This window comes from Pyrus communis, chromosome 11 (assembly GCF_041283825.1).
Source record: "Pyrus communis isolate YQ-2024b chromosome 11, ASM4128382v1, whole genome shotgun sequence".
Lineage (NCBI taxonomy): Eukaryota > Viridiplantae > Streptophyta > Magnoliopsida > Rosales > Rosaceae > Pyrus > Pyrus communis.
The window spans coordinates 13,078,907-13,150,118 of NC_142575.1; the positions used below are offsets into that span (position 1 = coordinate 13,078,907).

General features: G+C 36.9%; 5 protein-coding genes and 1 pseudogene across 15 annotated transcripts; 5 read left to right on the plus strand and 1 right to left on the minus strand.

Moving 5' to 3' along the window:
- Nucleotides 1–3,303: 3,303 nt before the first annotated feature.
- Nucleotides 3,304–5,256, plus strand: LOC137743008 (pentatricopeptide repeat-containing protein At5g48910). Its single transcript, XM_068482932.2, has one exon. It carries the CDS (start codon nt 3,304–3,306, stop codon nt 5,254–5,256), a length of 1,953 nt encoding a protein of 650 aa, XP_068339033.1.
- A 2,672-nt stretch (nt 5,257–7,928) lies between these two features.
- On the plus strand, nt 7,929–11,970 carry LOC137742054 (alpha/beta-Hydrolases superfamily protein). 2 transcript variants are annotated; one of them, XM_068481795.2, is made up of 6 exons: nt 7,929–8,376; nt 8,967–9,220; nt 9,661–9,872; nt 10,015–10,282; nt 10,838–11,143; nt 11,366–11,970. In XM_068481795.2, exons 2-5 carry the CDS (start codon nt 8,969–8,971, stop codon nt 11,129–11,131), a joined length of 1,026 nt encoding a protein of 341 aa, XP_068337896.2. In that variant the 5' UTR covers nt 7,929–8,376; nt 8,967–8,968; the 3' UTR covers nt 11,132–11,143; nt 11,366–11,970. The 2 variants fall into 2 exon arrangements, with proteins under 2 accessions (XP_068337896.2, XP_068337897.2); XM_068481796.2 differs by having other exon boundaries at nt 8,129–8,376; nt 11,394–11,970.
- Nucleotides 11,971–19,417: 7,447 nt separating this feature from the next.
- Nucleotides 19,418–22,405, plus strand: LOC137743592 (uncharacterized). Of its 2 annotated transcripts, none has more exons than XM_088678988.1 (5): nt 19,418–19,555; nt 20,661–20,854; nt 21,207–21,418; nt 21,519–21,780; nt 21,912–22,405. In XM_088678988.1, exons 1-5 carry the CDS (start codon nt 19,465–19,467, stop codon nt 22,245–22,247), a joined length of 1,095 nt encoding a protein of 364 aa, XP_088535114.1. In that variant the 5' UTR covers nt 19,418–19,464; the 3' UTR covers nt 22,248–22,405. The 2 variants fall into 2 exon arrangements, with proteins under 2 accessions (XP_088535114.1, XP_068339616.2); XM_068483515.2 differs by having other exon boundaries at nt 19,488–20,551.
- A 5,717-nt stretch (nt 22,406–28,122) lies between these two features.
- LOC148692923 (protein ecdysoneless homolog) lies at nt 28,123–32,427 on the plus strand (annotated as a pseudogene). The gene is made up of 5 exons (XR_015953753.1): nt 28,123–29,419; nt 29,640–29,978; nt 30,574–30,707; nt 31,431–31,570; nt 32,058–32,427. The product of XR_015953753.1 is annotated as a protein ecdysoneless homolog (transcript).
- An 11,699-nt stretch (nt 32,428–44,126) lies between these two features.
- LOC137743343 (uncharacterized) lies at nt 44,127–52,839 on the plus strand. 5 transcript variants are annotated; one of them, XM_068483221.2, is made up of 16 exons: nt 44,127–44,319; nt 45,058–45,397; nt 45,621–45,858; nt 46,413–46,690; nt 46,959–47,126; nt 47,281–48,045; nt 48,136–48,230; nt 48,567–48,629; nt 48,744–48,832; nt 48,930–48,995; nt 49,170–49,757; nt 49,892–49,963; nt 50,124–50,194; nt 50,293–50,350; nt 51,335–51,575; nt 51,841–52,839. In XM_068483221.2, exons 2-16 carry the CDS (start codon nt 45,123–45,125, stop codon nt 52,494–52,496), a joined length of 3,723 nt encoding a protein of 1,240 aa, XP_068339322.2. In that variant the 5' UTR covers nt 44,127–44,319; nt 45,058–45,122; the 3' UTR covers nt 52,497–52,839. The 5 variants fall into 5 exon arrangements, with proteins under 5 accessions (XP_068339322.2, XP_068339321.2, XP_088535739.1 ...); XM_068483220.2 differs by having other exon boundaries at nt 44,178–44,319; nt 45,621–45,864; XM_088679613.1 differs by having other exon boundaries at nt 44,201–44,319; nt 45,621–45,864; nt 48,136–48,206.
- Nucleotides 52,840–62,599: 9,760 nt separating this feature from the next.
- LOC137743612 (transcription factor TGA9) lies at nt 62,600–70,792 on the minus strand. Of its 4 annotated transcripts, none has more exons than XM_088680451.1 (13): nt 70,533–70,634; nt 70,165–70,327; nt 69,891–69,973; nt 69,408–69,502; nt 69,015–69,278; nt 68,107–68,154; nt 67,939–67,998; nt 67,709–67,786; nt 67,547–67,595; nt 66,816–67,087; nt 65,527–65,748; nt 63,511–63,653; nt 62,600–62,917 (listed from the first exon to the last, which is right to left on the minus strand). In XM_088680451.1, the coding sequence occupies exons 2-13, from the start codon at nt 70,299–70,301 to the stop codon at nt 62,830–62,832; spliced, it is 1,539 nt and encodes a 512-aa protein (XP_088536577.1). In that variant the 5' UTR covers nt 70,302–70,327; nt 70,533–70,634; the 3' UTR covers nt 62,600–62,829. The 4 variants fall into 4 exon arrangements, with proteins under 4 accessions (XP_088536577.1, XP_088536576.1, XP_068339638.1 ...); XM_088680450.1 differs by having other exon boundaries at nt 70,165–70,347; XM_068483537.2 differs by having other exon boundaries at nt 70,165–70,792.
- Nucleotides 70,793–71,212: the final 420 nt, after the last annotated feature.

Consider the following 71,212-nt stretch of genomic DNA (forward strand, 5'->3'; position numbering starts at 1 on the left):
AAAACTTCCTATTTAATTTAAGAATAATTGCCACATTAATTGCAAGATATTATGTCAAATAATATCTTACAATTATTCACCCAATTCCACCATATATGGCCGGCCATCTCCACCAATAGGGTCTGCCACTCTCCTATAAATACCATTCTTATCCCACTAAAATGAAAAGCCATTTGCTACCCACAAACTCCTAAACACATTCTTTTCATAATTCTAACTTTGGCATCGAAGATTCTTCGACCAAATCCCCTCCTCCCCTCCCCTATTCATCGTGGGTGCGTGAGGCTTTTGGCCTTAATCTTAGGTGTTATTATTTTACAAATGCATTTTCGTCAAAGGAGAAAGCGGCAGAAATTTGCATCCACACCTTGGACTTTCCCAAACTGTACAAGCTTCTTCTAAAGCATACGGCTTTCTGGATGTAAATGATGACATCTATACAGAGGAATCTTATATATATAATGAAGTAAATATGTGAAATGTTCATAACGTATCATCTTATGATTGGCTTTAAGGCATATTTCCAAGACTATTCCCTTAGTCAATCTATGATAGTACTTTTGTTCCACTTAACACGTTTAGGAGAGCAGAATTTTGACATGCTAGAGCCAAGTTGGCCGAACCCCCTAGTAAATTTTGGTTTAGTCTATGAACAATTTCCTATGTTTCCGAATTCAAGTTTAGTGTTTGTTTCAGTTCTAGATGACGTTATGGATATTGTCCTCAAATATGAGTTAATTGAATTATGTTTCTTGTATACATATGACCGAATTCAATTAAACACATGATTAGGTATAAATGTGGGAAAGTTAGTTGTCTAGATGAATGTGTAATTATGTACACTAGCTTTATACCTTAATCATCCATCTAGCAACGACTTCAGGTTTATCCAACCTAATTAAGGGCCTTGGCACCACTCTTCATTGTAAATGATACTAATTTCCATTAAAGAGGCTTTATATTCTACACGTTCCAGAAGAACGTCGTTAAGTTTTAAAGAAATTTGAGAGAACAATGATCATGAATGAAACCATTGAACAAAATGTGGAATATTGCACCACTTCCAAAATATGAAGCCCGAAGCTATGTATTAGAGCCAATCGATTGCCTTATAATTGAGAAGTGTCACATGTGGTTAGCCTAAAACCGGGTGATTCGAGCTGTTTACTTACTTTAGCACGATAGTTTGGGACACTTAGGTCAAGAAACGATCCCTCATACTATACGAAGCATCTCCTTACCTAAAGTAAGGATCTTGTTGCCAATAACACACTTTTCCAAGCATGCTCATTAGGGAAATTGGATTTATATATTATCCTTAGAAAAGATAGTACATGGCCCTCTTTTCACAGTGAATTCAAGGGAATAGTTGTGGACTATCCAACCAAAATGGGACCATGTAAATACTTATGGTTTTGGTTGATGTGTCACGAACTAATCACATGTTTGTCCACATATTGTTGCTAACTTCCTGGCTAATTTTTACCTTAAAGACTCATCACCATGTTTATCTCGTAGAGTCTGGAAGACTGGATAATGCTAAAGTGTTTATATTGAAGATGTTTCATGGCCTATTGCATGTTTTTTAGATTTGCAATTGAACAACGAATTCTCCATGTTCACCCCAAAACAGCTTCGCGGAGCGATCATAAAGTGCAATTACATTGATAGTCCAAATCTTGGTAAACGTACCAAGCAAATTTGATTCCAAGATAACCTTGCTAACCTCTTCATGAAGTCACTGCTGAAGTCAACCTTGCAAAAGCTTGTTTGAGGAATTGGTATGTGTAATTATCTCATTTAAAAGTTTTATCAAACTTAGGGGGAGTAAGACGTATACTCACTTAAACTAAATGTACTCTTTTTGCTTATGATTAGGAGTATTTTCTCACTGTGTTTTTGCTACTTGATGAAGGTTCAACGTGGCACCCATCCTGGGCTAGTCATATCCTTGTGTGTGCTACTTGCGTCCTGAAGGTGTTTAGTTTTGACTTGTAACTTCTCATTTTTCTCCTTAGACTATGGGTTTTTATTCCACTTTGGGTTTTACCATAGCGAATTGATTTTGTAAGTTTTATTACCTATGCATTCTTCCATACGTTTTGAGACTCACATTTGTGCCAACTAGATAAAATGACTTCATCAACTATTTCTACATCATCATATGAAGATGTGATGCATTTACATGAGTTTTTACACCCTCAAGGCGGAGTGTTGAAGTCCTAAATTAGTTAGGAATGTGATTGTGCAAATTCTAGTAGATTATGTGTAGGATTCTACAATATCTTTTAAATAGTTTCCTAGTTATAATTGTATTTGTTGGGGAATAAGTTTCCCTCCTTTATTAATATAAATAAAGGCACAAGGTATGAGTGTTGAAATCCTAAATTAGTTAGGAATGTGATTGTACAAATTCTAGTAGATTATGTGTAGGATTCTACAATATCTTTTAAATAGTTTCCTAGTTATAATTGTATTTGTTGGGGAATAAGTTTCCCTCCTTTATTAATATAAATAAAGGCACAATGCATGAGGAATACCATCATAGAATTCCTCAAGCCATTGTCCATTTCTCTCTCTCTTTGCCGCACTCTTTCAATAAAATAGGCCACAATGACTTCATCCTATTTTAAGAAGGATAAAATAAATTGAACCATTTATTCTCTTTACCATCATCTAAAGATTATATGTGCAAAAAATCATTCAATTTGGATATCTTTTAGTCATTCATATGCATTAAACAAATAGACAGTTCATCATGAAGATGTTACTTGTTATTAAAACTGTTGATTTGTTTAATGGAAGAGGATCCTCTCCGGATCAACTTTGTGGGGACCCTAGGGATACCCACATCCTAGTCGTTCATCGTACATTGTACGGTCAGTTTTCGTCAGATACTATTTGTGTTTAATTTTAAATATAAAAAGTCGAATGATTTCTGACCGCATGATACACGATGAATGACTAAGATGTGGGGATATGAGGATGAGATCCAATTCCTTGTTTGACACGTATGGATAACTAAACGATATTAAAATTGAATAATTCTTTGTAAATGTAATTTTTAGATGATGATAAAGATAATAAACGGTTTCGAATATGAAATTCATACGCCAAATATATGTTAATCAGAAATGGGGGACAAGTAGATTTCCCAACGGAGGAACACCAGCATTAGGTGTAAACTGCGGGTTACCCGAAAATAACAATACAGTACCTTTTAGGCGGTAACTGCTAATTGTACAGTAGCTTTGATTGAAGAGTAAAGCGAGAAGCTTCAGCCCGTGTCTATTTTTGAGTAGCATGGCAACCAGCGGCAGCCCTCCCTGTATGCTTGTCGCCCAAACCCTCCCAACGTTTGAGAAATGCAGAACAATGTCTGAACTCCGGCAACTCCACGCCCAGATTATCAAAACAAACCTCGTTACCCACAATTTGATCATAAACAAACTCGTATCCTCCTGTTCTCTCTCTGGCGGCCTGGAGCACGCCCTTTCGGTCTTTCGTCGAATTGAAAACCCCAATCCCTTCATGTTTTTCACACTCATAAGGCACATTTCTGACAGTGCGAATCCGTTGGAAGCTGTAGTTCTCTATGCGCATATGCTCTCCTCTTTGAAAAGTTTTGATGGTGTCGAATTTTCGATCCCTGCTGTACTGAAAGCGTGCGGCAAGTCGCGGGCTTTGGAGGAGGGGAGGCAAGTTCATGGCCAAGTGTTGAAAACCCAGTTGTTGTTTGATATGTATGTAGCGAACGCATTGATCAGGATGTACTCGGAGCTGGGAGAGATTGAATTGGCAAAGAGGGTGTTTGATAAAATGCATCAGAGAGATGTAATTTCTTGGAATTCACTGATTACAGGTTGTTTGAGGGTGCGGGAGATTGATTTGGCTCATGAGCTTTTCAATAAGATGCCCGAAAGGGACTTGGTTTCGTGCAATGCGATGATTGATGGGTATGGGAAGAGTGGGAAGTGTGAGCTTGCAGAGCAGGTTTTTAGGTCTATGAATGAAAAGGACGTGGTTACTTGGACATCAATGGTTTCAGCATATGTATTCAATCACCGTCCGAAGGAAGCATTGGCTTTATTTAGGGAAATATTGAATGTCAGAATTCAACCTGATGCCCCTGCTCTTGTTAGTGTTCTATCAGCCATCACCGAGTTGGGTTTTGTTGACGAAGGCAAATGGGTGCATACTTACATTTCGACAAATAAGATTAAGCTGAGTTCTGGGTTTATTGCTTCGGCTCTTATAGACATGTATGCGAAATGTGGACATATAGAAAATGCCTATCATGTCTTCAAACAGGTATCTCATTATAAAAATGTCGGCGACTGGAACTGTATGATCTCCGGCCTTGCAATGCATGGGCTTGGTCATCAAGCTCTGGAGGTATTCCTTGACATGGAAACAAAAGAAATCAATCCAGATGAGATCACTTTCTTAGGACTGTTGAGTGCTTGTAGTCATGGAGGTCTAGTTGAAGAGGGCAAGTTTTGTTTTAAACTCATGCAGGAGAAGTACAAAATCAACCCTACAATTCAGCACTATGGATGCATTATTGATCTCTTAGGTAGAGGTGGGCAGTTGGATGATGCTGTTGAGATTGTACAGAATATGCCCATGGAGGCTGATGTTATTGTTTGGAAAGCTATTCTCAGCGCTTGTGTGCAGAATGGTGATGTAGCAATTGGGGAAAGTGCTGCCTTGAAGGCCATAGAGTTAGCTCCCGAAGACTCAAGTTGTTACATTCTCCTCTCAAATATTTACGCCAAAGTTGGGAGATGGGATGATGTGCGCAAGGTCAGATTAATGATGAGACAAAGAGGAGTGAGAAAGATTCCCGGATCCAGTTCAATCCTTGTGAACGGGAAGGTTCATGAATTTCTTGTGGGAAAGGAAATGGATGTTAAATGTAACGTCGAGGTTCTTTCAAAGATAGGAGAGGTGGTCTCTAGGTTGAAATTGGAAGGATATAAGCCTGACCTGACTCAAGTTCTTCTGGATATTGAAGAGGAAAACAAAGAGAGCTCACTTACCCTTCACAGCGAGAAGATGGCACTTGCATTTGGACTAATAAACACTAGCAACGGAGCTCCTATTCATATAGTGAAAAACTTAAGGGTTTGCTGTGATTGCCATTCGTTTATCAAACTGGTTTCTCGCATTTACAATTGCCGAGTTGTTGTGAGAGACCAAAACCGTTTCCACTGTTTTGAGAATGGTTCCTGCTCCTGCAAAGACTTTTGGTAGTACAATTTTAGTTAGCCCATTTGTAAACCACATGACAGAAGACTTGTATGGTATAGCAACTAATTCACGGGGCAGACGTAAGCAGGATGCAACGTGATCAAACGGACATGTAATTTTCCTAACATGGTACACTGCCGCAGAGACGCGGGTTCAGTTCCATTGCCATTGATCCATACATTGCGAATGCTATGCATGGTTGAGAGGACAGCGACTACCGATTTGGACGGCTGTGGCAGAGAGAGAGGAAGAGGGAGAGCTTCCTCTTATTTATACAGAGTCACTGATGATCCAATTCGCTTGTCCATGTATGTTGTTCCGATATCTATGAGGTGTGGGTCCCACAACTAATTAAAACTGCACTACATGATTTCTTGTATTGCAGTTTTAGTTAGCTTATGGGCAACAGTGTTTATGTATTGAAAATATTGTTCCATTGAACCATTTTCATATGTGATTAAAAAAAAAAAAAAAAAAAAAAAAAAAAAAAAAAAAGGCATCGAGCAGGCTTCAGTACTATATGATTGGTGTTAAGGAAATGATTTCCGCACTCTTTTTTTTTTTCCTCCCATACTTCTCTTTTATCTTCTAACTGTTGGATTAAAAAATCAAAGTTGTGTAGAAGGAGAAAACAGAAATCATTTTCCTCAATTTTATTTGAATGTCTAGATTTTTCTTAGTTGGAATATTTGTCTGGTTTTGTTTTTGACACAATTCTCACCAGCTCTACGACTCGATTGTATTCACCTGTCAGTATCCCAATGAAAATCAAGAGATGATGAAAGGGCAAGCATTAAAATGGCAAGTCTTTCACGTCTCACCCTGATTTCCTCTGAAAGTAAATAAAACATAATTGAATGGCATTATTGCATGTCATTTTGTGGTTTCCTTTAAAAGTAAATAAAACATAATTGATTGGCATTATTGCATGCCATTTTGCGGTTCAATTTTTCTTGTGGGTCTTCTTCTTCACAGTGACATGTGTTACTACTACTAGCTTGTGCCAAGGCGTCTCTCCACGTACTAAATGATTGGCTAAGTAATTTCCAACGACTGGACATCGATTCTTTGGTTCTTTTCCCACCAATTTTCTCAAGATAATTGGTATGAATAAGACTCCACATTTCTCGCAACTACATCTCATTACCCGTAAGTGAACTATGAGTAACTTCCACCCAGCTAGTACACAACGCAACATCTTCAAGAAGCGACCAATTCATACCTACACCAGTGGTCATTTTGTTGAAAAAAAATGGATTGAAACTTTGAGACAAAGAAAGGAATGTGATTGAAAGTAGTTGAGAAAATATGAAATTGTTGTGTAAGGTAGATGATAATGAGAAGGTATTTATAGAAAAGTAAAAACAATTTTTTTAAACAAAATTTCAGATTTTTTTTTGAATTTTTTACAATTTTTTTTAAATTTTTATTCAACTAATTAATCTCTGCCGTTGGATATAAAAAAATTTGAATTTCAACACTCCAGATTGTGCCACGTGTCACAACGGTAATTTTTTTTAATTTTAAAACTATTTTTTCTTTTATTTTTTTATTTATAAAGCATATTAATATCCACCGTTGATCTCAGATCGAACGGTGGATATTAAATAAGATTTTTTTTTTTGACCGTTGAGATCGAACGGTCCAAATTAAAGATTCGTTGAGATCGAACGGACCGTGGGAAGCCACGTGGCTTCCCAACGATAACTGAAAAAGCAATTTTTTTTTTCTGATTTTGTGTCGGCAACGCGCCCCCACACGCGAGTGGGGTGCACGCGCCTAACAGAAAAAAATTAAAAAAGCCCTGACGCCAGGCTGACGTCAGCGTTGGCGTCACATGGCCTCAGGCTCTCAGGCTGGTAATTCTCCACGGGCCCCAAAGCTCGGGCCTCCACCTCCACTCGGGCTCTCCAACGTTGGAGCCGGTCCACAGGGCCTCGGGCCCCTTTTCTCTCCCCCGTCCCCCGAGCAACCAGCAACGCTAGGCTTGCTCTAACATGGTACATTGCCGCAGAGACGCGGGTTTAGTTCCATTGACATTGATCCATACATTGAGAATGCTATGCATGGTTGAGAGGATAGCGATTACCGATTTGGACAGATGTGGCAGAGAGAGGAAGAGGGAGAGCTTCCTCTTATTTATACAGAGTCACTGATGATCCAATTCGCTTGTCCATGTATGTTGTTCCGATATCTATGAGGTGTGGGTCCCACAACTAATTAAAACTGCACTACATGATTTCTTGTATTGCAGTTTTAGTTAGCTTATGGGCAACAGTGTTTATGTATTGAAAATATTGTTCCATTGAACCTTTTTCATATGTGATTAAAAAAAAAAAAAAAAGGCACCGAGCAGGCTTCAGTACTATACGATTGGTGTTAAGGAAATGATTTCCACACTCTTTTTTTTTTTTTCCTACCGTACTTCTCTTTTATCTTCTAACTGTTGGATTAAAAAATCAAAGTTTTGTAGAAGGAGAAAACGGAAATCATTTTCCTCAATTTTATTTGAATGTCTAGATTTTTCTTAATTGGAATATTTGTCTGGTTTTGTTTTTGACACAATTCTCACCAGCTCTACGACTCGATTGTATTCACCTGTCAGTATCCCAATGAAAATCAAGAGATGATGAAGGGGCAAGCATTAAAATGGCAAGTCTTTCACGTCTCACCCTGATTTCCTCTGAAAGTAAATAAAACATAATTGAATGGCATTATTGCATGTGATTCATGTGGTTTCCTCTAAAAGTAAATAAAACATAATTGATTGGCATTATTGCATGCCATTTTGCGGTTCAATTTTTCTTGTGGGTCTTCTTCTTCACAGTGACATGTGTTGTCTGTACTTACTGGCTGCATTTTAAAGGGAAGAAATAGGTGGAATGAGCAATATTCCAGCAATAAGTCCTCACTCCAGAAACACAGCAATTTTCCCAATATCTTTCTTTTCATTTTTTTGAGGTGGGGTTTTGATTTCTTCCAGGATTTTGGGATTTATTTGTTTCTTTCTTTTTTACTTTCTTTAAAATTCACTTGCTGGGTCGGTTGAGCAAGAAGGTATCAGCTGCTTCAGAAAAGGCTGGAACAGAGCAAGACCAGACCGACTTCTTTTCTATTTTTCAGGTCAGCTTCCTATTTTCTTTCTTTTTTAGTATTATTTTTAATTTTTGCTGGTTAGATGGGGTTCTGAGGGGAAAGAGGGTGGGGGAAGCCTCGAACCTGAATGAGGAGGGCCACAAGGGTATTTCCACTAGCCCTCCTCTTTTATTTTTGCTAGTTGGGTTGTCATAGTTTGCTAAAATTCTTATTTACCTGCATTTGATTGTTCCAAAAGATATGAACACTTTTGTATTTGAGATAATTGTTAATCTTTGTGAAGAAAGTGAATTTGGGATTCGATTTTTGCATGTTTTTTGGAACGAAATTGATATACTTTCTTGTTCCTTCAGTAGAATTTTATCTGATGCCGTATATTACCAACATTTCTGCTGCTTCTATTTAGGTTTTGTAAAAGTACATAACTAATAAACTGAGCTGCATTCCATATTTTTTTGGTGTTTAAATTTTAAAATCAAATTACCAAGCTATCCAATCTATAATTCTTGCAACGATTTTTCATGTCGTACCACACAGCAAAAGCAAATATTATCTATATATTTGTTCAATGATTGTGCTACTAACATGGTAGACCCTCTGGTACTATTTTCTCCCAGAAATGATTGGACCAGTAGCAATAGCTTTGACTGTGGGTCTTCTTGGATGGGCTTATCAGGCACTAAAGCCTCCCCCTCCCAAAATATGTGGATCGCCGGACGGTCCTCCTGTCACTTCTCCTAGAGTAAAACTCAGTGATGGTAGGCATTTGGCTTACAGGGAATTTGGAGTTCCAAAAGAAGAGGCGAAACACAAGATCATCGTCATTCATGGCTTTTTAAGTTCCAAAGATATGAGTTTGCCTGTCACTCAAGTATGAACCAACACTTATTTTCGGTCCTGCACTAGTTGTTATAACTTTTACCAATCTGAGATGGATATGCTGCAACATTGAGTTGATATGATGGGTAGGTAGGAGCACTCATTTATGTTCCATGGAATATTAGGAAAAGGAAATGATCTCACTGTAATTGGTTACTGTATTGTGAGGAATATAACTAATTATTGAAACATGCCGATGTTATGTCATATGTTGCAGTATGCCAAGATTTGAATAAAATGAATAACTGGTGATCATCTGCACTAGACATGAATGCTAATGTTGAACTCCTCTCTGGTCTTCTCTACCACAATTTGGATTTGGAAGATGTGATGGATTTAAATATTTGCATTTATAGTGCATCATTAGTGCACCTCTCTCTCATTCCTTCTTTGATACAAGTGGAATGCCTTCTGTTCGGTTTTGTTTGTCAGGAACTCATAGAGGAGTTAAGGATATATTTCCTGTTCTTCGACAGAGCTGGCTATGGAGAGAGTGATCCATATCCTTCACGTTCTGTGAAGAGCGAAGCTTTTGATATTCAAGAGCTAGCTGACAAGTTGCTGATTGGGTCTAAATTTTATGTAATCGGAATCTCAATGGGAGCTTACCCTGTATGGAGTTGCTTGAAATACATACCACACAGGCATGATACCTAGTTTAACTACCAGACTACGAGTTTTGCCTATGTTTTATTTTCAACAAAATTTAATGTCAATCTCTCTCTTTTATGTTAGGAAAGCTTGTATCTAATATTACTGATACTGTGATACATTATTTATTTGCAGATTGTCTGGAGCTTCCCTGGTAGTTCCTTTCGTGAACTACTGGTGGCGTCACTTTCCTGCTGATCTATTAAGAGAATCCCTTGGTAAGCTGCAGCTATCAGACCAATGGACATTCCGAGTTGCACATTACACTCCTTGGTTATTGCATTGGTGGATGACCCAGAAATGGTTCCCTTCACTAAGTATCTTGGCTGGGAATAACGCAATTTTCTGCCCGAAAGATTTAGAGATGTTGCAGAAACTCTCAGAAACACCAACTATTGGTCAGGTACTCAAATTTTCTCATTGTCTGCGCACAGTACTAGATCGACCAATTTTCTTTTTCCCTCTTGCAATTACAATTTGAGGTTCAAATCTTTCAATGCTATATTTTGTTGGTTTAAGATTGTTTGAGCTCTTTTATATTCAAACGCATCATTTCTCTGATTTGAACTCATAGCTTAGGGGTTATGTTATCAGGGCAATTACTGAAAACAAAATTTTACCTTAAACTTGAAAGTGGGAGGATGGCCTGCATTCAGTATTTGGTTTTAGTAGTGTCAAACGCTAGCCAAAATTATTAATCTTCTGCTGCAGCAATTATCTAAGCTGACTTAATTTTGCAAACATTTTTTGTACTCAATTTTATCGTCTTATTGAAACTATAATTCAGAGGAGAAGACACTTACCTATAACCAGCGTATGTGATGCAATCTCAAATCTTTTAGTGTCATTGATGTCTTGAGATTATTCCTTTGCTACCGAAACATGAGAGTTGAGAGACATGGGATGTTCTTAATTGCTTGGTAACCGTCAGTATCTTTTGTTTACATTACAAATTCAGGAAAAGATTATGCAGCAAGGAGAGCATGAATCACTGTTCCGAGACATACTGGCTGGTTATGGAAAATGGGAATTCGACCCCTTGGATCTCAGCAATCCCTTCCCTGACAACGAGGGATCAGTTCACATTTGGCAAGGCTATGAGGACAGGATCATTCCTTATAAACTAAACCGTTATATTGCAGAGGAGCTTCCCTGGATTCGTTACCACGAAGTTCCTGATTTTGGGCATTTTCTGATGTTCGACAAGAATCAATGTGAAGCCGTTTTGAAGGCACTTTTGCTTGGATTATGAACTCCCTAAGTAGTAAGTCTTTCTTGAATGCTGCAATGTGTATTACATATATAGATCTTCTGTATTTTATTGCAATGTAAAACTTAATCATCAGCTTACTTCTCTGGCACAAAGAATTCATAAGTTGTTCGGCATGATTGTACACATCTGCTGTCTCGAAAGTCATCTTCAGAGCGGAAATATACCGTAATCTGATTCACGTCATTTCTTTGGCACTGTAACATTTTTCTGCAGGCTTGTAAGTTGCTCTGTATGTATCCAGATTAAGTACCATGAAGTTGAAGATGGTGGTCGTCTGTTGATTCATGAGAGTGCTCTATGTGAAGCCATTTTCGGGGAACGTTTGCTCGGAGAAGAACCTTCTATCAGATAGTCCTAGCTCAACAGCAACATTGATTATTGCTAGGATTTTGCTAAGGCCAGTCATTCAGACACGCACGCGCGATTTTCTAACAATTGATTAAATGTTATCTACAACCCGAATTTGCTCACGCGCTTGTGGGCACTTAGCTCTCTTTTATATGTGAACATGCCTAAAGAGAAGTTTCACCTGTACTAGGAGGTCAAGAGCGCGGTTACTATTCACTCTCAGTAGTACGTGTTTTGTGCAACTCCACCTATTGGATAAGGGCAAGGGCGATTATTGTTCACAAATTTTTTTTTTTTTTTTTATGGGTTGATTTGTTGGCCTTATCTTTCACATGTCATGCTCGCTTTGTAGGTGTGTTCTATGTTTTTTGGTGTGTTATTTGTAAGTGTGTTGACTGTATGTTTAAGTTTGTTTAAATGTGAACTTTGTAAGTTTGTTTTTTGAAAATAAAAAATATTGTCTAGCTCCATAGTTTATTTCAAATACAAGGCAAAATCAAAGTATTACAACAAGCATAATTAATTTTAAAAATAAATATCTTCAATCTCCTCGACCAATTGTGCATGCATCTTCTTCCACATTTGTTGTTCCCTCATCTCATTTCCCATGGTCGAGTCATGAGTAACATGCACCCAAACCTCAAACAAAGCAACTTCTTTCCCAATCGACCAAATTGTCTTCTCACTCTTTTTTTCTTTTTTTTTTCTTTTTTTTTTTTTTTTTTGTAAAAAAGAGATTTGGAAAGTGGAAAACAAATATAGAAGATTTAGTAAAAATAAATATTGAGTTGTGTTGTGGGGAATAAAGAAGTTGGTTGGGTATTTATAGAATAATAAAAACATTCCTAGTTTTTTCCTTTTTTTTATTATTATTTTTCTATTTTATTAAATATTTTACAATTGGATTAATCGTGACTGTTGATTTTCCTACTCATCTGAAATCAGATGCACAAGAACATACCACATGGCACAATGGTAATTTTTTCAATTTTTTTTCACTGTTGGAAATCCAACGGTCCAGATTATTAGGCTATTGGAAATCCAATGGCTCTCATCACGCCACACCATAGAGCCTTTGGGCTCTTCTGTTAGAGCTGTTGCAGAGGGGTTCACTGTTGCAGAAGTTGACGACCCTCTCCTCCATTTGCGCATGTATTACACATGCTAGACACAAAATAAAAAAATATGACTGACGTCAACCTTGCCCGTTGGTGCAAGGTTGGGCATAACTTGCTCGGGCTTTTGGGTGAGCTTCACATAGCCCACAACTTGCCTTTTTCAATTTGGTCCACTGAAGGTGGTTTTTTTGGGTTGAAGGGCATCTTTCAAGTCCTTGCCGTTGTCCTAGACCTGACAATTTCTTACACAATCCGTTAACACGACACATAAACAACACGAAAATACCAGGTTTCGAGTCAACACGATAACTAATCGGGTCGTTATCGAATCACACGATAAGAACCCGTTAATAACAGTCCTTAACAGGTTTACACAAGGATGACACGCGAGTACCCCGTTTCGACATGTTAAGAAAAATAATATTGTTATGATTTTAATTTTTTAAACTACTAAAAAAACTTACTATAAGATAATAAACATAGTGTATATGTATATATTGTATATTAAATATGTATTCTTGTATTATTATTTTATATAAATTTATTTTTTTTATTTTTTTATAGTATATTATAGGCAGAGTGTGAGATTAAAAATAATATAACAACATTAAAAATAAAAATATCAATAATTTAAAATATACCAAATACATTAGAAAAAATTATAACAATTAATATACAAGTGCGAAAATTGTGAAAAAAATAGGCAAACGCTTGTGATTGCATCATCTACGCTTTCAGGATAGGTACATTGCCATTTAGAACCACACAAACCCTCATGAATAGCATTTGTAAGGGAGTTCAAAATAAATAAAATTCATAATAATTAATGTACAAGTCTAAAAAATGTGAAAGCATATATAAGCGCTCGTGATTGCATCCTCAACGTTGAAACACAGCTCTCTTTATTTTGCATATCCTTGAACATTTGGTATTTTGTAGCAATGTTGTGACATCCCACATCGCCCAGGGGAGTGATCCTTAAATGTATATTTCAATCCCTACCTAGCACGAGGCCTTTTGGGAGCTCACTGGCTTCGGGTTCCGTAGGAACTCCGAAGTTAAGCGAGAAGGGGGCTAGAGCAATCCCATGATGGGTGACCCACTGGGAAGTTGCTCGTGAGTTCCCAAAAACAAAACCGTGAGGGAATGGTAAGCCCAAAGCGGACAATATCGTGCTACGGTGGTGGAGCGGGCCCGGGAAGTGATCCGCCCCGGGCCGGGATGTGACAAATTGGTATCAGAGCCAATCCCTGGCCGGAAATGTGCCGACGAGGACGTCGGGCCCTTAAGGGGGGTGGATTGTGACATCCCACATCGCCCAGGGGAGTGATCCTTAAATGTATATTCCAATCCCTACCTAGCACGAGGCCTTTTGGGAGCTCACTGGCTTCGGGTTCCGTAGGAACTCCGAAGTTAAGCGAGAAGGGGGCTAGAGCAATCCCATGATGGGTGACCCACTGGGAAGTTGCTCGTGAGTTCCCAAAAACAAAACCGTGAGGGAATGGTAAGCCCAAAGCAGACAATGTCGTGATACGGTGGTGAAGCGGGCCCGGGAAGTGATCCGCCCCGGGCCGGGATGTGACAAATGTACTAATGTTTTTTCATTAGCCTCTTATTTTGAGATATGTAATACTTGAAAGACAAATGTTTTTTTTTTTTTTAATGTTTTGAAGTAATGTTTATGTGATAATGTGGTATGCATATACTAATTCAGTATTATGTTTTATATTTTTTTGGGTCAAATTATGTTTTTCATTTTCATTATTTATTAATTTAAAATATAATTATTTTCACAAGTAACGGGTCGAGTCATATTACTTGATAATATTAACGGGTCGATTTCGGGTCGGGTCATATTACCCATTTATTTTAACGAGTGTTTTACGATACAACCTATTAAGATATCAGGTATGACACGAAAACGATACAAACACAGAAAACAAGACATGAATGTCATGTCTACATTGCCCTTTGGCGACAGGTGAACTTGCTCTAAAGATTACTAGTCTAGTCTAGTATTTATATATTTGTGTTATATCTGCTTATTTAACTTTTGAACCCAATCAAAACATGCAACTATGAAATTAAATTTATTCTCTCTCTCCTCTCCCACTACGACAAAAACATAAAACTTTTTAAGTTTTTTTTTCTCTCCAACCGCAGGCTCCTTGCCACGGCTTTGGATCGGCGACAGGCCTCATTCCTATTTTTTATGCTTTTTCTTCTCCCTTCCTTCACTACCCCGCAGCTCCCCTTCTCCATCTCTTCACCCTTGCTTTGTGAGCAACCTCCATGTTTTGATGGAGTTCCTCTCCCAAACCCTATCTCTACGCCCTATTTTCGAGATAGATCTATGAGTTGGGGTTCGATATGTGGTTGTGGTGGGTAGGGGTGCAATTCGAGCAAATTGGGCGGTTTGGAGGGTCAACTCAATCCTAACCCAACATTCACATTTCGGGCTCAAGTCCGAGGTGAGTTTCATTCAGGTTTATTCGGATTTGAATTTAATTGGGTTCAGGTTTACTTGGGTTGGATTTGAGTTGCCCAACTTTTCTTTAGTTTAACCCTTTAACAACTTATTTTGCAATAATTTTTTAAAAATTAAGCCAAATAGCATCAAAGCAAGTTAACCTCAGTATTATAAATCAATCAAAACTTCAATTCAATTCTACAAATTGATATCCACTTAAAAGTGAAACCAAATACGCAAGTTTTAACCATGCAAAGTTTGAATTAAAAATAGAAGATACCAGAGCTTGTACAAAAAGGGAAAAAAAAAAACTCAACACTTCATATCCAAATATAAACAAACGCCGAACTCAAGTCTTGTTGTCCAAATTCAATTTGCATCTCTATTAAATAAGAAAAATAGTTAGTTGTATATCATATATTCACAACTATCATTATAATCCTTTAAAATAAAGTACATGAGGACCTACAAATTACCAAATAGAATCAAGTTTAGTGCTCCATGAAACCCCAGTGCTCAAAAGCTTCACACTATCAACTCTACCAATAAATGAAATTGTACCAAATATTATAAAAGGTTGTTGGTTGTTGGACTTGGGTGTAATATGTGCATTAGTTCATTTGGGTTTAATCGGGTTAGAGTGGGTTGATAAATCCGGTTGGGCTTGGGCGGGCAACAAATCAACCCCACCCAACCTAACAAATGAACGGGTTGAAGTTACGTTAGGGTTCGGATGAGTTATAACTAAGAAAAAACCCGCTTGTCTGGGTTTAAATTTGCGTTGGACGTGAGCGAGTTCGGGTTGGCCAAACTCAAATTGCACCCTTAATGGTGGGTCGAAATGAATGAGGATCTTTTATGGATTCTTAAATCGTGTTCGTTCATCATACATCGTGCGGCCAGACATTATTTTAAATACTTTTATTTAAAATTAAATATAAATAGTACCTGACGAAAATTAGCCGTATGATATACGATGAATGGACAGGATTTAAAGATTCTCAGAATCCTCACAAATAAGATTCAGAGAGGATCCTCCTGGGGTCGAAACCACCTTCTTCCACTTGGTTTCCATGGTGGACACGCGCTCATCCGTCGTTCCAGCGCTCCTTGGCCATAACTGTCACAAATTCATATCAAGTCAACGATGTTACAGAACCACAACGAACCAACGACGAACCCACAGTAGCCTATGGCTCGATCTATAGCTTGGTAGCCTTGTACATGGTCAAATTGGTGTGGAGTCTCCTTACTTGGGTCATGATTGTTGTGTATCCATATGGCGCTGTTGCTAATGTCAAGACTTATGTGTCCTTTTTTATTGTGGAGATGAGTCGACGTTGGTTTCCTTCTCGACTTAGTTGTAATTGGTACCGCCTAGCAGTTTGTGTGACCTAGTGTTTTATTGATTTGGCATTGTGTGTTCCTCGGTTTTGAATATGTCACCACTGATCTATTGTAGGAGATCCGCACAACTAGTTCTTGTGTTTTGTTGTGGTGGCCATGTAGGGGGAGATATTATTGTTGTGTTGTTCTTTATTCTCTTAAGATTACAAATTTAATCATCGAAAAAGATGCACCCAATTGGTACTCTCTTATAATTGTGTTGTAACCGTATTCTCTATCAATGGAATATCGCTTCAGTTAAAAAAAAATTAAAAATTAAAAATTAAAAAATTAAAAAATTAAAAAATTTTGAACCAAGTCAATATTACATCTTCCTCCCTTGAGACCAAGTCTAGATATATGTATTTATTTTCATGGGGCTTTTAGATCCAGGTCCAAAAACGTAAAGTGTTTTTAGGAGTGAGTCCAATTATCTAATTATATGTTTTTATTTCTTTTATACTCATTTTATATTTTCTAAAAATATTAAAAATCAATTAAAATCTTCTAATATTATGCATTTTCCAACTCCAAAAAAAAAAATTTAATATCTTATAACAAAAAAACTAATATACTAACATAAATTTATCTGCAAAGCATTCTATCCTAACTCAAGTACCAAATATATGAATGTATATAGGGGCTTTTAGATCCAGGTCCAAAAACGTAGAGTGTTTTTAGGAGTGAGTCCAGTTATCTAATTATATGTTTTTATTTCTTTTATACTCATTTTATATTTTCTAAAAATATTAAAAATCAATTAAAATCTTCTAATATTATGCATTTTCCAACTCCAAAAAAAAATATTTAATATCTTATAACAAAAAAACTAATATACTAACATAAATTTATCTGCAAAGCATTCTATCCTAACTCAAGTACCAAATATATGAATGTATATAATACCTATACGTGAGATATGAAACCTAATTAAAAGGTAGAAAAAACATAACATACCTACAAGCAAGACACATTAATCTGTGACAGGTTGATTATAAAAAAAGAATATGTCATATAGGTAGATAAATATAATTAACCTGTGATATAGGTTGATTATAAAAATTAAAAATAAAATCTAAAAATGGGGTTTAAAGCAGGAGGAAGAACGAGAAATAACAAAAAGATAAATAAAAAGAAATAAGCAAAGAGATAATTGGGAAGAAATTTGATTTTTATAATAAATCTTATTATTGAACAGATAACTATTGATAATTAAATAATTAAATATAACAAATTGGACTTATTTTAATAAACTGGACTATTCCTACTATTGGCTCAAAAAATTGAACTTATATCAAGTTTCCCCTATTTTATTTTCATTAAACTTTAAGAACACGTTTTCATTAAAAAAAAGAACACGTATGTGTTGACAACATCAATTCGAACACTTATTGGGCATGTGATTGTTGGACCGGTAGACTCGGGCCTTGATTGAGCCCAGCCCGTATCGTCTCGACTCTTTTCCTTCTTCTTATATTGATCATTCACTAGAATGCATTCATAATCCAAGTGCAATTTATCATTATTCTATTCTAAATTAATAGAACACAAATTTGAGGTGCAACTTTCGTATGTTACATTTTTTGGTATATTTTTTTTTCAGTTTTCTTATGTGACGTAGTGTATTTCTCATGCAATTTTATATGTATCATCGAATGTTGCAAGAAAATTTCAAGATATAATATTTACTTTGTAGCTTAATAATGCTAGTCACGAAATTTATTAATGAAATTTGAATAATTAGTATTGTTTGACCTTTTATAATGTGGCACCCGTGTTTATTTTGTTGGAAATAATTTTGAGTTCAGAACGATTTAAATAACGATATTTATTAAAATAACTTTAAAAATACTTTAAAGATGAGTACAAAACACAAATCCGGCAACTCTAAATGACTAAACTAAAGAGGACAAGATCCGCACAAACAGCTAAAAAACACATAGCTCTAAGATCTAGAATAATATATATCGGAATATTAGAGTTGGTTGGGAATTGCTTTTAAAATGACTGAAAATACTTTTGATGAAAATATTTTTTGAACCAATTCTTAGTATAAATGCAAGTAAACCCTGAAAAAGCATTTGAAGTACTTCATGCAAAAAGCACATAACTAGTGTTTCTTTCAAGAATCATGTTAAGTGCTTTTGGAACCCAAAAATATTTTATCTAAAAACGTTTTTAATAATTTTAAAAATACTTCCAACCGTATTCTTAATACCTAGAAATTTATTGTGTTGTGTTTAGAAATTGGAATCATGTTCAAAGTGAGGCACCAATGTTAAGTCCCACAAGCAAGAAACAATAAACGGAGGAATATGCTCGTGCGTGGGGGTATAAACCCTAGAATCAGGATCTCATTGGAGGATCAATTACAACAAACATTGACGTTCATGTTCCTGTATTAAAATTCCGTGAACTATTTATTGGTAAAGAATTTGAACCTTATTTCCTCACGAGATTTTTGTCAACCGAAGAAACGGACACAAGACCTCATGTATAGAAGTAAATGCTCTTACGCTACAAGTCCATAGCAAAAGTAAGTTGTCCATCTTTCTATTTTCTCTTAAAAGGTAATTTCGCACCTCGCACGCTAACGTCCCTGCGGATAAAAGTAAAATAAAATAAAATAGTTTTTATTTATTGGTATGAAATATAAGGGTGGTTTGTGTTCGGGAGGGGAGGTGGAACTCGTTCTCTCTTTTTTCGTTGTGTTTTAGCAGAGTTTAGAATTAATGAACTCGTTTTGTAATTATTTTGGAGGTCAATACTTTGACGATTAGGATTTTCTTTAACTCATTGTGTCTCGGATAAAAACTCTTTGTATTATCTCAGTACATGATTTGGAAGATGATAATCCAAATTAGTTCTTAATCGAAAGTTTATGTTGTTCTTTGCGTGCAAGCTACCAGCTAACATGTGCCACGTGGCTGTTACATCAGCCGGTTAGAATCGGATTGCCAAACTCACTAACCGGCGATGTGAGCTGGCATATGGCAGCACAGAAGCACCTAACGGCATCAGATGCCGCTGCTTCGATCTCACCTGCATCAGAGGGTGCTGCTTCGATCTCACAAATGATTGGTAAATCAAAATATTCTCAACGCAATTGTTTGTGCTCTGCATGCTAATCATTTGTATATCCTTGATTTATGTTTTTACAATAATCATGTAGTGTAGGAATTAAAGGAGGCCAATTTACAAATGCTAAGTTAAACGTAGAAGAGAGATAAATACAATGACAACCAAGAGCCAACCTTTTTACATATAAAGTGATAGTCAAGCTAAATGCGACGAGTGTGAGCAAAGATTAATTAGATTATCAACAAGATAAGTAGTAATGAGATTGTCGCAATGAAGCAGAACCTGTAAGGGTAGCCGAACACCCAGTTCATAGAGGAGTAAACAAAGCTAAGCAGTCTACGCACAAGCATAAGCAAGAAAACGATATTCAAATTCAGCACTAGAGCAAGAGACAATTAGTTGCTTCTTGGATTGGGTTCAAAAGTAACAGTAGTGATGTAACTCATAACATGTCGTTCAAGTCAAAAGAGGATGATTGGGGTTAGGGACTTGAGGAGATGTTTACAATGTATAGGATTAGACATAATCCATATGCGGTTCCTAAATTAAATACAATAAAAACTACGTACACAATAAATCTTAATAAAAAATAAAGATACAGAGATGATGATTCTACTCTAACACACAATCCAACCGCCATTTCCTTGCAACGAAGGGATAGTTGGTATCAGTCAATGTGTCACCAAAATCGTGGCTGTGGTCGCCGGAGTTAGAGCGGTTTTCGTCGGTCGTGACAACGTAGTACGGTGGGAGAGGTTGAAAAATGGAAAAATAGAGAGAGAGGGCGATGAGGGGTAAAATGGGAAATTCAATGGGAAAAATATACGTACAAGGTGTAGATAGCAAATTGGTAGGGTACATATAGAAATACAATGATAGTAGGATACAGATTCCCCTATCCGCGGAACATTCAAAAGTATATCCAGGTATGGTAAAAACCCACCAATCTCTTAACCTTTTGAAATCCCAGAAACCCAACAGAGAAAATCATGCCAGGTGAGTTTTCAAATTTCTCTTTTTTTTTTGCAATTGAATTTTTGGGTCCAAGAAATGAAATTTGAAATTAATTAGATCCAATCTGCCATTTTTGGTTATGTTTTTTCAGGAAAGAATTCAAAAACAAGTGCTGTGGCTGAAGAAGCAGAAGAAGTTGCTGGAGCTTCACCAAGAATCAAGCTTGCAGATGGAAGGCATCTGGCCTACAGAGAAAGTGGGGTCCCCAAGAACAAGGCAAACTACAAGATCATCATGGTTCATGGCTTTGGAAGCTCCAAGGAAATGAGTTTCCTGGCTCCCCAAGTAACTACTCTCTTTCAATCTCTCTTTTCTTAACCATGCTTGTAACTCAGTTGGCTAAGAGTATTCCGCCTTCACCGGGCTTCTCGGTTTGATAGTATTGCTTGTATCGAAAAATTGTGAGTCTTGATTAAGTGTGAAAGTTAAATATTTAATTTTTGAGGTTGGTAAACATTTGTTCTGAGAATTTATATCTTCATAAGTCAACGAATTGAAACATTGATCATACATATATGTGTATATATACACTTGTTTTACAAGAAAAGTTCTTGATTTCGATTATATAGTTCCGATGCATCAGTTTAAAATAAAACTGTGAAGATGGGTTGAGTTTTCACGGTGGTTCAGTTTCCAGGAATTAATTGATGAGTTGGGGATATATTTCCTGCTCTACGACCGGGCAGGTTATGGAGAAAGTGATCCAAATCCAAAGCGTTCGGTCAAGAGTGAAGCCCTTGACATCGAACAACTAGCCGATCAGTTAGAGCTAGGCTCGAAGTTTTATGTCATTGGAGTCTCAATGGGATCATATTCCACCTGGAGTTGCATCAAACATATACCACAGAGGTAAATACGCTCGGTTTTGGATTCTAGGTTCATGACTTTCGGCTTCATTCAATTCGAATAGTTTCTCTTCACATTTCTTATACCACATTTGCTTGTGTAGGCTCGCAGGTGTGGCCTTAGTAGTTCCAGTTGTCAATTACCAATGGCCTTCTCTTCCCAAGAAACTGATAAAGGATGATTATCGGAGAAAACTCATCCATTGGGGCCTCTTGTTTGCAGAATTTGCCCCGGGACTACTGCGGTGGTGGGTAACTCAGAAATGGCTCCCCTCAACGTCTGTCATGGAAAGAAACCCGGTATTCTTCAACAGCAAAGACATGGATGTCCTCAAAATAATACCAGGCTTCCCAATGCTGACTCAGGTAAAACCAAGTCAGAACGTTGGCTCCATAGTGTTATGTAGTCAAGGCTGCTTCCCCATGAACCGAATTTTCATATTAATCGTTTCTGTCTCGCGACTACTGTAACGATGTTTATGTATGCACACCTACAGGAGAATCTACGGCAACGAGTGGTTTTCAATACTCTGCATCGTGACTTCAAATTGGCATTCACTCCTTGGGATTTCGATCCAATGGATCTCAGTAACCCATTCCCACAAAACCAGCGGTCTGTTCACATTTGGCAAGGTTACGAAGATAAGGTTGTGCCGGTTCAACTTCAGAGATTCATTTCAAGTAAGCTGCCGTGGATTCAGTATCACGAAGTTCCCGATGGCGGACATTTGATTGTGCATTATGCCGGTTTAGGTGAGGCGATTCTGAGGGCGCTTTTGCTCGGAGAAGAACATCCCCATTACAAACCTAGTATACCCAAACTTGTTTCATAGTGTGTTAAATATTATTCTTAAAATGTCCAAAAGTGTTGATTGTGTAAATGGTTAATTCTTTTAAAGCAAGCAATGTACATGAGATTTGTTGTTATTGGAAGAAGACAGTTTCTTTCTTTTAGAAAAGGAATGATTACATAGAATATCCTCTGAAAATATTCTCAAAACTTCATAGGATATCCTAACTTTTCTAAGCCTTCTGACTTTAATTTTGTTTTCGATTCGAAATGAACAATTTAAAGTTTTTTCATACGACAATACATTTACCGTAAAGGGTGGGAGGAATAAATTCGTATCGAACTTGTCAATCTCAATGGCGACAGAAACAGTTTAAACTTAATTAGTACCAATTTAGGTTTGTTAATATCAATTCAAACATCCCAATTGTTTTCAAAGAGACTACATTATCATGTATCATCCCTTTCAAGTCACATTCGCAAACTACTAAAAAAACTGTACAGCTCGTCGTTCTCTTCACGGTACAAAAATTGTGTTAACCAGGTGACTGCCTTAGCAGCCATGAAAATTTTTCATCCATCTCATCAGTAAAGCACGTCATTTTTTGTCAAGTAACATCTTTTTCACCGATAACCTTGGTAATCAAGCCAGTAAATTGTGGTTTAACCAAGCTCCGTTAAGCACAGTTACTGTATCGCTAAGGCATTTTGCTAAGGCCAGTTCGTACGTGCGTGTAAATGATTTCTGACCATTGACAAAATGTGGACTCAACATGGAACAATTGTCGGAAATCGCTCTTGCACGTGTAGATTGATCATAGCACTGCTCTAAAGCTTGGATGCATCATTATCATTCACATTCGACGATCAAAATTTTGAAGTCGCATTTCACAATGGGCGAAAATGTCTCTCGGTTGACATTGAAATCAAACAAACTTCAGACAGATAATTCAGAAACCAGAGCTTGCAAAGTTGACATTTAATCGGTCATCTGTGTACAGTGGCCTCATTCTCGAAGAGTCGATCTTTGGTCTTGCTATAGATTAAAATATCGTCGAAATAAGCTACAACAAAGAGACCAATAAAAGTATGAAGAACCTGATTCATAAGTATCATCAAGGTACTCGTTGCGTTAGAAGTCAAAAAGAGTTAAAAACATCTAAAATACTTGGAAGAGAAACAATGTTATCATGGTATAGTCGGCTCTAAGGTCCTTCTCCACAAGAATTATTGAAAACAGTTTATTTGTAAAACTAATTCTTAAATAAATATTTAAAACATAGTTTAGAGAAGATTAATTTTATGGCTTAAAATAATACAAATGAATTTTAAAAAGCTTGCTCTAGCAAAGTTGTTCTCCACAAAGATTATTGAAAACAATTTATATTTAAAACTAGTTCTTAAATAGTAGTATAAAACAGAGTTTAGAGAAGATTAACTTGATTTTATGACTCGAAACAATATATAAGAATTTTAAAAACGATTTAAAGAAATCGGCAATAGGAAAAATAAACTAAAAGAAAACGGTTTTGAAAATCAATTTAAAAGACACTAGGGTTCCACTGTCACCTTAACAGTCCTAAGTTGTCACATCCCCGCCTGGACCCCTACCACATCACAAGCTCGACTTCACCGTAGCACGATATTGTCCACTTTGGGCCCCGACCATGCCTTCACGGTTTTGTTTCTGGGAACTCACACGAGAACTTCCCAGTGAGTCACCCATCCTAGGATTGCTCTCGCGCGAACTCATTTAACCTCGAAGTTCTGATGGAATCCGAAGCCAGTGAGTTCCCAAAAGGGCTCGTACTAGGTAGAGATGGGAATATACATATAAGGCTTACATGATCCATTTTCCTAGGCAATGTGGGATGTTAAAATCCACCCCCCTTAAGGGCTCGACGTCCTCGTCAGCACACTTCGACTAGGGATTGGCTCTGATACCAAATTGTCACATCCCCTCCCGGGCCCCCACCACATCCCGAACTTGACTCCACCGTAGCACGATATTGTCCGCTTTGGGCCACGACCATGCCCTCACGGTTTTGTTTCTAGGAACTCACACGAGAACTTCCAAGTGGGTCACCCATTCTGGGATTGCTTTCGTGCGAACTCGCTTAACTTCGGAGTTCCGATGGAATCTGAAGCCAGTGAGTTCCCAAAAGGCCTCATGCTAGGTATAGATGGGAATATACATATAAGGCTTACAGGATCCACTCCATTGGGCGATGTGGTATGTTATTATAATATATTTTATCCTCGAGTGCGCTAAAATGATTATTTTGCCCTTGTGGGCCTTGTGACGTGGATGTATGTATATAGTCTTCAATCATTTTTCCATCGACGTGAGTAAGTGGTATTCAACGTTACGAGAATGTGGATGCAAATTAAGGCCGAGTCGGGTACGTAGTGGAGATGTTGTAAAAGAATAAAGGAATTGGGTTAGGTTTAATTGCATGAATCTAAAGCATGCAGCCCAATTAGGGGTTGAGACCATTTTAATATGGCTAACCCGCGGCCACACACACACGCACACGTGCAACCTGCATCCTTTCTCTTTTTCTCAAATTTTCTTCCCCGTTCGTACAACCAAGAGCATTCATCCTCAAACTAAACCAAAACTCTACGGATCGAACTTGGTGTTTCTAGATTCTTACTCTTCTTGAACCCTAGAACACGATGATACCTTTTGTTAAGTGGTTTGACTTCGAAAACGCGAGACTCTATATGCTCCAACGAGGGATGTAATTTTCTCCAACGTGATCGCGAAGGTTTTAGCTAGTTTTGGGACTTAATAATGTACTATTCTTACTCCCCTAGCACTTTGGAACAATTTTAGAGCGGTTTTGATGTTGGGACACTCAGGTTTATCGAGTTGCAGATTTGGCCAGACTATCAAAGAATTTTTCGACCATATACCGTTAGTTTAATGACTCTAAATAGGTAAGAACATGTTCTACTCGTTTAGAGCTTCATTTTGGTATAATTTTCATGAAATTTGGTTGAAAAACAAAGAAGATATTAAGGATTAAGAATTTTCCAGTTTCTAACGACGCGGACGGCGGCCGGCGACGGAATCCAATGAACCACCGAAGAAGACAGAGCATATTCTGTCAACTTTGATAGAATACTCTTAACGGCATCAGATATATTTAACAGAATATCCTATTATTTAACAGCATATTCCCTAACGGCGTTAGGGTTATCGTCAATGTGCCAGGCACATGACCATGCGTGGCCAGAGCGTATGGCCGTGCCTTGGCTGGAGCGTGGGGGCATGTGAGACGTTAGAAAATTATTCTAAAAATATGAGGATGCTCGGGGTGTTGAGTAGGCCACGATAGTATATTCACACACCCCAATTGAGCAACATATGAGAAGTTATTTCATAGTGATGATTATGTGCTTAAAAATAACATTAAAATAGTTGTTTCACATATAGGTGAGACGTTTCCGGAGGACGAGCACAGCCAAGCGAGACTTGGGGATTACGACCCGGCTGCATACTAGTGAGTGGGCTTTTAGGTTATATATATATATATATATATATATATATATATATATATATATATATTTATACACATATATGCCTTATGTTTCCCAGAAACTGTTTAAATGGTTTTTATGTTTTAAATGCCATGTCGTATGCATTACATATTAGAATATGCTTTAATATAGTTGTGCATATTACTGCTCGATGTTGTTCGATGCTGTGGACACTCAGGTAAGCTTCAGGTGAGTATATAGCGATGGTTGTGATGGTAGTGTGTATGATTATGATGAGCTGCTTTCAGTGATTTATATCCTGCACCCCGGTGTTAGTGCTTCGCCCGAGGATAGGGCTTAGCCTTCACGTGGTTGTCCACCTCCCACACCATATGCTCACCTTGGATCCAAGGTAGGTGCCAGCTTGTCGTACAGACCACATTAGGTGGTTCCGACTCGTAGGTGACTTGCAATACTTTGCACAGCCTTCACGTGATCGTAGCACTTGAGTGTACTTATTTACACCTAACCTATTGTACAAACCACATAGGTGGTTCCGACTCGTGTACAGGATTTGATTTGATTGTTGAGTTATAGATTCAGTCGTACATGTCACGTTAGGTGACTCCGACTGATATGTCACTTTATATTAATGCAATTCACCTAGCTTACTTATTCATGGTTGAGATGATTGTCATGGCATACACATGATTTGGTTATTCTCGAGTATAGTTTTCATATATGTTTACAGTATTATTTTTTGGGAAACTTATACAGGTTTTACAGTGAGAGGTTATTACATTTGAAAAGATAATTGGTTTTGAAAGTTTTGTTTTTGCCCACTCACACTTTCTGTTTTACGCTCTTCCAGGTTCTAGATAGAAGTTTGTGTCGATAGCTCACGAGAACTTCACGGGAGTTCTGATAGACATTCACCAGTGTAGGGTTTCTTTTATGATTTGTATAATTAGTAATTAAACTTCTGGACTGCATTCTGATACCTATGCTCTGATTATATGTGTCCTTTACTCTAAAGATTTTCACTCACACTGATATGTTAGTCTAGTGTACTTAGTTAGCAAGTTTTTATTTATCTGTATTTTCATATCACGTTCACTTCCGCACAGCGCACATGGCTACATCACCCTCACGTGACGGCTAGCATGCCTTGATTGGGGTCGAGTTGTGTCATAAGTAGTTATCTTAATTACTTATGGATTACCATGCATATTTTGAAGGTTAGGTTTCCTAAAGTGTGTTCTACATGGACCTCCAATCTAGAAGGTATATCAAACATGCAACCCGTCTGGACGTTTGGATCAATTCTGAACATAAAAGACTCATTAAGCTTTATGAAAATGCTTCGATAAACTATGCAATCCTTAAGGCGTGATATTCGCCCTAAGTGAACTTACAATTATTAACCACAAGAAGCCATACCAATTTCAGGGAACATTTCGACCAAAATTGCATCAAACTACTTTTCTAAATATCCTAGTGGTAGTAAGCCTTAAGACAAATAGATACTTTCAACACGATAATTAATAATTCAAAACATGCATGCATAATATCATAAGTAAATGGAAAATAAATTACATATTCTTGCTAAGCCTCGTGGCCTTGTTGAGCAAAAGAAAGTTAGTTACGCATACTCATAATTAAAAACCAAGAAATATCATTAAGAAGTAAAAGAAGGAAAACACCTTGTATCAAAGTAACAATCGTCAAAACCCTAGTCGAATTTTGCATAGTAATGCGTAGAGAATCACAATGGCCGGCTAGGCCTTATTTATACTAAATAAATTCTTCCTAGAAAAGGTCTTCTAAAAACTAGGAAACAAAATAACTTAAGATAGACTAGGAGAAACACACTCCTACACTAGTGTGGAGAATCTGCCCAATTAACAGATCTGCCACTTTCATAGCTTAAAACACCTCCAAAGTAAGCCCAAGAAGTCCATTTTTAAAGCTTGAGTTGTCCGTAGCATATTTGCAAAATGGCCCATTGCCATAAAACACCATCATGGATGCCAAACAACCTAAATAAGCTCAAAACGTCACTTTGACAACTTCAAATGCTGATCCTTTATTTCTCCACCGCAATTAACAGTTTGTCATAAAAATTTGAAACTTTGATACAAACAAGTTGAGAAACTCACAAACATCCTTCAATTGAAATCACTCCCGAATTCATCCATTTGATCACTTTTTGCTCAAAAGGAAGTCACAAGTCCTACATTAAAAATATAAACCAAAATATTAAAATCTCACCAAAATAATTATCAAAACATATTAAGAATTGAATAAAATATATAACATAAAATTGACTCATCAAAATACTCTCAAACTTAGACTCAAGTGAAACAAAACTGAAACACAAAATAAAAACTAACAAACTAAAAGACTTAAACTCGACTAAGACAAAATTTGACTTTAAATTGTAAGTCATAGAAAACGTTAAAAATTGGAACATCTTGCGGACAAATGACCGCCGCCGCCGCTAAATGATTCTGCTTCTGTGCGCTGAGGTCTGGGCTGCACGCCCGGGACAGCTAAACAATGGCGGCAGCACCACCACCACCATCCCCCAACCCATCACCTTCCGCCATCTTCTCCCAAAAAGCCTCCAGACTCCCCGACGACACCGTCTTCTACGCCATCTTTCCCGACTACTCCCTAACCTCCACCACCACCACCGCCTCACTCCAGTCCCTTCACCTCCAAATCCTCCAAACCCTCACTCCCCTCACTGCCGACTACATATGGCAGCACGAGCCCTTCACTCTCTCCCTCTCCACGCTCCCCAATACCTCATGCCTCTGCTCCGGCGACCGCCACCTCCCCCACCTCCACGGCAAGCTCCGCGTCGCCGACAACTTCGAAGACGAGTGGTTCACCGTCTTCGTCCTCTTCCACATTTCCTCCACCTTCCCCGACCTCTCAATCAGAGTCTGGGATTCCGACGGCGAGTTCCTCCTCATCGAAGCCGCCTATCACCTCCCTCGGTGGCTCAACCCCCAGAACAGCCTCAATCGTAATCGTGTGTTTATTTGCCATGGACATCTCCACATCGTCCCTAAAGCTCGACTCCCGAACCCTACCCTTACGGACTCCTTGAATTTCAGTGCGAATTTTGGGCAGGAGTCCCTTGCTGCTGAACCGGTCCAGATTGCGGTGAAGAATAGGATATCGGAGTATCCAGAAAGGGCGAGGAGGAATTTGTATGTGGGGTAAGGTTAGGGTTCCTGTGGCGGTGGCGCAAGTCTTGAGTCAGGAACCGTGCCTGATTGCTCTAGCCGTTGAAGATTTCTACGACCGTGATATCGATACTATGAAGTACGCTGGGAAAATGCAGAGGTTCTTGAGCAGAGGGAGGGAAGAGGAGTTGGTATGTGTATCGGTGAAGATGTCGAGGGCAATGTACGCGCAGCTGGTGCAGCAGGCGTTTCAGGCGCCCAAGTGTTATCCAATGCCAAACAGGAGCGAGGATAGGGCAGCATATATGGAGGCCGAATTGGGGATGAAGATTGCTTGCGGGATGGAGATGATGTATCAGCAGAGGAGAAAGGAGGGGTTGGAAGGGAAAGGGAGTAGTTGGGAGGCATTTAAGGAGAGCTTGGAGAGGAGTGGATACTTTGAAGGGTTGCTTCCCGGGTCGAAAGAATACCAGAGGTTGATGCAGAATGCAGAGGAGTATTATCGAAGTAGTGCTTTGTTTTCGAGGGCAAGGTAGTTTGGTTTTATCAATTGAAGTTTATTGTTATTCTGGTAGGAGATAGCATTTTTATGAATAGGGAATATGTAGTAATGTATAAGCATTACGCTTCTGTTGTTAGAAGACATAAAGACTTAAATTCCATTCAAAATCATTTGCGTTTTAGATGCTGCGTAAATGGATGTTGGCGTTCTTTATTGTTGGCAATTAACGAAGGTGTTACTAATCTTGCAGTGATATGATGAGTGCGCCAGTGAGACACATAGATGAAATTCTTGCTTTACCATATTCAGCTGATGATTTTAGGGGTCAAGAGGTTCCACCTTCTGACGATGATTCTTGGCTTTACAATGGAGAGGAGGAATTGAACTCAGAACTTATGGAGAGACAAAAGGAGATGGAACATTATGAATCAAAAAAGATAAAGAAGCAGAAATCAAAGGAGCAGGACGATGCTGGTCCATCATCCAGCTCTAACGTTGATGGGTTCAATCCTGGTGATATAGCAAAAACGATGCAGGCATTTGTCCAGAAGATGTCAAGCTATGAGGGAGCTGAGGTTCGAGAGAGCAGGTTAGTGTACTTCTATTTACGCGTCAATTGTTCATGAGTTTAGTTCCAATTTTTTTACCAAATACTGAAATAAGAGCACATTTACATCCATGTGAGCATAGATTCTAGTGTGGTGGCACCTAGATTTTTTAATGCTCGTACTCGTCATAATGTAGTGCAGTGACTTTAGAGTCTCCTATCGAAGAAATAAATTTGCATATCATAGGTTCACAGTGAGTGAGCAACATCTGAATTCTGCATGCCGGATTCTTTGTACGTTCAGTAATTGTAGGATTAGACTGTGTGATTAAAGTTTCCGGCAAAGTACTTAAATCTGAGTGTGTGAATTTTGAGCCCATGTAACTCTAGCTTTGCTCAGTCTTACAGTACTGCTTGTGTAATCTTGAGTGAGTACCTGTCGTTACTTTAATACCAAGCTACAAGCTTGATATTGCAAATTGATTATTTCCATGTTCTAGTTATTCATGAAATTGATAAAGTTTCCCAATTATTAGACTCTGTATTAAGTCAGTTTTTAGATGTTGGTGAGTTTATTAAATGATTAAAATATGAGCACGGAGTTGATCGTTTTGTATTCTGTAATCATCTTTTGAAGGAACCTAACAGAAGTGGATTTTGACGTGGACCGTTTCTATAAAGATCTAGAATCAATAATGAAGTTTGAAGGCAATGAGGATGCTGCTATTGATGATGATACTGAGGAAGGGTCCTCATCCGAAATGGACTTCGGTGAGATGCGTATCTTTTTATCATTTCCTTTAATAGACTGAATTTTCAATAATTTTAATGTCCACAAAATTGAAAACTTTGTTAAACCGTGTGCGTGCACCAAAGGGAAAAAAACAAGGAACAAAAGGAAAACCAGACCCTAAGCACACAGGTTCAATGGAAGGTCTTTTGTATTAAATTTAAACAACTATCAATAAATTATCAACATCTAAAAAATTCTTGAAAGGACATGGAGTCATTTCTAGAATGCAGGACAAACTGTTATAGGGCTTTGAGAAAAATCGATTTCAGCTTGTAGATGGAATTCTATCGCTCTTCCTTCGAAAGCAAGTTTGTTGGGGTTATTCATACATACCACCTAAAGGAAAGAGGCATAGCTTGCTGTCTGATTCCTTTCATGCCTTTATTTGTCCTCTCATTACCATCTAATAAACTGAAGGACCTTTGGCATAACCCTTCAAACCCCGAACAAAGGGAAAACGAGCTATGTTGTTCATACACATGGAAATTGTGAGGCAACAACTAAGATTCTCCTTTCATCACTTGAGTAAAAATTGAAATTTCGTGCACAAAATGGGAGAGTATAGTGATATGTCACACTCTATTTTCCATTCTGAAGGATGATCCAACTTTGTTATCTGATGCTTGTTTGTGATGTAATGATGATGTGATTTGAGTTTCATGATCATAATATTGATAAGCTGCTTGGTTTGCTATTCACAGATGAATCCGAAGATGAGAGTGGGGATGGGGAGGATACTTTCATGCATTCTTATTCTGATGCTTTAAATGACGAGTTGAAATCTACAACCCTCAAGAAAAGTTTTGTTCGTGCTGATGAACAAGCCCCAAAGAAAAATGAGGTATCAGCTATGTACCTTTTGTATAAAAGAAAATGAAAAAAGTACATGTTTTTCCCTGGTGAGCGGCCGGGTGCTGCTATTGTTGTTGTATGTCTTGTATATATACAAGAGAGAAAAAAAACGTCTGGGTTCTCTTAAAAAAGGGTACTTACATAGAATGGGTTCATTGTCTTTAAAAGTTTTTGAACATATTGTTTTAGTGAATCGGGATGCTACGTGCGTGGCAGTGACGGTAAACTCGTTATATGTAAGTTGCTCTCTAAAAAAATAAAATTAAAAAATAAAAAGCAATTCCATTATGTTCTTCCCCACCCTAAACCATAACACCTAGAGGCCTTCAAGAACTGATGAATTGTTGTAAGTTAACCCATATAAGGTAGAAGAGACATTACAAAGATGTTCCATCGCAGGGCGGGTTCTGGTGAACTAATGTTTGGGCTTGTTATAGGAAATGCTAATGTGTGTACATCTTTTATGTTGTCCACAGCGCTCTCGCAATGCACTAGCACGTCGGTGATGAGTTTGTGCCGCGATGATGAAGAAGTTGGTCCCATTGTGATACGATCCAAATCTCTAAGCCCTATTTAGCCTGCTAGTAACACAATATGCTAGGAAGGAAGAGGGAAGGAAGAGAGGGAGCTGTAAAATCTCGTATACAAGTCATGGACACTCATTTTGCCAGCTGGCAATTCTAACAACTTACTAAAGTTACTACTTATCCCCCAATTGAATAGTTAATAGTGATTAAGCCAATCACCATTTTACAATTCATCACATTGACGCAGTCAGTTGAGCATCAAATGACTGTTTATGGGATTTGATTTGATTTTGGGATGTGATAGTGTTTGTTTCCCTTGTTTGATCCACCTCCAAGTCTCTTGTTCTTAAAGCATTTCCAATTGAGTCCCTAAATAGAATCGTTACCACCTTCTACCACTGTATATCTTTAAATTTAGGTACTTTGTGACTTCCAGTGGGACGGAGCTCCAATCCCTATAGTATAGGAACTGGCTGGAGTACTCAAAAATTTCCTCACATTTGAAGACTATACATAGGGACAACTTTGAGTGGGGATGGAGCCCACCCACGTGAAAGGTTGCATGCTTCTTCCAATTATTGGGTTTGAGTGATGTTGCAGCTCATCCACTTGCTCCAGCAGCGTGGGTGGATGCTAGTTGCCAGACATCTACTGATGCAGCTACAGGCTGGGTCCCACATATATTTTTTTAATTATAAATAAACGGTTCAGATTTAACTTATGAGTTTTTTATTATATAGTCCTTAAATTTAAAATTTATGCTATAGGGACTATTCCATTGAAGATAATATTCTTTTAAGAACTCAAAGATTCTTTTTAGTACCTAAATAAGTGTTCAAAGGTGGTAGTGGGAGTTCCTAAATAGGAACACCCATTGGAGATGCTCTTAGTTTTTCATTATAGAGCCATTTTTTCTTGGTATTTCCTGGAATGCAATGGACTAATAAAAACTGCAAGCAGCGTCTGGCTTTTATATGTTCCTCCATTTATTTGAATTTAGACATTTTTCTTTCATTCTTCTATTAAAAGGATATCTGGGGGAGCTCAGATGTATGGGTGAATGTTCCTAACCAATTGAGTCACAATTCCCTTGCAAAAAGGAGAGGTGTTAAGGATAATGAAAGGGAAATGGTAAACACGCACTATTTTTTCTTTCTCTACAGACCCTTGTTTAATCTTGGCCGTTGTTTCTATTTAATTTATTAATTTGGTGGCAAGACATGAAGCGGGATGTGTAGGAGGAGAAATAAGGTGTGCGGTTATCATTTCCTTGCTTAAAAAGCTGGCAAAAAAAGAAAAAGAAAAATGGCATAGATTCTGTTTCTCAAATCAAAGTTCAGATCCCTAACATGAACTCATATCTGATTTTAGCCCTCTTTTGATTTATTTTTTTGGTGGGGTACTAATATTATTTTGATTTGATGAAGTTGGAAATTTGTTTTCACTGAAACTCCACTGTTTTTTTTTTTTTTTGGTGAGTGCAGTTGCTAATTCAGCCTTCATTGTTGTATATAAACTTAAGATCTAAGCATCTGATCTTAAAAATCACATAATTTACATGATTTTGCTCTATTTATGGTAAAATGGTAGTTTCCGATGAATCTGAAAGCGTCGGCTATGTTCGTAATAACAACATGGAACTCGATCCGCTGCTAAAGACAACTCTCACTTCCTTCGCTGAATAGTACCAAACAGAATTCAATATTCTCACTCACTCTCGATGAAATTCAATGCAAGAGCGGGAGGAATTTCGGGTCCATGAACACAGACAAGTTCCTTGCAAACATTTGGAGCATCAAAGAAGATAATCAAATGTCTTCCCAAGAACCAAGCAAATGTGATCAAGATTCCGACAATGAGAAAGACACAACGTTCCACCCAAGACTTTGTCTCGACAGGGCTCCTTCTCTATTCCTACCTTGCTTTGCAAGAAAACTGTCAATGAGGTCTGGTCCAAAATTGATGCAAAGAACTAGAAGAGGATCACAGATGATTTACCAGAGGTAATGGTTGCTCACCTTTACAAAGAGAGATGTTATTAGCACTTTAAAGACAATCATCTTACACTTCTTCCTAAACATGGGTTAGCCGCATTGGCTAGAGCATATATGCTCCCTATGCACCTTGAGTTCAGATTCCCTCCATACGTTGTAAATTGTTTTCGTACATTATAGATTGTGATAGAAATGACATTATAATTAATCACACTATGGGGCCTTCAAATTGTTTTGTAAGCGATCCTTGCTATTTAGGCTAGTAGTAGTATTATTTTTTCCTAAATGGAAGTCTTGAGGAAATGCGATACTTGGTGTGAATTGCAAAAACCCGTGAACCATTGAGTCTTTGAACGTAAGTTGCACCCGAAGCCATTAGGCCGAGGTCACACCTGCCTGGGTGTCACATGCCGTTGCCCCACCCCCCCCCCCCCCGGCCCCGCTCGCTTTATCTCCCTCGGGAGCGGGGGGGGGGGGGGGGGGGATGATGGCTTCCCGTGTGTCATCCTGCGCAGTTGGCACAAATGCTGAGTCCTCAAAAACGAACTCCACAACAATCGGTGGTTGTCCAACCTCAATTGCCTGTTGTACGCTTTCGCCGCGCTCCGAGCAGCAGAGTCATAATTTTGGGTTACCTAGTTTTGATGTAAAACTAGCTGTGTGTGTATTGACTAAGGAAAACTTCATGTTCAAAATTTTAGGTACTTAACTGTTTAGAAAAAGAAAAAAAAAATTGTTTGACTTGCATTTATGGTGGTTGGAGTAGTGGTGGCCGCGACGATCATGGTAAGGAGTGGTGGTAGTGGCAACAGTGGTGCATGGTTGGTGGCGTTTGCAATGACAATGGTGGTCGTGAAGATGGTGATCATCGTTACTGCTAAGGTGATGGTGATGATAGGGTGTAGAGGTAGGAATGGTGGTACAGTAAAGGCAATCAATGTGGTGGTTCACTCTATTCATATAGCTTTCAAGCCCAAGTGAGGCATAACTCAAAGGCTTTTCATTACCATATTTATTACATTTTTCAAAATCAAACGACTAACTGACTTGATGAGCGAGATAATAATTTGTACTAGAAGTCTAGAACCATCGACAACATGCTACATGAAAGGTAATTGTTCTTCTACTAAGAAACTCTAGCTCTTGAATTCTCATTTATCAAATAAGTCTAACATAGAGGTCAAAGAACAACAAGAGGCCTTAGCTCACACCATGCCTATTAAACAAAATTTTACGTATCATTTTTTTCTTGATTGTAAAGACACAACATACATTCTTCAGCTTGTGTAGAATTCACTTATCATGCTAAAAGCTTCCTTATAAAGATTACAAAACACATATCAAACTCCAAGTGAAATTCTACAAGTTACAAATGTTGTTGGATAAATAAGTAACTAATGACCATTTGATAACCATTTCATTTTCAATTTCCAACTTTAATTTTTAGTTTTTATTCTTTTAAAAACTAAAAAAATCATATGCTAATTACTTTTGATTTAAAAAATTAAATTTTAAAAACTCAATAAATTTTGCTTTTACTTTTATTTTTTAATAAAAAATTGTAAATAATTAGTACACAAATTTGCAGTTTTTAGAAAAATTAAAAACAAAAACTAAAAACTATTGTGACTTATTTTATCTAACAGGGAAAGAGGGGGTTGGTGGCACAGAGAGAAAATAAAGAGATATGTGTTTGTTTGGTTGTGTAGAGGATGTGTTTGTTCCCCCTACGCGCAATGCCTTTATTTATAGTAATTTTGGGGGGGGGGGGGGGGGGGGAATCCTTCTCCTCTAAGGAATACAAGTCCTAATAGGGTAGAATAATTAGAATCGAATATAATCTAGGATTTACACAATCACACTTAAATACAAAGTTTATAACACTCCCCCTTGAGTGTGTAAATATTTAAGTAGATTCGGCGTCATGTAGAGTTGAGGAAGTCGACTCGTCGACATTGATTCTGGGAACACGCTAGTCTCAAATAAGGTATGAACTTGCGTATGGAACTAAGTCTCACAAAAAACCTTATGGCTATGGTAAAAACCCGAGTAGGGACAAAACCCGTAGTCTTAGGAAAAATACGTGAGAAAAGCAAAGTCAAATAAAACGTCTACTGGACGTCATCAGAGATATGATCAACCCAAGGTGGGTGCTTTGTCAAAACCTCATTAGATAGCAAAAACCCAGTGGGAAAAATGCTCCTAATCATAGGGAAAGAGTACACTAAGATCAAGCAAGTATGCTTCAGGATACTCCTCCCGAGTTTGACATAATTCCAAAGAGAACTAATAATTTTACAACTCAGAAAGTTTACACATAACTATTCCTTGAACAAGCTTCTGAAACGTTGCCTTCAGTAGTGATCTGGTGAAGAGGTCGGCCAAATTGTCTTGTGAACGGATTTGCGTGACTTCAATCTTCTGATGCTCTTGCTGTTGATGTGAGAAGAAGAACTTCGGTGTAATGTGCTTGGTGTTGTCTCCTTTGATGTAACCCTTCTTGAGTTGTTCAATGCATGCTGCGTTATCATCATAGATCGTCATTGGGACGTCAATGACGGGGTAAAGATCGCAGGAGCTTCAAATATGGTCCACAATTGCTCTCAACCTGAAGCATTCCCAAGTTGCTTCATGTTAGGTGAGAATTTTAGCATGGTTAGACGAAGTGGCAACAAAGGTCTGTTTAGTTGACCTCCAAGAGATTGTGGTTCCTCCAACAGTAAAGACATAACTCGTTTAAGGACGCGCCCTGTGCGGATCAGATAAGTATCTAGCATCGGCATAACCAACAAGGCTGGAATCGACTCGAGATAAGGGGGTGAGGCATCACTCGAGGATCTGTAGAGATAGAATAAGCCTAGGTCCGTGGTACCTGGTGTAAACTTGTAAGTGCACAAGATAGTCGTAATATAGTGTTTTGCAAGTCCAAGTATCGTTCAAACGAGGATTCTAATTCAATTTCCAATTTGATAAACTAAACCAAATCTAATTATATTAATGACACACAAACACACAAATATGAACCCAAACAACGAACTAGACTCGATCTTAATTAACAATTATCAAAGATGTGAAGAGTTTGTTGTGATGATTTTATAAACGAACAAAAACAGAACCTTAAATAAAAACTAAAATTAAAGAGAAGAAAACGTTGTGTTTTAAAGCAAGTGATGAAAAAGTCTAGGGATTCAGAATCAACCACAAGCAATCTAGTTTAGGTTTCAATGCATTCAATGGATCTTTCGATTCTTTAGATGATAATTCCCGTATCTAAGTCCTTGTCAGGCACATTAGACCATAGTTTTCCTTAAGTGAATGATTCTCTCCTAGTTCAGGCAGATGTCGTATGTCCTAACATCCAGTCTATCCTGGTTAAGGCATAAATTTAACATGTAGGACTCTTTACGCTCTAGAAAACAAGGGAACCAAGCAAACCATTATTCTTTGTCAAGCAATAATGTAATTTACCACACATAACCACAAGAAGCTAATTGAATTATATTGCTAGTTGAACCCCAAATTCATCTTCCAATCTTACTAGATGCAAAGTCCTAAGGTGATCAATCAGAGAACTCAAACAAAAAGTAACAATTCAAACAATGATTAAGCATTCATATGAAAGAAACTAGAAATCTAATGAATAACATTAAAAACCATAAACATCCATGCTAGGGCATCATCCTAACCCTAAAAAAGAGTTTAGTTACTCATAGAATATGAAAACATAATTAAAAATCTTAAAAACATGAAAAACTTCCGAACAATGAAGATGGATAGGAAAGATGGTTGGTGGCTGATCCTTCTTCCAAAAACATGCAGAGAATCCCCCCAAAAGAACCCTTCTTTAAAACTCCATCTGTCTCCCTTCTTTTATTCTTCAATAAATGCTGAAGTCCTTACTTGAATAGGACTCTTGAATTTTCTTCTTACTTGGATTGGTATATTGATGATATGGCAAACCAAACTAGTAAATATATTAACTATGAACCTTTTATGATAGTCTTGACCTCTTCTAATAGCTCTCATTTTGCTCTGCATGTTTCCTTTTATTAAAATTTGTAAATTTGAAATCTCTTTGCAAATCTCGCGCAAAACCTTGCTGACAGACGTCCGGTACAAGAATCACTATAACATCTTCTAGGAAACTCAGAATCACGAACCATAAAATTCCTCTGAAAGCTAACTTCCATATCTTTCCAATGGTACAAAGCTCAATAGGTGGTTCATTCTGATGAAGTACAGTTTATTCCGTAAAGTTGGCTGATCTGCACAAGCAGCTTATGCCTCCAGCATGCCAAACTCATTTTAATCACAAAAGTGCTCATTTTTCTTCTTTCTTCATCGTCATTCTTCAAATCTAAGAAAAACATAAAACTAAGTGAAACAAACTAAATTCACGCAAAAATATAACTAGAATCTAAACTCAAGAGCATGAAAATGCATGCAATATTGACCGTATCAGTACCCTTAAGGTAACGGAAGATGTCTTTAACACCATTCCAGTGTCTGCGTGTCGGTGCATTACTGTATCTAGCCAAAAGATCAACAGTGAAAGAGATGTTGAGTCTAGTGCATTGAGCTAAGTACAATAAAGCGCCTATCACACTTAGATAAGGAACTTCAGGCTCAAAAATCTCTTCATCATCCTCATTCGGACTGAAGGGATCTTGTTTTGCATTTAGCGATCGAACGACCATATGAGTACTCGAAGGTTTCACTTTATCCTCGTTAAAGCGGCGTAACACCTTCTGGATGTAGTTCAATTGATGTAGTAAGATTTCATCCGAACGGTGCTCTATCTCGAGACCAAGACAGTATTAAGTTTTTCCTAGATCTTTCATCTCAAATTCCGACTTCAGGTGTGTAACAGTTCTCGCGAGCTCTTCAGGAGTTCCAATGAGGTTCATGTTGTCGACATAAATTGCAACTATCCAAAACTGGAATGTGACTTCTTAATGAACACGTAAGGGCATAGTTCATTGTTCATATATCCCTGACTAGTCAAATACTCACTCAGACAGTTATACCACATTCTTCCGGATTACTTCAAACTGTAGAATGAACACCTCAGCCGAATTGAGAGCGTGTTTTGGGGTTTGGAAATATTTGATCCAGTCAATGTAAGTCCTTCGGGAACTTTCATATAAATTTTCATATCAAGATCCCCATATAGATACGCAGTTACTACGTTCATCAACTGCATACTTAGTTTTTCGAAAACTACCAAACTGATAAGGTAGCGAAAAGAAATCACATCTATAATGGGTGAATAAGTTTCGTCATAGTTAATCCCAGGACGTTGTGGGAACCCTTGCGCAACAAGACGAGCTTTATAATGCACAAATTCATTCTTGTCATTACGCTTCCGAACGAAAACCCACTTATAGCCAATAAGCTTCACATGTGGAAGAGTAGGAGCAACAGGTCCAAACACCATATGTTTCACAAGTAAATCGAGTTCAACTTGGATTGCTTGTTTCCAGTTTGACCAATCAGTTCTACGTTGACTTTCATCAACAGAATGGGGATCAATGTCATTGCTCAACATGATCTCAGTAGCTACTGCATATGCTAATGCATCGTCGATAATCATCTCAGTTCTACACCAAACATCATCCAAGCTAGCATATTGGACCGAAATCCCTCGATTCTTGGGAGATGGATTCGTCTCTTCAAGGACGCTTCCGTAATCAAGAATTTCCTCATGAGTTAGATAGAATGAGTAGGCGACAGTTGGATTTACGGTCGGCTCAGGAAGAGCTTGTGTTGTGGGTTTCCTCTTCCGGGGGTGTGAATCTTTTGACCCAAGTGGTCTGCCACGCTTTTGTGTAGAGGCAGATGATTGGCTAATGTACGTGGATTGGCCAAAGTGGCGTCCCGGGCCTCCATAAGGGAAATCCATCGTACATTTGGTACATTCATCTTTCTAGGCACATTCGCAGCTGAAATATGTGATCTTGTCACTCGCGCTAGATCGGTGAAAGCATTTGGCATGCTCTGATCTATGTTCTGAAGATCTAATATGCGCTGCACTTCAGTTTTAGACTGAGTAGTGCGGGGATCTAAATGAGACAAAATGGGAGTCGTCCACGATAATTCGTGTCGTTCTTCAGGAATGTTGATGTTCTTGGGAAGATTGTCTAATAGAAGTGACAATCCACGAAACGAGCAGTAAACATATCGTCTGTCAAAGGTTCTAAGTAATGAATGATTGAAGAAGAATCATATCGACATAGATTCCCATCCTTTGCAGAGGCCCCATTTTTGTACGTAAGGGCGGCGAAATCGACACATAGACCGCATTACCAAAAACACACAGATGCGATATGTCGGGTTTGTATTCGATAACCAACTGAATGGCGCTATATGGTTGAGTCGCAACAGGCCTCATGCGAACCAACATGGTTGCGTGCAATATTGCATGGCTCCAAGCAGCGATCAGAAGCTTGGTACATATGACCAATGATCGAGCAATCATTTGTAAGCACTTAATGAACATCTCTGCCAGGCCTTTCTGGGTGTGAACATGGGGTACTGAATGTTCAACTTCAACCCCAACCGACATGCAATAGTCATCAAACGTTTTAGATGTGAATTCTCTAACATTATCCAATCGAATAGATTTGAGCCCTGTGCTTAGGTTCGTTGGTGACCTTAATCAGGGTGGTGAGCCCTGTGCTTGATAACCTGAGCCAACAGTTTGGAGAATGTAGCGTTCCTTGTGGACAACAAGCACACGTGTGACCAATGTGTGGAAGCGTTAACCAAAATCATAAAATATCTAAATGGTCCGTAGGGAGGGTGAATCAGTCCACAAATGCCCCTTGAATCATTTGTAGAAAAATAGAAGGATTCGAACGATTCTTGTCATAAGAAGGCTTAATGATAAGCTTTCCCATAGAGCAAGTTTGACATGCGATTCCTTGTATCAAACCTAAATTTTGGGTTAGTGGATGCCCGTGTGAAGATTTGAGGATACGGTGCATCGATGTTCGTCCGGGGTGTCCCAAACGATCATGCCAAAGTCTAATTTCCTACGCAGTCCTAGAGGTAGGGCTGGCCACATAATGGCTCTCTATAGGGCGAATGGTTGTAGTATACATACCACTCGAGATACGCTTCATCTTTTCTAGAATACTAAGCAATGCACAGAAATTCAACTCCTTTTTCTACATAGGTTTCAGCGTAGTAATTATTATCTTTAATGTCCTTGAATTGGTCACATGCATAAAAGTTCTAAAAACAAATATCCATTCAAAATAATTTAAGTATTCAAGGATGGTAATTAAAAAAAAAACTAATATCCAAAAACAAATCACCAACAAACAATCCAAACATAAAGGAAATTGTTCAAACTTAAACAAAAAACAAGGGGGGGGGGGGGTTTGCCACTTGGTAGAGCTTGATGATTTTTCATCAATAGCTAATTATGTTTTTCAATGAGAATTAAAACAAAGATCAAATCCAAAAACTTAGTGAACTTCTAAGCCCTATATTGTTGCTGTAGGACAATGTTGGTAGCAGAGAATGTCAAATAGGTCTTTACCAAAAGATCCTCTTCGATCAAAGTCTTGTTACAAAAATTGAGAGGTGATCGGATTCGACAAACTTCATAATTATATTCATTCACAGACTTAAAGTTTTTGAAGCACAAATGTTGCCAGTCATGTCTTGCTTCAGGCAAAAAGATGTCCTTTTGGTGATCAAAGCGATTAGCCAAAGCGACCCAAAAGGCCCGTGGATCTTCCTTAGCAAGGTACTCGGTTTGCAATACATCATGAATGTGTCTTTGGATGAAGATAATGGCAGTGGCTTTCTCAACTTCGCCAACTGGGTTGCCCATCTCATCTTTAATTGTGGGACGCAAATTCTTTACTGTGAGGTGGAGCTTCACATCTTGGACCCACTTGAGGTAGTTCCTTGCATAAACCTCTAAAGCAGTGAAGTCGAGTTTGTTCAATTTCGATAGGTCCTTATCACAAAAAAAAATAATAATAAAAAAAATAAAAATAAAAATAAAAGAAAAAGGATAAGAATGTGGTTAGTGTAATGGAGAAAAAATCAATCCATTCATGTTCTAATAGACATTTATTGGTTTAAATTTGCATGAAAAGCTTCGGGTTTCATGGGTGATGTTTTTAAGGAAAACTTCAGGTTTTCAAACAAGGCATGTTTCTTAGAAACTTCAGGTTCATATGTTCTTGTAGACAAACGCAAATATATATACAGAAATACGCAACAAGAAAATATGCAAATAGATCTTTCAGGTCTAGAATTATAATTGAATTAATTATTTGGACTTCAGGCCAAAATTGAAGTGTGGGTGAAAAATTATAAACCCAAATTGTCTAAAAAAAAATAATAAACAATTAAATTCGGGGGCCCAAAATAATGGGCCAAAGCCCACGGGTAGGCTGAGCAGATTTGGACCATGCGGCCTAAACCCAGAAACTGGGCTGGGGTGCGCTGATCATGCTAAGGGGCTGGAGGCCCAAGGTAGCAAACGGGCTGTAAGACGATCGGGCCCAAAAACATAGGCCTAAACAGGGTGCCGATCAGATACGACGAGGTGGGGCACCAATTCCCTAGTTGCAGGCTGGGATCGCATGTATGCGGGGACACGGATGCATCAGCGGGGGGCTAGGATTCGGGACTAGTGTTATTCGCGGGTCGAGCTTGGGTAAGAAGCCCATATGCACAAATGTGGGCTGCAGACGCAGTCCCATATGACCTTGGCCCAAATAAGGGCGCCAATCTTATGCGATGCATACACGGATGCACCAGCACATAGGCTGGGATCTAGTGCAGTGGGAACACCATGGCCCATAGGCCGATGTTGGGCTGAGTGTAGCTCGAAAGCCCAAAGGGTTGGTGCTAGTTGATAACAGACCAAGCTTAAGTGGGCTTGGGTTTTTGATCCAGAAACCCTAACGTAAGCTGGGTGAACTCGTCAGTGACAACTTCAAAGAAAAAACATTGAATTTCAGTCAAGGACTCGTCGGTGACAACTTCAGGTCGTCAGGAACGTAGTCATGGTGGTTGGGCATGGTTGCAGGTTATGCTGCGTGACGGTTTAAGAGAGGCGATAACATTTAGGCTTCGGGTTTTAGGGTTTGGGCCTGGAGCCGTGGCTCCAGGTTTGGATTTCTCGGCTCAGGGAAGGGGATGGCCTAGCAACATGGTTGGGTTTCAAACGAAACCCTAAAGAATTTCTTTTGTAATTTTTTTCAATTCCATATTATAAGATTAATTAAATTTCATGCATATTCATCACATAATTCAATGCATGATCAGATATATGATGTGATTCATGGCAATATCAATTCACATAATTGAACAATTATGGATATAATGCATACACAATTTATGTAGAATCTAAAATTCGAAAAGCATAAAGTTGGGTCATGCATTATGGTGAATGTTCATGCTATTACGACTGCAAAAATGTTGAGATAAAAACTGTTGTTTTGAAAGAACTTGATTGTGTGATGATATTGATGAACTGGTTTGATACAGAAAACTTCCAAGTTAGATTCCTAAGCGCAGTGGTAAGAGCGTGCTGATAACGTGTTGTGGCTTAGTTTATCTGATAGGGAGAGAGGGGGCCAACAACACGAAGAGAAAATAGAGAGAGATGTGTTTGTAGGGTTTTGTAGAGGATGTGTTTGTTCCCCTACGCAGTACCTTTATTTATAGTAATAAGGGAGGGAAGAATCATTTTCTTCCAAGGAATACAAGTCCTAATAAGGGTAGAATAACTAGAACCAAACTAATATAGGATTTACATAATCATACTTAAATACAAAGTTTATAACAAAAACAACATAACTATAAAAAGAAAAAGTTTTCAGCAAACTGTAGCAGCATTTCCCAACCCGTTTTATGGGTTGGCAATCAGTAACTACTTCGAACAATACAAAAAAGAAATATACGTTTTCATTATTGGTATGCTACACTTATTATCTAATTATACTATAACTTGTATCATCTCTTTTTTAAAGGGTCTGTCAACCTATGTAGGTGTATTAGAAAAATAGTACAAATAAGGGTATAGTAAGAGTTACATTTTTGTTTTATTATTTACGTGTGCGTTTTTACTTTTTATACCCTAAAAAGTAAAAAGTTTATGCATATATAAATATCTCTCCCGCTTTTATTGCGTACTCCTCTTTCTCCGATTGTGGGATTGATCTGACTTTACTTTGCTTGAATCTCCGGTACTCTTCCAATCCTGGCTTTTCAAATTTGCTTCATTTTATATTTTCTGTTAAATTTCGCCTGAATTTAGCTCAAACCCTAGAATTTCTACTTCTGGTCAGCTTAGGGCTCCGCATGCTGTTTGAATTTGGATTTGTTAATTTTTTATTAATTAATTATTTTGAAGTCTCATGTACGTTTTTGCTGCTGGAAAACCCGGGAAATCAAGGGAAAAATATAACTTTTAAAATTCCGAGCCAAAAGGGATTGGGTGCAATTGGATGGAGTTTTGTTTTATAAATTTAAATTTCTTATTTGGGAAAATGTTGTAGAGTTCAAATTCTATCATGTTGAAATGTTGGTTTTGGGAGCAATTTATGATTGGTTTTTCCAAAATTTGGTATTATGATGTCAAAGATGTGATCAAAGTATAACGAGCTTTGATCCAACCAGACATCCTCCGGTTTGGTTAACCAGAGAGTTGTGGAAAAGGAGACGAAGGAACATCTGTTTGCGTTTCTGATACGGTAAATTTTAACATTACCCAAATGGGTGATAGGGTTTTCTTGAGGCTCAATTGAGCTTGCATTCTTGGTTTTGTCAAGTAAAATTCTGAGGTGTAGCTACCGGCAATATATGGTTGTTGAATAGAGGTGTTATTTAGTATTTAGTATTTTTGTTTAGCGGATATGGTTGTTGACGCGGGTAGCTACTTGATAAGACGCTTACTCCTTTTGTTGTTCATTATGTGATAATAGGTACAAACATATTCGATGGTGTAGGACAGGTTCCGAAGCTGCTTAATTAAGGAACTGAGAAACTAATGCTAAGTTCTGGGAATAATTTAAACCGCGGTACTGCAACACCGTCATCAACTATGCCTCCTTTGTTCCAATGTTTGCCATTGGAGCCTATTATGTTAAGCAATCAAAAGTACCCTCGCTCAGGTGAACTAAGGAGGGTTCTGGGCTTTCCTCTTGGGAGTTTAACAGATGACCATTCTCTTGGAGTTTTCCATCTTAAACTTCCACCTCCAGTGGCAACAGAGGAGCTAAAGCACTTCAAGGAAAGTGTGCAAGATGCATCTAGAAAGGCCAGGTTGAAATCGTGCGGCTTGGTGTTGTTTATATTTAAGAGTAAATTTACTGTAAATTATTTCCGTTGATGTTGATGGTAACTCATCTCCTTTGATAACTACATAATTGTAGTAAATCATCTCTGTTGAGATTTTGATTATCGTATCGTTACATGAAATGATTAAAAAATGTTCCAATAATTTCTATAACATATATTAACAATCTTTTTATTTTTTTCCAACCAGGGACAGAGCAAAAATGTTGCATGAATCTATTTTCAAATTGGATAAGTACAGAGAAGCTTTAAGCTCAAAGAAGAGACAGCGTAGTGATCTTTCATCAAGTGAGAAGTCCAATGGAGTAAACGTAGTGAAACTCGGAAGTCAGATTTATAAAAACCCTCCTGAAAATATGACTCAAAGATTTGAAGACAGGGCCAAGAGTGTTAGGTTCAACAAACGTTTTAGGACGTCAGTGGCTCATGTGCGGGTTTGTATTCAGATTTCATTGGAATTTTATCCAATTTAGTCTAGGTCCCTGTGCTTAGCAATTTATTATTTATTTTTCATATGACATTGCATGCAGCAAAAGCTATACTTGTTTTCAATTTTGTTTAGCAATTTTTTTTTTCCTTAATGTTACTCTACTTTCGCTTCGTAGTTTATCAAAAAACCAAACCCGCTTTAGTTTTTATATTTTAAGGAAAAAAACCATGGACAAGTACACAGTAAGAAGCTTAGTTCAAGCATACTTTTTGGACCAGAATTCTATACTAGATTGATTGGTGAGTTTTCATGCATTTAACGGTTAAAATGAGGCTGTATGAATTAATTGGTGAGTTTTCATTCTTTATAGTCAGATTTCCTGTCATGTTTAATTGATTTGATTGACGAGTTTTCATGCATTTAGTGGACCAGAATTCTATACTAAATTAGTTCTTTTAATTAAAATTTAGCTTCATGCTTCTTTAAGTGATGATCAGTGCAAACTTCTATGTACATGTGTTTAAGATGTGCACATTTTCTCTATGATATCAGGCAGATGTTAGGTCAGCTGCTATCTCAAGGCAGCAAGTAGTCACAGACAAGGATGAAAAAATGCCTCAGGCTGTTAATGCAGCTTCTGTCAGGATTGAAGAAAAGACCCGTAGATTGCTTGCTGGAGGTGAAGGGTTGGATCAAAAAGTAAAAAAGAAACGTTCGGTGGGAGCAGTGAGTCATAGAATTACAGGTGGTGAACGGGATATACAACAAGCTACACATCCAAAGCTGAGTGATGATCTTAAGCTACGCTCTTGTGACGTACAAGGTGTCAGGTAGACATATGTGTAAACTATCAATATAAATTTTTTAACTAGTGATTCTGCTTGAGGTTCGCAGTTTTATACTATTTATTCATGTTATCTCTAGTATGACTATTTGAGCAAAGGGAGAATTTTGGGTTGGGCAAATATTTTGTTTTTCAATTTTTTGGACTAGTAAGTTTATTGCAGTTCTTTTTTATGATTATCCACATTTAGAAATGGTAAAAGGAAAAGACAAGGATTTTTCCTTTTTAATATTCTTGCTTTTCATATGTCGCAGATCAAAAACTTCACTTGGAGTCGGGGGAATCAACAAGTCAGAACCATCTTTTGAGTCCGGTAATCTCAGTACCTGTACAGTACTCAAGAATGATATGGAAAATGCTCCTGTTCAAAGGGACCATTCAGTTGTTTTAGAGCAGAGGGTTATGTTGAAAGGAAACATTAAGTATGTATTTTATTCTGTTACCATCCTATCATACTTTGAAGTCATTAGGAATTGTGATTAAAGACCACCAGATAACCTTGACACTGTTATTTGGAAACCTCACTTTTAGTGGTTACAATTAGGCTGTTGATTTTATCATGGCTCCTTGCATCAGGCTAAATATTCAGGAGGAGAACCCTGTACGCAGTCTTAATACTGTGATAAAAGGAAAGGTTTCTAGGGCGCCACAAACTGGTTCCATCTTGAATCTAGACTCATCGCCTAATGTTCACTCTCCGTCTGCACCTTTTCAAGGTTGGGAACATCCTGCTGGTGAAAACAAAGGCAAAGTGGCAAGTGTTATGAGTAATCAAAAGCGTGCAATGTCGAATGGTTCTTCCGTACAACCTATGGCTCAGTGGGTTGGTCAGAGACCGCATAAAAACTCTCGCACAAGGAGAACAAATTTGGTTGCTCCTATACCAAAAAATGCTGAGGCTCAGATTTCCTGTCACAGTTCTGCAACTTCTGATTTTAGTGCTAGAACTTCTTCTGTTGGGACCATTGGATCACAAATTATGAGCAGTTTAGATAATCACACCCCGAAATCTAAAAGAGAACTTCAGAAGATTTCATCTCCATTTGGGTTATCTGGAAATGAAGAATCTGGAGCTAGGGAAAACAAGTTGAAAGATATGGGAATGGACAGCAGTGACATTGCCTTAGCTGCAGATCAAAAAGTTGTGGCTCACTTATTCCCCAGCAAGAAGAATAAGTCACCAACTAAAGAAATTGGAGATGGTGAACGAAGACAAGGAAGAAGTGGAAGGTGTTCATCTTTAACAAGGCCTGAGATTCCTCCAATTGTGAAGAAATCGGAGAATTTACCAACCACAAAGCCTCCTCAAGGCATGAAACCTATGTCCGATAAGAATAAAAGGTGACTATATTTTGCGTTATCTGTCACATAGGTATTGTGAAAATGAATTGAGTATTTGACTGAAATCTCATCGATTTTTATGTTATTTAGTAAAACAGGTCATCCGCCCTCAAAAAAGATTAAAGATCACAAGTTCTTAACTCGTGTTGGACCTTCAACATGTAAGGGTTCGTCAGATTTCACAGGTAGCGATAAAATATTTTTGCTTTAAGAGGGTTGATTTTCCATTTTGTTTTCTTTCATTTAAAATTATTCAAAGTTTAGTAGTTTACTGATATTCATGGGCTTTTGATAAACATTGCAGATTTGAAATCAGCATTACAATTTTGCTTGCAAAACTAGATTTTCCCCCCTTGATTGGCATTTTTTATTTATTTATTGTTTTATATGCGTTTTTTTTTTTTTTGCTGGTGTGCATGTTTTATTTAACAAATTCTGTATGGAATATGGTGAAAAAACTTGTGTCAATTGCAGAATTTGGCAATAATACCTTTTAATATATGTTGCCATGTCCTTAATAGGTGAATCTGAAGACGATCATGAAGAACTATATTTGGCTGCCAATTCTGCTCGTAATGCTAGTAGTATGCTTCTTGGCCTTTTAATACAAACAGAGAGTTCAACAGTTCTGCACAAAGCAGCATACTTTGTGCTATACATTAATACTTTTTGACTTAAGTTCTCTACGGTTTTTGTAGAATCTGCCTGTTCTGGTCCATTTTGGAAGAAAATGGAATTGCTTTTTGGTTCTCTTGGCTCAGAGGACATATCCTACTTGCAGCAGCAGGTATTAAATTGGCCACCTTGATGAATGTAAAATTTAATGTATATCCTTGGGCCAGACGCTAACAATTGTCTTTCCTTATGTATATTGGCTGGATCAGCTAACTTTTGCAGAGGAGCTTGGTGAGAGTTTGTCTCAGATTTTTAGCGATGAATACAATATTTCGGTAATATAATTAGCCATTGTTCTCGTGAACTTTCATTTGATTTTGTGCATTTCATTAAATTTTCAGATCTTCACGGTTTATGTTCTCAACTAAAAGAAAAGGAGAAAAAGGATGTATAGGAAATAAGTCAAACATGTTTGAGGATATTAATTAGTTGGAAACTAATTTGTGCAGGGCATTTTGATGCATAGAGCAGTCCCTAATTGTTCTGGGGAAAGACAAGGGAGCCATTTTAATCAAGATTCACTGAAGTCTGATGCTTTATGTGAAAAACGTGACATGAGAAGGTTGGAAAAGGATACTCCATTGTACCAAAGAGTTCTTTCTGCTTTAATTGTAGAAGAAGGTGAAGAACTTTACCATCAGAGCGAAGGGAAAAATATGCACATGTGGTGTGCTAGTGATGATTCTCATTGTGGTTCATGTAATCAGATTGATGTTGAACCCAAAGATTGGGACATAATAGAATCTGAAGTTGAGTCAAAAGTAGATGTTTCGAGATACTGCATGCTGGACAGACTTTCTTGTGATAAAAGTGCTAAAACTAGTACCCTTAGTAATGGAAACATGTCCAGTTCTTTACACAGCCAGGAACAGTGGGATGGAGATGATGGCCTTTCAGATTCTGATGCGGAGCAACTGCAACCTAGGGAGCTAGACACTCCTAGCTTTCTTTCCTCTGACTGCCAATATCAGTTGATGTGTCTGGATGACAGGCTTCTTCTGGAGCTAGAGAGTATTGATTTATGTCCGGAGAGATTGGTAAGCATTCATTTCAAGCCTTGATCTGTCTTATAAGTGTTGTGGAAAACTTTTATGCCAGTAATTTTTGGTGTTTTATCCAGACTTCTTACCTTTCTTCCTGCTTCTTCTCTTTTGTGTGTGCCTTGCTGCAGCCTGATCTAACAGACGGAGAAGACATGATTAATCAAGATATAATGGGACTCGAACAAGGGCTGCATCAAGAGGTTGTATTTTCATGGATATTCTTGTTTCAGCTAGCTATATGAATTATGAATCACTGTATATATGCATCTAATTGACTTTCCACAATGATATTTTCTAAAGTATAAATCCCTTTGATTTTTCCTGTTTCTTGTTTCTTACGTTTCTTTATGTAACTAATAGATCACAAGGAAGAAGAATAACTTAGCAGAAATTGATAAAACTATCCAGAAAGAAAGAGTTACAGAAAGACGGTAGGATTGAGAATGCTTTGGCAGTTTTACTTATTGTACTATTTACCTTATTCTTTTAGTTCAGCCATGTTTTGGATTAATGTGGTTTAATATCACAGGAGAACTGAACTAGTTGCAATGGACCAGCTTATTGAGATGGCTTACAGAAAACGATTGGTAATTAGTTTCTATTTTTGCAGCTTTGTATTTATACATTTTCAAAATATTCATCTGTTTAAGTTGTTTATCACAAATTCACAAATATAGAACTTTGGAGCATAATCTGACTTTATTGACAGATGTGGGCAAGGGAAGTAAAACATGAAAATTGATAAAGTTAGGCACAAATAAAATTAGTCAATGCCTAATTCTAAGTTTCAAACAAATAAATCATTTAATGTAGGAGCAGTGGATACATTTGTGATCATATTAGGTAGCGAACCTTGAATGTTACGGTTTAACTTTTCTTACTGTCGTGCCTGTGGGCAAATTACTCTTGTACCCTAGCATCTCTAGCTATGAATGATTCATTGCACTATAAGTCAGGTGCAAACATCGGTTGATTTTAGCGGTCCTAGGACCCTGGATAGAGTGATTCTATTTCCACTAAATTTCCTATTTCCCCATCCCCTTTTAATAATATTTTATTTCAAATTTGTACTCATAATATTAACAACAATATTTTCCACTGGAGAATCGGAGATCACCATGCTTCCATTGAGGAAATCGCTTCATGTACTAACAAACAGCCTCCAGAGCAATTCGTGTCCTCTTTGCACAGAGCAATCTTTCTTTGTTCCCGTTATCATATTAAAATCCCTAGTGCATGTGCCTGGCTATACCATCTTTCTCATTAGGCAATAGTTTGAGGTGGGTGGTGCTTTTTATTCAATAATTTGTTTATGATGTGGGTGTCCTTTGATTGATGTAGTTGGCGTGATAGATGTCTTTTAGGGTGGGGTGGCACAGGGCTGGGAAAATTGAGTGGTGCCACTATATATGAATATTTATGAGGAATTCTAATGTCTGCCATAATTGTAATATAGAAGGTGAATTTTTAATCAGACCAATGGTGAACCAAGGTGTATGATAGATTACTGAACATTTTCTTTTGATAAGAGACAGATTACTGAACATTTTCCATCATCTTAATTTTTACAGGCTTCCCAGGGGAGTAATGGTTCAAAAAATGCAGTACGTAAGGTTTCAAAACAAGTAGCGTTGGCTTTTCTCAAACGCACGCTTTCTAGATGTCAAAAATTTGAAGAAAGAGGCATTAGTTGCTTTAGTGATCCTGCACTGCAGAAGGTTATATTCTCTGAATCTTCATGCAACAATGCTGCAAAGCCCGTTGACTTTAAATGCAACGAAGGTTCCCATCAAGTGGAAGTCAGGAGATCTGGTTTGTGTTGATTAGACTTTAAATGCTCGTGTTATGATATTTATAACTGCCTTTTATTTAATTTATATCCATGTAAGTTACGAGTTTTCTTGCAGGGCATACCTTTGTTTTATGTTTCTCTATCCTTTCCTTTTGTGTTCTTAGATAATTCCCATTTTAGGGAAAAATTCATTTTACTTTATCATTAGGAAATTGCAATCAGTAATTGTTGTGGGATACTAAGTTAATAACAATGTAAGCTGTGTTGTTTCATTTGATTCTGCAGGGGCAGTGTCCAGTGCGAGTGGGAGATATGATTCCCTTAGTAATAATCTCGACAGGGGTGCTAATCTTGAAAGGGGTTCATCAGCAGCTCTTCATGCTGTCATTGACTCGTCTGGTCAAGCTTCTTCCACACATGGATCAAAGTTGAACCTTAACAAGGGGAAGAAGCGGGAACTGCTGATTACTGATGTTGGTGGAAGTGCATCCTCAATGTTGACTTCAGCTCTAGACACCGCTCTTGACGAAGTAAAGGGAAAGAAAAGTGAGAGAGATAAGGACCCAAATTTAGATAATTTCAGAAACAGTTCGCCCAGTGGAGTTGGTCGCGCATCATTGGACTCCTCTGGAAGTGAAAGCAAAACAAAGGGAAAGTCCAGGCAAAAGAATACTCAGTTACCAAGTCAATCAGTTTGTAATGCCAGCAATAAAAGGAGTAGGGTGGGGCCATCGTTGCCCAGCAATACACGTTCATCTTTGTCTAAAGAGACAGATGAACCCACTGATTTTGCAAATTTGCAACTGCCTGAATTAGATACACCGGAAGAGAATCAAGATCTCAGTACATGGTTGAACTTTGATGAAGATGGCCTGCAAGATCATGATTCCATTGGCCTCGAAATACCAATGGACGATCTCTCAGAGTTGATGCTTATGTGAGACAGTTTAAACTACTTGTTTCACCCTGATCGCCTTCTGGCTGTTGCGTCACAAAACCCCTTATTCCAGATTGAAACAAAGTTAGTCTAACCACAACAGGTTGTAATTGTAATTCTCTTTTTAACGAATATCGATGTAATCGAAGAATTTTGATTGTAAAACCCAGATGTGTTTTCTTTGATTGTAACAGTGCTTGGTATCCCCTTCCAGAGAATGATACCAGGCATTACTCCTACTCATGTAATTTTAGTGTCTGTCTGCGTATCTGCAAAGTGATTGGATCTCACTTGTCGAAATGTACAACTGAAACTAATTATAACTGAAAATAGCTCTTATTTTCCAATTTTTCTTCTATGGTACGTACTGCTGAGTTTGAGTGGTTCAGAAAGAAAATTAATTGTTAAATCTTGCATATGGTGAAATCATGGACCTTTACAACGGTTAGATCTTGTTTTAAACTAGAGCGAATTGAAAGATTGTGATTTCTAGACTGATCTGTAAATTCTATGCAATTCTTACAAACCCTAGTCTCTACTGGCAAGATCGCAGGATTAAACACTAAAATAAAACCATGTAGAATAGTTAAATGAATTCCGACCTAGCAAGCTAATTATTTCAAAGATAATATTACAAGTTAAGACCTAAAAAATGGATGATTTAGATCATTTGCCGTGTGAGCTCAAAAAGAGGCTTGTACCGTACGTAGTAACATTTATGTATACGGACGAGGAGTTTATGCTTTAAGGTGTTGTATACAAATTTACATGTTGTAATATAATTAATTAAATTGGTTATATTACGTGATAGTGACGGTATTACAGTACAAAATAATTTCTAGTACAGCACATTTCCAATTCAATTACCATTTTAGTGAACGATCATCTTAGTGATAACTTTAAATTCTTTTGTAATTCCCTAATAATCAAATGGAGTTGTCACGAAGGAAGGGGTTGTTTGGGAGTTCGCATTGTTCTATATGTTTCTTCCGGAAAGATCATTACGTTAAACAAATAGCTAAAACAATTGACCACAAGTTTAAAATATATGTACGCATGTAATATATGCAAACAACTATCCACCAACTACTGGTCAATAGCTTGTTAATTTTAGACGATAATATAAATCAATTGCAAGCATTGGATTGGTCTCCTACTATTAGTTTTGTAGTATATATGCAAGATCAGGTCAGCTTTAGCAATCAATATTAATTTATGCATAATTCCAGTTCTTTTGAACGTGCAGACGTAGGTTTGATCAACTTAGGTTTAATCAATGCATGTGGTTTAACATTTTAGTAGATACGATATTGGGCTTCTATCTTATGCATACCCAATTTAAAATTCTTCCTACCCTAAATTATGGTAAAGGTTCATACTCCTTCCCCTACCCTTAATACTTTTTCTTGCCCAAAAAAAAAAACAAAAAAAAAAAAAAAAGAAGTTAGGTTTAATCAAGTTGGCTAAAACTACTTCTCAGCTCTCTGCACTTGAGTTCTAATTCTCGTCTCTATAGTTGAGATTAATTTAGTGTTTTCATAATTTGTATATATATATAAAGAAAGAAGTCCTTTAATTTGCTGCAAATTTATATATATAAGATTTCATGAAAATATAAGGAAATATATTTTCACAGAATGATATATGTTTCATTAAATCTTTGGTAAATTAATCGAACCTAATGTACAAAGACGTATGCTTTAAAGTAAAGGAAGATGGATGGATAGAGTTATATATATCATATATAATGTCGCCTATGATATCAAATGGGGATAACAAAGGCATGCTGATAGTGATTGATATTGCCAACCCTAGCCTCTTATTTATAATTTACTCCATGTCGAATGGACTGAAAAGTAGAGGCCAACTGGGAAGCAAAGAAACGTATTATATATAATTTAGAATGCTTAAAACCTACTAATTATTTCATCCTATGGGTATGGGTGGGGGGGGGGGGGGGGGTTTATTAGAGTAATTAACTAGTCAACTTCAACTACAGTGGCATGGCATACTCGACGTTCAGATTCTTCTACTCAACCAAGTGCTACAAAATCTTCACACGAAGATTTGTAAAGGAAATATGTCAGTATCTGCTTAGTTTCTGTTTGGCTACCAAGGTATATGGAGCTTATTATTTAACAATTTCATCGACCAATTATGCTTGTTGATTGTTTTGCAAAGTAAGTATGCGATCAAGGCCAGCCCGAGATTTCAAGAGCCCAAGGTGAGCCAGTGAAAGGAGTCCTTGAGTTTTCAAGTCCTTAATGCGTGACACATTCATATATGGTGTGTTTTTAAGTGATAAATTAGAATAATCTATTATATAATGACTTAGAAAAAGTAAAATGGGCGGTAACAAGAAAATAAAAGACCATACAAAGACTTAATCAACACACAAACATCACAAATAACAAAGTTCCTACCAAACTTTTTTCAATAGATAACATAGTATTTGATCAACTTCAAATAAAATTTAAATTCATAGTTTGATTGTAATTACCTTAAGTTGCAGTCTTCTAGACTTTATGTGAGTTAATTCGAAAATCCATTGAAATATGAAACCCTAAGTCGTACATTCCAACATAATCGCTTCCTTCATCTTTACTTGTTTAATGTTCATTTTGTTTGTTTGGCTTTTTACGTCTAATTTTTACATGATGAACAGTGAAGGGATGAAAGGAATGGTCCAAAGTAAACAATCCAATCATTATAAATAGCTCATGTTGGAATGTAATTACATGAAGTGAAGTAGCTGCTACACATTGGTTTTTCAGTTTCAAAGTCTTCCCACTATTTTGGATATTCGTGTAACTTAAAACAAGATCATTTCGATGCTTTGAGCTGCACAACAAGTGCAACCTCCCTCAGAAGTATGAGAAGGCAGTTGCCTCGAATCTAAGCTTGACTTCGCAGGTGCAGACAACAAAAGGATAACAGCATAAGACCATTCTATCTACACAAGTAAAGACGTTTGCAATGTTGAATTTCTAGGCATATAACGACTGGTAGGCTGGGTCGATCATGTGATCGGTGTGGTTTAATCAGGTTTCCGTTCGGTTGGATCTATGCAACCAGTTGGCTAGTTCATGTATTGTCTATCAAACAAAATGCCAAGGAAGAAGCATGATGAACAGTCATCTCTAGGGTTTGGTTTTGATTCTTAATTCGTATATGAATCTAGTTCGAAATTATTTGGGTCATTTTTTGAATATGGGTGAGGGTTGTGTTGAGTTTTGCAATCTGAGGACTCCAATCATAAGTAAAAAAAAAAGAAGAAGCAGGAAATGGCATGACATGTGGGGTTTTCTTCCTCTTGGCATTGCAAACATGGGTATTAGGGTTTGCTAGAGTATGATTGTCAGGACAAATCTGACATGCAGAAGCTGATGAAGAAGTCATGAAGCTATGATCTTCAAAGTTGACCTTCTCCTCTCATTCTTAATAAGTTCAAATAACAATAGATTTTACTTCAATTATAAGCACAATTTTTGTGAGAGTAAAGGCCACCTTTATATAGGTAGAGAATCCCTACGATTCATCTATTAGAATCCTTGTAGGAAACCAACATTGTCTCCCCATTTTAGTTTAAGTGAGTAATTTAAGATCAACTCTCAGTTTTAATCCAATAAGACTTTTATAGATCAATTTGAACTCAAACATTCAGTAAAAATACATGTACACTTATGCTCATATTCTAACAATGATTTCAACTAAGCACAAAAAATATCTTAAGATCTCTATCTCATACCATGTTAAAAATAGGAATATCGGCTTGACGAGAAGAGTTTATGTTGTATTCATCTTTTTTTGGAGGCACACATTTATAGAGATACAATCCTTGTAGGGCAAGAAAAACAATAAATCCTAATCTATTTACAATAGGAAATAAAAACATATATAAGGAAATAAAAGAAAATATACTTACATTTTTATTCTAATATGGACTCATGCCAATAATATGTTCTAGTTGTATAACTGTTAAGGTTTAACAAATCGATCCATTACGCTATCAAGTGGAAAACCAAACACGAACACGATCTACTAAGCTACAAAATTATGACAAACATGACTAGTTGGTAAATAGGTCACTAACAAGTCCACCCGTTGTTTACACAACCCATTAATGCTCAATTCAAAAAATAAATTTTTCGTGCATGCTCGTATCGTGTTATCGGTTTGTGCATAATTGGCCATGTGTAATCTGTACCTCAAATAGATATCATCAAATTAAGGAACATGCATTCTCTATAATAGACAAGCATGCATATGTCCACATTTTCTGTGAATTGTTTTGAAGGAATCTTGTAAAATGTATTGATAATTCTTGTTAAGAATTGTTTATTACAAGCTATATATAATAGCTATAGTAGTTTGCACTCTAAGCTACATTCTCAACAAACTTAATACTCCTAACATCCCTCTACAAGCTTAGGAGCAGAGAAATTGAGCCTGAGATTGGCATAATGTGTCTGAAATAGTGGTGCAAAGAGTCATTTTGTAAGTATATTAGCAAATTGTTCCTTCGAAGACAAAAATGCACTTGCAGTTGTTGTTTGGCTACCTTTTCTCGAACAAAATGCACATCAATCTCAATGAGCTTAGTGCGTTGATGCTAAATTGGATTGCAAGTAAGAGCTATTGCTGATAAATTGTCACAAAATATGAGTGGCTTATCAGAAAATGGAACATGTAGAAAAACCAATGATTGTTTGATCCAATCAATTTCAGGTGTTGTAGTTGACAAAGCATGATATTCAGCTTTAACCGATGATCAAGAAACAGTGTTTTGTTTCTTAGATGACCATGAAATGGGATTAGACCCCAGAAACACAACCAGTGGTTGATCTTCTGTCATTAGGATCCACTGCCCAATCTGCATCACTACAAGTAGTGACATCAGGTTAACCTTTGACATAATGAATTCCACAGCCTTGAGTAGTTCTTAAGTATCTAAGAATTCTTTTAACAGCCATAAAATGTGACTCCATAGGACATTGCATAAATTGACATACTTGATGCACTGCAAAAGCAATGTCAGGCCTAGTGAATGTCAAGTATTGAAGGGCACCAAGCAAACTTCTATATAATGCAAGATTATTGTAAGACTTTCCATCATCGTTAAGCAATATGATGTAGGGCAAGCATAGAGTAACGCATGGTTTGGACAACAACATTTCAGACTTGGTTAACAAATCTGTGACATACTTATCCTGAGATAGGAATAAACCATCCTTCTTCTGCATAATTTGTATCCCTAAAAAGTAGTGAAGTGGTCCCAAGTCTTTTATATCAAATTCCTTAGCAAGAGATTGAATAACCGCAGTGATTGCTTGTGTTGCACTTCTTGTTATAATAATGTCATCAACATATAATAGCAAGATCACCACAGAATTGCCAACAGTTTTCTCAAATAATGATGAATCTGCATATGTTGATTTGAACCCTAAAGATGGCAAAAAAAACTAGTGAATCTCTCATTCCAGATCCTTAGTTCCTGTTTCAATCCATATAAGGATTTATGTAATTTGCAAACATAGTCTCCATGTTTGGAATCCACAAATCTAGGTGGTTGTGCCATGTACACTTCTTCTTGCAATATGCCATGTAGAAAAACATTTTTCACATCTAATTGTCTCAATGTCCAGCCAAAATGTGCAAATAAAGCTGGAACTAATCTTACTGTTGTAGGTTTAACAACTAGGCTAAAAGTCTCTCCGTAGTCTTCTTCTTAATTAAACCTTTTAGCCACCAGTCTTGCCTTATATCTCTCAATTGAACCATCAATATTATTCTTGATCATAAAGACCCATTTACAACCTACTAAATTCTTGTGTTGTGATAGAGGAACCAATGACCATGTACCTTGGTTGTGTAAAGCTGAAATCTCATCTTTCATAGCCTCATGCCACACTGGTGATTTTAATGCAGATTTATATATTGCAAGTTCAACTTGACTCAAATCAACTCCTCCATTTTCATGTATTGCAGTTAGTAGAGCAATTTTCTTTGAGATGCCACTCTTTGACCTTGTCTGCATAGGGTGGAGATTGATTGAAGGAATAGATAGAACCACTTGTAATTGTTCAGGTTGGAATTTAGGTACCACAAAGAGTGTAGGAGACAAGAGTTATGTTGTTGATGCAGTAATGGATTAATTGGAACTTGTTTCTTCTGAATTTGAACTTGGAATTGTAACTGGTATTGAAGTGAATCTTCTGAAGCTTAAATAATGGCAGTATTTGGCATGGAACTAGGTATATTAGCTGGACCTAATTGTGTGAGACCTGGTGAGGAACTCAATGTGGAGTGACTTTGTGTTTCTAGCAAAACAAGGACATATTGTGATATGGTACTCGAATTGGTGTTTGTATGAGTGATGGTAGTGGTGTAGTAGTGACATAGTATTGTTTGGGAACCAAAGACTGGTAAGGAAACTCGACCTCATCAAATATCACATGTCTAGAGATATAAATTTTCTTTCTAGCGGAGATACCCTTTATACTTGGATGCATACCCCAAAAAAAAACACTATGTTGTTATGGATTCTAATTTGGTGTTGTTGTATGGTCTTAACCAAGGGTAACAAGAATAACCAAAGACTTTCAAATGTTGGATCTCAGATAATGAATTATGCAACTATTCAAATGGTGATTTATTGTCTAATGTAGGGGATGTCATTCTGTTGATTAAGTATACTGAGGTTTGACAAGAAAATGACCAAAACATGGATGGTAATGAAGCAGATTGCAACAAAGTGATGGATGTTTCAATAATATGTCTATGATTCCCTTATGTTATCCCATTTTGTTTTGGTGTATGGGGACAAGACATTTGATGGTTCATTCTTTTATCAGAAAGAAACTTTTGAAATGCTTTACTTATATATTCACCACGACCATCACTTTGGAGAGTTCTTATGGATGTATGAAACTAGTTTAAATTGATATTGTAGAAAGAAATAAATGTTGCAAAAACATCACTTTTATTGCATATGGAAAAAATCCAACAGTACTTGGTACAATGATCAATGAAGGTCACATAGTATTTGAATCCTTCTAAAGACACAAGGAGCAGGTCCCCACACATCACTATGTACAATATCAAATGGTTTTACACACTTAGCAAATGAAGGGGGATAAGGCAGTTTACTAAATTTACCTTCTAAACATGTTTGACATGGTGAAGATATACTATCAGCAACACATAAGACATTTAAAATTCTTAAAACTTGAGAGACGGATGGATTAGAGGGATGACCTAGATTTTTATGCCAAATACTGATTGTAACTTGTTTTCCGAGAAAAGTTACAGGTTGCCTTTTATTGATGGCTGCATGAGAACTTGGTGAGATGATGGGGTACAATCCATTATTACACAGCCCTTTGTAGAGTATCTTCCTTGTGGCTTTGTCTTGAATCCAAAATGAAATTGCATCGAAAATCAATCAACAGTTATTATCCAAACATATCCTATGCACAGACAATAGGTTTTATGACAGTTTTGGTACATAAAGAATATAATTAAGCTTAATAGGCTTCATTGGAGTTGTGAAAACCAATGTGAGAGATAACTAAACCTTCACCATTAACTGTCTGGACTGTTTCATTTGATGGATATGGGGTTGCCAGTGAGAGATTATTAGCACCCGAATTAGTGAGCCAAATTTCTTGTTGTGATGGTGCAGATAACACTGAGAATTGAGAGGGTTGACCATTAGTTATGGCAGCATGCATGGCATTCATTGGAGAAGTAGAATTCTTCTGAAAACCTGTTTATACACTGTGATAGGGATTCCCACATATTTGACAGCCTGAAGAAACAACTGCATTTCTATATCTGCAAGTATCAGCAAGATGGTTGTTTTTCCCACAGATTTGGCAAGTTTAAGCCTGAAAGCCATAGTTTTGTGATCTTGGTGGTGATGTACCAAGAATTCCAGGAGCATAACTTAAATGAAAGTTCCTATTGTTACCAAATTTCAAATTGAAATTGGAATTGAACCGACTTATGCCTTTGTTGTTGTTGATGAAAGACTTGTATGCATTAGAGTTGGGACTAACATGCTTGCCACCAAAGTTGGAAAAAGATTGATTCTTGGGAGTGAAACCATTGTTTTGTGCCATGAGTGCAGATAACACAAGTGATACAGATGCATTTTCATGCAAAATTTCTTCAGCAAGTAATTGAGATCGAAGATCTTTCAATTAATAGTTTCATGAACCCTAATCATAGATCCTATTGTATTGAATTCAGCAGGCAAACCATTTAGTGTAAGAATCACAATATGCTCATCCTTAAAGATTACACAAGCAGTAGTAAAAAAAATATCTTGCTTCTTTAATTTTCTGCAAATATAATGTGATGGAATCATTATCCTTCTTTATGGTTTAAAGCTCAAATTTGAGTTGAAAGATGCTTGTTCTAGTGACTATAGAGAACTATTCTTTGAGTTGAGTCCACAAATCTTGGGAATTGGTACGCCCAATTGCACAGGAAATTGAAGCAGGAGATAGAGTTGTCTGGTGATTAACTGCATCAATTGCACAGGAATCTTGTTCTGATAACTTTGCAGTCTTATCTGGTGATTAACTGCATCAATGCTTTATCATGCATCTTCCAAATCTTGTATTCATCTGATGGTACTCTTGTGGAGGAATCACCAGATAAGACTGCAAAGTTATCAGAAGATTCTTGACTAAACTGGGCAGGACAGGGTGTTGATGATACTATGGCCTTCAAGAAGTAACTGCATATGGAAATGTCATGTCAAATAATTTGTATCATCCAATTTCATGTTTACTGTGCTGGAAACATATGAAATCAATGAAGTGATTGAAGATTGGAGAATCTATAACTGAGAAGATGTCACCATTGTTGTAGCTTGTGACAAAATCTTGAAGTAATCTTGACAGAGAACAAATCATAAACACTTGTTGTGCACACTTTGTAGAACGCAGAATCAGAAGAAGAAGCCCCCAAATTTATCAGAGAGAATCATAGTGTTGCAAAGAAAAACTTTGAGATGTAGTGGAAGCAAATGAAACCAAGATTGAAGAACCATAAAGCTTATGTGCTTGTTCCAGCAATGATACTATGTAAACCATTAAAGGATTTGATAAGAATTGTTATGCATAAAGGAAGAAGAAGATTGAGAGGGTTTAGAGAGAGAATGAATCTTGTAAAATGTATTGATATTTCTTGTTAGTTACAACTGTTTATTACAAGCTATATATAATAGCTATAGTAACTTGCACTCTAAGCTACATTCTCAACAAACTTAACTAACTTCTTAATCTCTCTTGACACATATCAATTTCATAGCCATTGAATCTTAATACTCCTAACACCTTGTTCATGTAATTTTAGGTCAAACAATCTTTCTCTATCTCCCACATATGCATACACACACATCATCTTCGTCCGTTTGTGGATTAAATAATCTTCATTTGTGATTAATTTGCAACCACTTGTTATAAATGAAGAGTAACAGCCAACCTTTTCCTCTATATATGTATACAACATTTGTGCACAAAGTATTAGGAAAAAGACAATCAACTCAGTTTATATCCCATCTCTAACCCTTGTCACTTCTACACTAGACTCTTTTTCTTCGCAACCACTTCATACAAATGACGTGCGTGCAACAACCATCTCTCTCTCTCTCTCTCTCTCTCTCTCTCAGATACAACCATTTTCGTTCGAGAATTCCTTATTTTGGATATTGCTATTCACATTACCTCCCACATATCCTTATTAATTTTTTGTCATTGATTTTCTTCAAATCATTTGATCCTGGCAAAAATTTGAAATAGATGTGTGAGAAGTAGAAATGAGGAGTGTGTGAATAGCACTACCCTCCTTCAATAAGGACACTAGACGATGACAACTTATTGAGTTCTCTCTTTCTCTCACTTGCCACCCTTCTCTCCTGGTCATCTATCTATCCATCTATATATATATATATATATATATATATATATATATATATATATATATTATCCATCTATATATATTATGCATGTAAAAGCCGTTTAGGACCAATTATATTTTTTGTTTCGTTGTTTAATCCTTTTTTTCTTTGTTTAACCAAGTGGAAGAACCTTCTCATGATGCACAGAATATATTAAACTGCATTTATAAGATAACGTAGTAACATAAAGACATTAAAATTTAAAAAAAAAAAAAAAAAAAAAAAAACAGAAATGGAAAATAAGGAAGAAAAAAAAAATTATGTCCTATCTCTTCTCAAGTAGCTTAATCAAGCTAGAAGCATCCAGCACCGGCAATAATGGACAATGGACTCCTAAAGTAGCTCTCTGCAGGCTACTGGAATTTGATCAAAAGGAGGAGAAATGATTCTGCGAAGGTTGTACCATTTGTAGCTCTGTCGTCGTTTGGCATGAGTTATCATCGCTCATCATGCTCCTGCAGATCGAGTACATGACATAAATAGTAATTATGCGTTACACATGGATATTAATTCTAAAATTATTAATTGTTAAAGGAGAATACAGGAAGAATAATACTATCGTTGCTGCAGCAAAAAATGTTTTAGAACCCAATTACTCTATTCCCAATTGTTTTTTCGAAAAGTTTGATATAAAGTAAGACCTATGGTAACAAGTTCTATAGTCTCATCCGAAAGAAAAGAACTACTACTTTCATAAAGTAATAAACCCTAGAGATTTCCCTAGGATGTGGATGTGGTGGCTTTAGTTGGGCTAAGATGGATAATCTTTGTATTTGAGACGCATGTATTCCTGTGGAAGCAAATATGGCTTTCCATTTTGGCTGTATTGAAATTGGTTATGTAAGAGGTTTCTCCCTTTAGTGAAGTTCTTTTCTACCAGAAAACAAAACCCCAGAGATTGTGTACATGAAAAGGTCAAAATGTCATGGATTTACCCAGCCCAAAAAAGTTTAACATATGATAAACAGTGATTAAAAACTAATGCTTTGTCATTTAAGTTATATAATAACTAGAACGGAAAATAATGATGATGTTATGACAATCTTACTCTCGCGGTCTAGATGCCCAAAGAGAACTAAGTGCCCTTAATCGTCCATAGTACTCTCCAATTACAAGAAAACATCTCGCTGCCTGACGAATTGTTAATATGCGACGCAACTGATGAAGGGTTTGTTGTCTCAAGTTATCAGCCTAAACAATTGATCATATACACAAATAATGAGTAAATTAATTTTTAGGGTAGAGAAATGCAAAAGGAGACATAATATAATACAATATAGGAAAAGAATAATGCAAACATGTTTGATTAAATTAAACAATAACCATTATGTAGCCCTTCGGATGCGTCCCTAGTGCAAGGGAAGGGGCACAACCTTTAAACAATATTTTCAAAAGGGTTGAAATTGGAAAACTTGTTCCTTTTATGAATTTGGACTATTTCAACCATGGTTTAGAAAAATAATAGAAATACAAACTTAGTTTAATACCTATATTTTCCATCTTAATTTTTAAATTCATACGATAGGTCTATCTACGGTTTTGATTTCAACAAACATCACATTCAAACCTACCTCTGACAGAAACATTTGGAATGGAAAAACTGTACCAAAACCCTAGCCTTCAACAACCTGATTGACACCTTAGCTAAAAATGCATGTTGGTTCACCCCAAAATTATGGGTGATAGTTAAATTATTGTGACCCAATGAAGCATTGCATACGTGGCAAGCATGTAGTGGATGTGATCAATCTAGCTGTATAATATTATATAACTTCTCTCTCAAAAATTTGACCAATTGCATGACAGTGACAAAACTATTTCTCTTTTTTTTTTTTTTTTTTTCAAGAATTTTAACGAAAAATTTTTGATACAATTTATTTTAACAAAAAAATCACATTTTTACACTAAAAAGTCAATCTTGGTACTATTCACTTTACACTTTATTTTATCCTTATCGTTAAAATTCAAAATTTTCAAACAATTTTCATTAGTTTTTTTTTTTTTTTTTTTTTTCGCTATTAAATTGAAAAAATTAAAATAATATCAATGACCAGAATTAAAAAAAAAATATATGGAGAAGGTGCAAAAATATGTATAGAAATCACTTCCCTTATTAAAAAGCGGTATAAGCATAAAATGACAGAAATTTACATACAATATCTAGTTGACTATGGTATAGATGGTTCCATTTCTATTATTTTAGTAGAGCTTGAGCTAAAAGTCAATTTAGATGTCAAATCAGGGTGATGTGTGAAAATGAAACCCTTGGGTTCACCCTTCATGTGTATATTAGATAATGGAGGCACAAAACAAGCGGACAGAAATAAAGAATATAATGAAATAGTTGGACTAGAAGGACAATTCAGATCAACTAACATGTTTGATGTCACCTACCAAAGTTCTATGGTTTGATCGAAAATAATACACCTTTCTAATGATATAAACATGAGAGAAACTAATTAACGTGATTGACTGCTAGTTGTTGATAGATAAAGTTTATATTGAACCCTACAATCATCAACAATTTAAAGTCACTTTTTTCAATTTACATAACTTAACTTGTCCATGGTGTTAGCAGATTCGTCACGTAAGATCTAATCAATCCTTGATAGTTTAATTTGAAAACGGTTTAAATCCATATAGAATTTTTTGAATGGATTTCAATTTTCACCCAGACATCCATTTGTATTGGTCAAGTCTGGTCTGCAATTTAAAATTAGGACAACTCAAGTCTTTTCAGAAATCACCTGACAGGACCTGCTCTTATAGTCAAATTAATTTTCACAAAGCTTCAGGAAAATTTGCCAATAAAAATATAACACTCCCAAAAATAGCAATAATGACCTCCTAGGGTTCCAAGGAACACATAACTAAAAGGAATAATATAATCTAAAGATTATGATGCAGTTCTTAATAAAGAGATAACAGAAAATGAGAGAGCATACAGAGATTAATTAATTACGTGAAGTGCATGCATGAACTTGCATGAGGGAAATAAATGGTTTACACCGGTAAACCTAAGAAAACTATGCCAGAATCGGATTATTTAATCATAATTAAGTACCTGGCGAACGAAGCCTTCAAGATTAGTGAACTTGCCCAAAGCCACAGCCATCTGTTGCATGCCGTCGATGACTGGCCCACCAGCAATGGTGTCGACCAGAGACTGATGAAGCTGCTCTAGACCTTGAGTAAGGGCCTCTTCTGCTTGTTGTGAGGACTGTTGCAGGTTATAGATCCCCATGTATTGCTGTTCTGTTAGTGGTTCTAACTGTCCTATTAGCATCTGATTAAACACAAAGAGAAACACATTAATAATTAATAAGTCAGCAAGGATGAGCAACATGACTGTACTTTTAGTTGGATGTTTATTTATAATAGGCAAATAATTTTTGTATGCGCGGATTATACATAGAGATTGTGGATATCCAGGCTTAAATAAGATGACTCTTTAAATATAACCTAACTGGTTTTATACTTCTGAATTTGATCCTTGTTTTAAAATAGGTAGACTCATCATCTACAATGATACCCATACAATTTTCTATTATTTACAAGCATAACAACCCAGTGTCATTGATGCTACCTAGATTTATAGTGGAATGCAATATTTATGGCAATGATACCATTTTTGCTTAAAGTGATTGTGGGTGTGGCAAAATTTAGTATTGCACAGTTTTTGCTTTAGGTCCGTTAATTTAGTTGCAAGTATTTTGCTTAGGTACATTAGTTTAGGTCCCTTAATCTAAGTATATTAGTGCTTTAGGTACATTATATGTTTAGGTGCAATGGATGTCTAGGAATTAATGTTATACATCATATTTATGTAAATTTCTTTTTATGATCGAGAGAGATCCAATTTTTTACATGCGTTGACATAGTAATTAGAATAACAAAATGATTTAAATTTGAAAAATTATGAAAGGCACATACAGTTCGATGCTCAAACATGTTAGTTCAATTTCAATTGAGAAAGAAAAGTTTTTAGCAACAAAATAATTTAGGAAAAACGGTAACAAAACCAATTAAAACAGTAAGAAACATTTTATCTAACACAAGGCGTTATAGGAAAAAGAAGATAGCAATAAATTTGATGTATAATATGAATGCAGCTATAAATATAGGGTCAAAATACTAAAATCAATATTTATTCTCACACCAAGCGTTTATCTAAAATTGAAATTGTTTTAAGTATTAGAATCAAGTTTTTTATTAGTGTAGATAATATCGTTTGTTAAAAAAAAATGAGACCCGATCACATCGTAGTAGTAAGACGACACATACATATTGTAAGCGAGAGATGCATTATATTTTTTTGTTAAACTACAGATGCATAAACTTGAAAACTCAAACCTTGATGAGCTCAGAGGGTCTAAAACCACCCATCCAGAGGAAGCAACGTTCAGCTGGAGTAGTCCAAATTCCAGTTATGAGGTGGAACACATCAGATTTAGCAGCCACTCCTTTCAGCTGGAAAAGTTCATCGTAATGAGAAATATATCCGTCCACACTTAGCTGAAGATCGCTGTCCGATAAATGTGCTTGTAACCCTGTTCGGAACTCCGACATGCGCCGGTGGTCGTCTTCTAGCCATCTTGCATATTCCATGTCAAATATTGCAGCACCTACAACAACAATAATAATTAATATCATTGTCATGTACATTATTTGAAACTTATCAGTATATATTATTACATATGAGAATAAAGCATATCTTTTTCGAGTACGTTCAACTTTTATTTTCTTAATATTTTTTGTTACTAATTATTTGGTGAAAGAGTACATTATTGTGCTAATACATAACAAATCATTTGACATCTGAAAAATAGCTCCCTTAAAATATTCCATCAACCCTAAGACAAGTTTTCTCAATATTAAAAATTTGGCAACATAATTTGGTCAAACTACGAGATGTCTGCCAAGTAAAAATAATCTTTTAGAATATAAAATATATTTTTTGGATTAGAAAAGCTAAAAGATATTAAGCTAGTCAACTTTTCTTTTGGTAAAAGGATTGCACAAGTAAAACACTTTCAGAAATTCATACTAATCTATAATTACGTGGAGTATTTTAAGATACTCACCTGAGCTGATATTGCCAAGACCACCACCGGCACCAGCCAAGAACAACCCCTAATAAAATAATTTAAAAAGAAAAATCAATACATTTAACAAAATGAGAAATAAATCAATAAATATACTAATTATTAAATAATAAATAATTTTTAATAAGTTTAAAATAAAACCTGAGCGCGCGCTCTATGAAGTTCTTGCTCAAGCTGTGTAAGCTTTATCCTGCTTGACTCTAGCTGTTGTACATAAGCCTATATATTGACAAGGAAACAATATTAGTGGGTAATTATGTTTTGTTTAAACGAAAACATATTAATTAGTGGGTATGTTAGAGAATAAAATATAGTTTATGATAAAGTTTGTGGAAAATGAAACTTTTCAGTTTGAAAAATGACATCTATACCTTTTTTCTGAGGCGGCTTTTTCGTGCAGCTTCTCTGTTTTGAGCTAAACGTCTCAATGTCTACACAAAAAATAAGAACAGAAAGTTGGTAGCTCAAAACTTGAAGTTAACAAATTGGGAAAATAATGTAAAACAACAAATGCTGGAGTATTGTCATGTTTAAAAAACCTTAGCATCAAGTTGTTTATTCTCTGATGTTGAACCAGCTCCCTTCCTCTGGAACATTAAAAACATGAAATAAGAAGAGGGGGGAGAGAGAGAGAGAGAGTAAATTAGTTAGCAAATTGTTTTGATGTTGGAAGGAAGGTGGCATCTCTATTTTTGGAGGAAAAAATAGAAGAAATTGCAAGTAATAATTAACTTTGTGTTTTTTAACATATAGGAAATGAAGAAAATAATTTTATGAGTAGTTTAGTGATATTCCCTACTTTTATCACTGGGAACGTTCTATAACATGATTTTCAGAAAAGAAAACACAATGATTAGAGAGAATATCTCACAGAGTTTCCGCAAAACATTTTTTGTTCGAGGCAGGCAGGCAGGCAATCAGCAAACGTGACTTTTGGTGATGTGGGTTTTGGCTAATGGATATTCAAAGTTCGAAAAAAAAAAAAAGAAAAAAAAAAGAGGTTTGAGTTCCATGGATGGAGAGAAGAAAGTAGGTATTTATATTATTATAACAAATAAATAATAACAGTGGTAAAACTACTGTGAAGATTCTTACTTTTTGGCCTTTTCTTTTTATTTTATTTTATTTTTCTCTGTGTGTACACACACTCTCTCTGTTGTGTCAGACATTTTCATCAGAAAATCGTTCAGAAATCAGGTTAACTCCTGTCTCTCCTTGATTTTCTGAGTTTGTGGGGATCTGTGCCATAATATTTCATGAAGATATGCCACAGAGCAGAGAGAGATGAAACAGTAACAAAAACAATAAAGATGCCAGCTTTTTCCTATGGGATATGGTACAAGGAAGATATTGACTGACCTAGAGAGAGAGCGAGAGAGAGAGAGAGAGAGAGAGAGAGAGAGAGAGTACAGTTCTAATTAAAACAGTAATTGAGTTAATTGATTACCTTCTCTTGGGAGGGTTTGGGAGCTGATTGAGTTTGTGAATTAGGTCCTCTGGAAGTGTCACTAATTGCCAACTTTTGCTGTAATTGTTGCTGTTGCTGTTGAAAGTGGAGATGCTTCTGATCAAAAGCAGCCTGTGAGGAAGAAGGATTTTTACTCATGGGAGATTCTGGTTCCAGTTCCAACTGGTTTGTTGTTGTTGTTGTTAGAGTGTTCACTTGTGATTCTGAGTCTGTGCTTTCTTCCCCTCCTGACTTTGAACTCCCCTACATTTATACAAAAATCACAAATCAAATCAAAGAAAAAAAACCCACCAAAATTTGATTAAATTTTCATCTGGGTAATTATCAAAAATGAGAAGGAAGAAGATTAAAAGGGTTAAAGGAGAGGATTACTCTTGAGGTTTGGTGGAATCTCATTGGCCAAGCAGGAAACATTTCAAGAGTTGCAGCAGGCCTGCCTGCTCCTTCTCCTCCTGCTGTGAATAAAGCTGCAAAACAAATAATCACAAAACCCAAATCTCTTAGAGGATCAGCAAAATAATAAAGATTTTTTCAAAGCACCACCTAATCTCTCTCTCTCTCTCTCTACTTTTCTGCAGTTATGGAGTCAGTAAAAAAATCATGCTATGCAGGTCAGCTTTCCAAGTTTGTAGCGCCACGCCATTCAAGTCTCCTCTCTCAGAATCATTATTGTGTTGGAAATGGTAACCCCTCACCCCCCCTTCTCTGCCCTAATCAGAAGACATATTCAAACCCCCCCTCTCTCTCTCTCTCTCTCTCTCTCTCTCTCTCTCTCTCTGCTTTTTCTTAGTTGGTTATGCTTTATCGAACGTCACCAAAAGGAGAGAAATGATGATAGGGGCGTAGGAGGCATACGTGCTTGAGCTTCATCGTTTCTAACTTGCCGCGCAATTGCTTCTTCCAGCTCCCCAAAATCAAAGGCAGATCCTTCTTGATTACTACCAATCAACAAACAAAAACAAAAAACAAAAATATAATCAGAAACCCATGTAAAACAAGATGAGCAGATCATAGAAAAAAACAATAAAATTACCGAAACTTCTAAAATAAAAAAAAACCCAATTGAGAATTAGTCTTGAAATTGCAGTATCTGAAAGAAAATTTGGAAATTGTTGTGATTTTTCCGTACAGAAAACTGGTGGAAGGAACATTCATCCCATGAAGAACAGCATAAGGGATATGGTGATTGGACGGTCCTGATTCCGATGACAAACCAGCGGTGGTGGCAGTGGCGGTAGCGTCTCCAACTTGATGACTCGCCGCCATGCAAGATTTTCTCAGACCATTTTCATCTTTGTACTCCAAGAAGAAGCTGGAATCAGGACATGTAGCAGAAGAAATAAAAGCCATAAAAACACACACACACTCACACACAAAGTGGTTACTTATTTTCTCTTCCCTTCAGTTAGCTAGGTAGAGAAGAAACAGAGGAGTTGGCGGAAATGGGAAGAAGGAAGAAAACAATTTCCCAGGAATTATTCAGTTTGCTCTCTTTACCTCAATTTTTGGATTTAAAGGTTCCTAGACCAAAGCCTATATGGAGCAAACCGAAACAACTTGAAAGAGACCAAAGATCAAAGGAAAGCTAGAGAGAGAAATTTCAAGAGAGAGAGAGAGGAGAGAGAGAGAGAGGGAAGGTCCAGTAAGTCTCTCTCTCTTATATTTATGTCTCTATCTACTTAACTCTCTGCTGCTTCTCTCTCTCCACTTCTTTATGAAGATATCTTCTAAATTGATGTGTTTGTGTCTTCGGTTCTGCTTTATTTCTCTGTCCCTAGTAAACATTATCAAAATTTTGGACAGAAAATCTTGTCCTTGCAGACAGACCCCTCTCTCTCTCTCTCTCTCTCTCTGGGGGTGTGTGTGGGGTTTGAAAACAGGAAAAACAACGACATTTTCTTTAAAAATAAATAAATAATATTAAATTACAAAAAAAATAGGAAAGTATTATTCACATTCTAAAAATCTCATTTCACACTTTAACAAGTGTATTTTTCTTTTTAAATATAAAAAATTTGAAGTGTAAAATAAAATGTTTAGAATACTAATGATAATTCTTAAAAAATATTAAAAAATCAAGTATGGGGTGGGGTCTATGGCAGGAACCCACTGGAATCACTGACTCCTACTCCACTCTCTCTCTCTTCTAACCGCCTGTGCTGTGCCATTGGTTCTTT

Coding starts and splice junctions, on each gene's coding strand:
- LOC137743008 (XM_068482932.2), top strand. CDS start 3,304: ATGGCAACCAGCGGCAGCCCTCCCTGTATGCTTGTCGCCCAAACCCTC.
- LOC137742054 (XM_068481795.2), top strand. CDS start 8,969: ATGATTGGACCAGTAGCAATAGCTTTGACTGTGGGTCTTCTTGGATGG. Junction 9,221..9,660: donor TGAGTTTGCCTGTCACTCAA/GTATGAACCAAC, acceptor TTTGTTTGTCAG/GAACTCATAGAGGAGTTAAG. Junction 9,873..10,014: donor TTGAAATACATACCACACAG/GCATGATACCTA, acceptor ATTTATTTGCAG/ATTGTCTGGAGCTTCCCTGG.
- LOC137743592 (XM_088678988.1), top strand. CDS start 19,465: ATGGCAGCACAGAAGCACCTAACGGCATCAGATGCCGCTGCTTCGATC. Junction 19,556..20,660: donor TTCGATCTCACAAATGATTG/GTAAATCAAAAT, acceptor ATGTTTTTTCAG/GAAAGAATTCAAAAACAAGT. Junction 21,781..21,911: donor GCTTCCCAATGCTGACTCAG/GTAAAACCAAGT, acceptor GCACACCTACAG/GAGAATCTACGGCAACGAGT.
- LOC137743343 (XM_068483220.2), top strand. CDS start 45,123: ATGCTAAGTTCTGGGAATAATTTAAACCGCGGTACTGCAACACCGTCA. Junction 45,865..46,412: donor CGTCAGTGGCTCATGTGCGG/GTTTGTATTCAG, acceptor CTATGATATCAG/GCAGATGTTAGGTCAGCTGC. Junction 48,046..48,135: donor ATGTCCGATAAGAATAAAAG/GTGACTATATTT, acceptor TATGTTATTTAG/TAAAACAGGTCATCCGCCCT.
- LOC137743612 (XM_068483537.2), bottom strand. CDS start 70,385: ATGGCTTTTATTTCTTCTGCTACATGTCCTGATTCCAGCTTCTTCTTG. Junction 67,999..68,106: donor ATAAACAACTTGATGCTAAG/GTTTTTTAAACA, acceptor TTTTTTGTGTAG/ACATTGAGACGTTTAGCTCA. Junction 62,918..63,510: donor TGGGCATCTAGACCGCGAGA/GTAAGATTGTCA, acceptor CTCGATCTGCAG/GAGCATGATGAGCGATGATA.